The sequence below is a fragment of the Melospiza georgiana genome, chromosome 6 (genome assembly GCF_028018845.1).
Source record: "Melospiza georgiana isolate bMelGeo1 chromosome 6, bMelGeo1.pri, whole genome shotgun sequence".
Classification (NCBI taxonomy): Eukaryota; Metazoa; Chordata; class Aves; order Passeriformes; family Passerellidae; genus Melospiza; species Melospiza georgiana.
Window position 1 is genome coordinate 12,233,652 of NC_080435.1, and position 71,656 is coordinate 12,305,307.

At 39.0% G+C, this 71,656-nt stretch overlaps 3 protein-coding genes across 3 annotated transcripts in view; 1 reads left to right on the top strand and 2 right to left on the bottom strand.

Annotated features, from left to right (window-relative positions):
- The first annotated feature begins 6,724 nt into the window (after positions 1–6,724).
- On the top strand, positions 6,725–45,856 carry CPT1A (carnitine palmitoyltransferase 1A). The gene is made up of 20 exons (XM_058026803.1): positions 6,725–6,809; positions 20,009–20,088; positions 20,234–20,388; positions 21,383–21,522; positions 21,922–22,093; positions 25,196–25,297; positions 26,005–26,142; positions 26,996–27,073; positions 27,734–27,841; positions 28,658–28,745; positions 31,008–31,203; positions 31,756–31,944; positions 32,951–33,056; positions 34,843–34,959; positions 35,836–36,000; positions 36,728–36,862; positions 37,936–38,088; positions 39,154–39,258; positions 41,158–41,250; positions 42,737–45,856. Exons 3-20 carry the CDS (start codon positions 20,248–20,250, stop codon positions 42,821–42,823), a joined length of 2,313 nt encoding a protein of 770 aa, XP_057882786.1. The 5' UTR covers positions 6,725–6,809; positions 20,009–20,088; positions 20,234–20,247; the 3' UTR covers positions 42,824–45,856.
- On the bottom strand, positions 8,392–10,610 carry LOC131084358 (basic proline-rich protein-like). Its single transcript, XM_058025758.1, has 2 exons — positions 10,561–10,610; positions 8,392–9,016 (listed from the first exon to the last, which is right to left on the bottom strand). Exons 1-2 carry the CDS (start codon positions 10,608–10,610, stop codon positions 8,392–8,394), a joined length of 675 nt encoding a protein of 224 aa, XP_057881741.1.
- Positions 45,857–71,477: 25,621 nt separating the features above from the next.
- The window catches only part of GAL (galanin and GMAP prepropeptide), a 7,608-nt gene continuing 7,429 nt past the window's right edge, over positions 71,478–71,656 (bottom strand). Inside the window, exon 6 of the mRNA XM_058026839.1 lies at positions 71,478–71,656. This exon is cut by the window's right edge and continues 99 nt beyond it. The gene's annotated coding sequence lies outside the window, so the exon portion shown is untranslated.

The window sequence follows — 71,656 nt, forward strand, 5'->3', positions numbered from 1 at the left end:
CAGTCTGAGAACTACTATAAGGCATGTAATTGGTATACCAGAAATCAAGCAAATAGTCAGAAATAATTAATATTATTGTCCTTGCAGACCTAGGTGGGTAACAAACAGTTCTGCTTCCATCCAGGAGACTGCAGCAGAAAATAGCACATACAGTATCTGTGGCCCAATGAGTAAAAAAATTCTGCAATTAAAACCCCTTCAGTTTGGCTGGCATTTCAAACTGTTAAGGAAAACTGTGCTATCAGTTTCAGAGTGATCGTTAGTCTGCATTACAGATTTTCCACTGACAGTAGATTATTTAAAATATTTTAGGAGTGGACATAACAGTATCTTTCCAAAAGTATCTGCCAGATACACCAATCTGAAACCCCAGCTTCTAAATAACTTTAAAAATAATCTCTAAATACGCCTCTAGTCTTTGCTAGAAACGATTAAGTGTATTTTCAGGCCACAGAGTTTTCTTTCTCAAAGTTTTGCAGAGTTCAGGGAATGTCACAAACTCAACCACCATTAGGTTGCAACATTCACTGTGGCTTTTTCTAATATGGTAACCTTTAATACAATAACCTTTCTAAAACAGTAACCTTTAGTACTGCATTTTTGACTTGTTCCCTTTACCTTAGAAAACTTCCAATTACTTAATTTCTTTTCAAAGCTTGGCCAGGCTCCATTTTGCTGCTGTTAACATAACCTTAGGCACATGCTGTGAGGCTTGCATGTAATACCCTTTGGACCTGGGATGTTGTCCATCTTCTCACATCCAGGATGGTGTCAGATCATCTGTATTCTTCCCCTAATGTGACTGTGAAGGACAAAGTCAGGAGCCATAAATACGCAAAGCAACAAATAAGAAGTGAAACATCAGAAGGAGAGAAATGAAAACCATGAGATCTAAAAATCTGCATGTGATGCAGTTCTGTCACTTGCTGCAGGTGTTCCCACCAAATGGCCTCTTGGCCCATTTTTCTGAGTGGAGGATCCCCTATGAACTTGCCCAGCAAGGCTCTCTCTTCTGTGTGCTAAGCAGTGCTTTCATTCTGGTCTTTCTGGCCAATATGCACTAAAAATAACATGGAGAGACAGTGAATTGCTTGGAACATTGAATATGCAGATGTCACCTAATTTCTTTTGAGCTCTTCTGCCAAAGATGCTCAGGCACTTTTGGGAAATCCCAATGGGGTCTACTCATGGTTAGTTAATTAAAAATTTTAACTTTCCTTAAAAAACTTAGGTACCTGCTCAGTTTATGGACATTTTGGTCAATAGTGTATTAGACCTATACTTGCCCACTTCCCAGTGGATATTGATTAGTGCTTGTGTTCATTTGGTTCCCGGATCATCCCTTTGGAGGTATTGTTACAAAAGGTGAGACTATCTCAGCTGTTCCACACAGTAATACCAGAGACTGGGGACATAACGGTGGCCATGGAGAGTTACTAGAGAGGATTTAATTTCTAAAGCAATAATGTGTTGCTTAGTGGTTAAATGGCACATGCACTTTGCAGACAAACTGTAAAGACCGTTTAGTTTGTCTGTACACTTATTTTATTAGGATTTAAACTCCCGTCAAAAGTTGTGAAACGTTTTGAGTGATCATTTTGCCATTCCTTAAAAACAAAACACCTATCTCACTCAAGAAAATGAATAAACTAAGTGTTCTAAAAAGGATCTTGGTTAGGAGAAGAGGGGCATATTTATTTTCCCAAAACATCATTCTGTTGTTGCAATCCCAGATGTACACCACATGTTCTGTGCCAGATCTATCTCAGTTGACAACTCAGTCAAGTTAGTTCGGGTTAAAAAAAGCAGTGCAAGACATGGCAAGACACTCTGATCTGCTTAAATATCTCTTGAATTGTTACTGCATCTTCATGAGAAAGTATTTTAGAATGGAAAAAGACTAAGCCAGCTCAAAGTCTGAGACATTAGTGTTCTGGCAGAGCTTGGTGTTACTCAGTATAACAACAGTGGATGAGATGGTTGATTCATACCAGTGAGGGCTTGGGACACATGATTGGTCTGGAACATGTAAGAGAAGGAGGATGTGGCAAGGCATGGGCAGTATTTGTGGTATATGAAGTCACTAAATGATTTTTGCTGGCCAGTATTGTGCACTAGACAGTTTTGAAGTATTTTGATCCTGACAAAACATCTTCTTCCTTCTGGCTATCAGATTTTGTAAAGACTTACATAGAAGTCTCTTTCATAGAAGCACAGAGTTGAAAGAGACTCATCAGGATCACTGAGTCCAGCTCCTGGCCCAGCACAGGACACCCCAAGAATCCCACCAGGTACCTGAAGGCATTGTCCAAACACATCTTGAATTCTGTCAGGTTTGGTGCTGTTCCAGTGCCCAGCCACCCTCTGGGTGAAAACCCTTTTCCAAATATCTAACTTAAACTTCCCCCAGCTCAGCTTCATGATGTTTCCTCAAGTCCTGTCACTGGTCATGAAAGTGACAGGACTTGAGGAAACAGCACAAAAGACATTAGTGTCTGCCCCCCCTCTTCCTCTCAGGAGGAAGTTGTAACTTGAATGACTGTAACTTCAGTCTCCTCCATGCTGGACAGACCAAGTGACCTCTGCTGCTCCTCACACAGCTTCCCCTCGAGGCCGTTCACCATCCTCATGGCCCTCCTTTGGACCCTCTCTAACAGCTTCATGTCATTTTTATCACATTGTGGCACCCAAAACTGCCCCCAGCACTGGAGGTGAGGCTGCCCCAGTGCAGAGCAGGACAATCCCCTCCCTTTTCTGGCTGGTGATGCTGTCCCTGATGCCCCCAGGACAGGGTTGGCCCTCCTGGCTGCCAGGGCCCTGCTGACTCAGATCCAGCTTCCCATAAACAGGACCCCCAGGGCCCTTTCCATGGCACTGCTCTACAGCCTCTCATTTCCTATCTATACACACAACCAGGGTTGTTGCCCCAACACAAATGCAGAATCTGGCACTTGTCCTTGTTAGCCTTCATGCAGCTGGAGATTGATTGACCTCTAATTTGTCAAGGCCTCAGCAGGGCCTCTCTGCCCTCCAGGGAGTGGACAGTTCATCCAATTTGCATTATTTGGAGAACAAATAAATTAATACTTTTCCTGCATCATCTCATGGAAGGTAAATGTGGCCATTCAGTGAGACCACACTGAAGCATATGTGTGCACTGTCAGGGCCCTGAGGATATTCTCCCTTCCCCTCTCCCAGGCTTTTGGCTGCCAGACCTCTGGGCCTCCTTCGAAAAGGATGCAGGTGTGTGGTTTTTTAATGAGCTGTTGGGAGAATCTGCTCTGCAGGGTCCCAGTGGGGCTCCCTGCTTAGCTTGGGAGTGGCTTTAAGCGCCCAGTCTCAGTGCCCTTCTGCAGCTGACTCTGCTGTTTTCCACCTTCACAGCCTTGGGCTTGCCCCATTGCTGAAGACTGGTCTAATGATCCAGCCAGCCCAGTTTGCTGTCAGAGGATCTGTCCTGCTCATCTTGCTCAGATGCCAGGAGAAGATGCCCTTGTCAGGGAGGGTCCTATCCGGCCTGCTTTGCCCTCACCCTTGGCTCCTGCCATATAAACATGCATTCACTTATCTTTTTATGCAAAGTTACAAAGTTACATTTTGGAGCTGTTCTTCATTTCATTTTCTACTGCCTTGTGTTGCCACTCAGGATATCAGTGAGTGTGGAACACTGACTTGCCTGTGCTTACATTCTATCTATGGACACTGTCATTTTTAAATGCCATGGGAGATAACATGAAAGGAAAAAAAAAAAAAACAAGTAGTCTTGGCCCTGTTTAAAATGAAACTGCAGTGGTGTTTTCACTAGCAAGCAAATTGGAAAAATACCTGCTCAAGAAACTGAGACTGCATCCAATAAATTTGTGCTCAGAAAATCTTGAATAATTCAGTTCCAACAGGCAGACTAATTCTGTTACCGATATTAGACTGCTTGACATAAGCAACTTGAGAAACTGAAGTATTTTTTTAAAAATACACCAAAACAGAGAAACACAAAATTGCACTGGAGATATCCACACTTCCAGACCAGATCCAGGTTTAGGGTATAATACTTTGCCACATCTCAATAAACAGACAAAAGTAAAAATAATGAAAGGTAGGTACACTGAGTAAGAAAAACTGCTACAAAGAAGTCATGCTGCCTGTACAGAAACCAGAAAGTCTCGAAGGCCTGGGGTAAAATAACCAAATATATTTAGATCAAGAACTACGTAACTTTTATGGTAAACTGATATTATTCCAGTCTGACAAAACAGATTATCATGACCTGTCATTGATTACTTTAATTTCTTTGCATTATAAGGATCAGAATTAATTACAATAGGTCTTACAGCACCAAGCACATGCAGTCTATGCTGATGATATTCAAAATTTTTTAGAAATTTAAAATAGTCCAGTGAAAGGGAAAAAACTGAGTTAACTTTGCTGAGCAGTGCAAGGTTGCTGCAGAAACACAGGCCATGGTGCAGGCACGCAGAAAATTGTAGTTGCAGCGGTGGACATCAGAGTCACCTTGTATCTTATCACCTTCTTAGTTAGCAGAGGAGATAGAGCATTTCAGCAGTGCCTACTGCCACAATCAAAGGCACAAAATGTTCTGGTTAGGTTCTTCTTATAGAACTACCAACCTGGCTTCTGTGGGTTAATGGGTGAATACAGCCTGACCTAGATGCCAGTGTCAGGACCAGTGGGAATTACTCACAGGATTATCTGTGATGTTTACACTTGCCAGCTAAACTGAGCCAAGTCAGGTTTAGCTAAGTTGCAATCATCACAGCTTTACGTAAGGCAATAGTTTTCATTTCTTTACTAAGGTTATCTGCAGGGGGCTTAATCATGTTAAAGTAAGCACTCTGTCTTAATGCTTCCTCATACATGACAGCTCACACGATTATTTGGAGAACAAAATAATTTGGAGAACAAAATAATTAACATCAAGATATGTTCTCAGCTGACTGATTCCTGATTTAGTGTGTAGATGAAAACAAGGACTGGAGACAAAGATATGTATACAGGTACTGGTAGAATGAAAAAGGCAGATTTGTTATTTTTTATTCTTTTTTTAATACAAATATCTTAATAGTAAAAGGCACCTGAAAGATACAGTAAATAAATAAATGCCTAACATGGATTTTTGGTTGCCTTTGTGCCTAATGAAAAACACACATGATTTTTCCCACCCAGTTACCTTCTTGTAACTGTCCACCTTACATTACTATCCACTATTCCTATCCTAGCCAGACATATGTAGATATGAGTGCTGTTGATGGGTGTAGCTAATGATTTATTCTTTTGTTGATATTAATAGATCTGCTGATATTAATAGATCTAAATACCTCTGCTTTTTCTTTTCCTCACCTTGCTTTTTTTCCTAGGCTTTATGTTTCCTTCTGAAAAAATAACACCTTAAAATTACATCATTAGGCATACTATACTAGAAGGGAAAATTCTGACCAGAACTGGGGGTTTCTTTTTGTTGATGCTGTATGATCAGCACCATCCCTTTAGTATAAGGGAAAGATTTAGTCTGTAGTGTCCATGCTTCCGGATTTGGTCCCATTTGTGTATTTGTAAGCTTTGAGCCACACGTCCTGGAAATTGCAGCAGGAAGGATTGCATGGCTGGGTGGGCTTGCCCACATGTGAAAAATGTAGGAATCCCAGCTCTTAGCAGTTCAAAGGAGAGATTCCATACTGACACCACTGTGGTCAAACAGGCCATGACCTCCTTTTGAGACAGAGCAGTATTCCAGCTGTTATCATGCTAAAATCAAACAAAGCATCTGCTATCCAAGCTCTTGAAAATGGCAAGTTCATTACAAATTCAAAAACTGGTCATTTTCAAACTGACTGCCATTCTGCCCTGAGACTGGTACCTTTACATTTTAATAACATTCATGAATTTGCATTTTTAAAAGAATGTAGTCACTTTTACTGAGATGTATTGAGTGTACTTATTTCCCTCAAATCCCACTATTTGCTGGAGCAGAGTGGGCTGGCTGGTCCTCCTCATGGGGGTCTATCTTGGCTCCGTGCTGGGGCTCCCACACAGAAGGAGCCAGGACTGGAAGCTCTTGCTGACGCTCACTGGGGCTCTGCCCTTGCACCAGGGTATCCTTGTGAGGATATCGCTCACCCAATGCCTTGCGCCAGTCAGAACCCAGGCTCCAAAGAGAAAACTCGAATGAAAGACCCCCCCCAGCCAGGGCTCCCGAGCAAAAGGAACCGGGAGGGAGAGCTGGCGCTGTCCTGCGCCTTCCCTTGGAAGCTCCTTCACACCCCCATCTGCCCTTGCTCTAAGATCTGCCCCCACTCTTGCCAGAGCCCAGGAAAGCCATCGCCTTGGGCGATGCACAGAGGTGCTGGGGGGCTCGAAATCTCAACTTTCCTTGGCAATCCCTTCACCACCAAACAGGTGCCCCTCTCGCAATCCTCCTCCAAGGAGCATGTTTCTCCCCGCCTCGTTCATGGCCCCTGATCCCCTCCTCGCATCCCCGAAGCTTCTTTCCCGCGGACGCTTGCGAGGCCACCAGGACCGAGTTTCCCGGTTCCTGTCGCAACCCCAGGACCGCCGCCCCCGCGGCCACACATCCCCACGGCTCTGCCTTCCTACATCCCGGCTCCCCGCCGTCCGCCCAGCCCGGCCCAGCCCAGCGCAGGCCACCCCATCCCTCCCCCGGCAGCTCCCCGCCCTCCGTGCTCCGCCTCCGCGGGGCGTGCAGGGGAGCGGCCGCCGTCCCACCGCTGCTTCCCTCACGAGCGGCCGCCGCGGCACTCGGCCCGCTCGCCGCCCGTCGCTGCCGGTCTCTGCAGGTGAGCGGCACGGGGCCCGGCTCCGGGGGCCGTGTGCCCGCCGTGCCCGGCTGATTCACCGCGGGCTGCCGCTCCCCTCCCCCTGCAGCCGGGACGCTCCCGCGGCGCGCCGCCGTCCGCCTTCCTCGGGGCTGAGGAAGGGCAGCATCGGGCACAGGCGGACGGGCTCGCCTGGTCCGGTTTTAGCCTAATTATTGTTTCCATTAGGTCGAGCACGAAGTTCCGTGGTGCATGTGCGAGTGCGCCGGGTGCTGCTTCCTCAGCGGGGCTCGTCCTTGCTGGAGAAAAGGGTGGGAACGCAGGGAAGGGTGGTGGGCGCGGTGCTGGCGGGCGCCGGAGAGTCCTGGGAAGGCGCGGTGTCCTTGGCACGGTGCTCGCGGCTTGCCCCGGTGTGAGGGATCGTGCCTCGGTGCTGCAGATAGGGGCGGGCATGGGGGCAGGGGAGCGGTGTGACACAGGTACACCGGGAGACTCGCTGAATCTGTGCCGCCGCCGAAACAAAGGTGACACGGGTGACCCGCAGCTTCGTGGGTCTGACTCGTAGCCGGAATGAGTTCTACGTCTGTGGAAGTGTCCATGCGGCGTGGCATGGGTGGTGGGTTTTCCAGTGCGGAAATGAATTTATTGTGTGTGTCTATGAGAGAGACAGAGAGAGACTAGTCTATATGCCCGTGTGATTCCAGCCTGTAAAACCTATAAAAACCGCAGTCGCTACAAACTGCTGGAACTACAAACACAGGAAATGTAGTATCTTGTTCAAGGCGTGACAGGTTTACTGCATGAGAATGCTAATTAGACCTCTTGTAAAAAGGTAGAGCAAGATTCTCGCAGCATCACATTTTCTCGCTTCATATTCCAACAGCTTTGGTCTTTGCTGTGTGTTCTCTGGTCTAAAATAGAAAATTGAACTTAAAGTATTACATGGGCTGCGATCCAGTTATAATAGATGTGTACTAGTGTTGATGAAACTGTAACAGGAAGAACCTTTTTTGGAAAGAGAAAAGAGCAAAGTAGGACCAGGACAAACGTCTCATTCTTCCTCTCAACCTGGCAGTTTGTCAGCACTTAGAGGACAATCTGCAGTCTAAAGGAAATTACAGTACAGAAAACTGCTCATTTCCTTTTCACGTGTGTGTAGGGGAGTAGCACTGAAAATGGAGATCTGATTCCTTCGTTCTTCTGTCGTTATTTTTTCGCGAGTGTCTGACGTGTTCAGTTTCCAGATCTGCTAACTCCTTTATGCTTTTTCTGACCATCAGCACCGGATGCTGTATGAAACAAGTGTTGTGGGCATCCGTGGTAACTAGCAGGTTCTTTTCCTCCTGTAAGCATATCGATATAAACTAATGACTGCCAGTTTACAGTAGCACAGCTGGTGTTGTGTGGATCTTTGTTAGCTCAGGAAATGTAACTTCTCATGGTTACACAGGTATCGGGCTCTGTCACAGCCGTGAATTAGTTTGAAAGTTAAGTTGACCTGAGTGCTTTTTAAAATTTCGGGGTGTTTCAGCCCTGATTTTAGAGGAGGAAGTCACTATACCTTGTTCAAGAAAAGCGTAACCTTGAACTGCTGAGAACCGGACTAGAACTCGCTCGGCTGCAGGAGCTGAGCCCCCCCTATTCGCTCAGGGGTGCGCTTGGCTTCTTTCGCCGCTCGCAGTCCTTTTCTCTGGGAACTTTTGTCTGGCAGCGCCTTCCCGGCGCGCGTGGAAAGGCCTGGAGCGGCCGGGGACGCGCGGGGCGGGGCCGCGGCGGCGCGACCTTTCACCCACTTCTGGCAGCGGTCACGTGGGCGCGCCCGGGAGCGCGCCGGGGGCGGGGACGCGCCCGCAGCCCGGGACGGCCCCGCTCCGTGTGGGGGAGCGGCGGGAGCCGGGGCGGAGAGGGGGTCCCGTGCGCCCCGCTCCGCGCTGGGGAGCGGCGGGAGGCTGGAGCCGGAGCGGCCAGGGGGGTCCTGTGCCCCCTGGGCAGCGGTGGGCACGGCGGGAGGCTGGAGCCGGAGCGGCCAGGGGGGTCCCGTGCCCCCTGGGCAGCGGTGGGCACGGCGGGAGGCTGGAGCCGGAGCGGCCAGGGGGGTCCCGTGCCCCCCGCTCCGTGTGGGGCAGCGGCGGGAGGCTGGAGCCGGAGCGGCGAGGGGGGCGCGGTGGTGAATCCCAGGTCTTCTCTCAAAAGTCTGGGATGGAAGGCGACTTGAGCAAATGTTTGTACTAAAAAGACAAACAAATAACACCCCCACCCCCGGAAAAGAATCCGCAAATAAAACGCCAGTCACGCAACAAAACCCCTAAACGATGTATTCTTGATGTATATTTTTACATTTGTTTTTTTTTAACATTCTAAGCCCATTTTCTTTGCAGCATGCTTGTATCGTAGTCATGAACTCCACGTTTGGAAAAACACAATCCAAAGACTTTCTTCAAGTCTGGGTTAACTTTAATGTGAATGTCAATTTAAATATTTTTGCAAATCTTTGAAACCGGTTCTTCATCTTAGAGCCTCATGCTAGCTGAAAGACCTTATTGAGGTCTTTCAGCCTTGTTCAGTAAATGGTCATTGAAGTACCATGAGAACAATTAACTTGGTTTGCTTTCTCATCACCACACATTGTTGTCCATCTTCCAGCATCTCTTAAGTCCTAAAATGTGACATCTTTTATGTGTCGTAAAGTCCTGTCACTGCAGAAACATTTGTTGTCATAGGGAAGATAATAATTCTTCATTACTGCAGGAGCACAGAAGCTCATTAAGTTCAAAGAGAGAGAAAAGGGTTCAGCTTGTATATTCGAAATGTCTGGGTATGTATTTTATAGCAGTTAAAAAGAAATGGCCTAGGTCTAGAGCCTAGTTTTTATGAGGTGGGGGAGGTTTCTGCATGGTATGATAACTGCACAGGGTTTTAGCAGAGTATGCTTCTCTGTTAGATTATTCCAGATTTCTAGAAGGTCAGAGGATGTAGCTTGCTGGGATGTGGACAATATAATGTGTATTGCAATAGAGGCTAGAATGATCTAAGAGGCCTAGGAACAATATAGTATGTCCTGTATAAGGAAAAAAAAAACCTAGAAATAATCCAACAGTTGTAAAAGTTTCTGGTTTGATTTTGGAAAATGTTGGTGGTTTGTGTTTGTTGGGGTTTTGGGGTGGGGTTGTTTGTTTATTTCAGGAGAATGCTATTGGGAAGAGAAGAGAGATCAAATGATCCAGGAACTGTAGGGATTAATATTCCTTAGGGTTAGCCTAGTAATTAATTAACAGATTGTTTGCAAATGTCCTCCACTTTGCCTGTTTCCAGACCAAGTGAGAAGACGACTTACTAACTGTGGCATTTCTCCTTGAAGTGCTGGTGAAAACAGTCTGCACTCTGAGAAATCTTGATGGCCTCTGTGTTCAGTAGTCTAATGGAAGTTTAAAGCCTGCAGACAAACACTTGGTTAGAGGTCTTAAACTGGATACTGAGCCTAACATTGGAGTCTGGCCCCTGAAATTAACTTTCTTGTCACGGGAGCTGCCAGTCACTACTGGAGCCCTCAGAAATAACTGAGTGGGGAGCACATGAACTTTCTGTCTCTCCATAGTTCCTCACCATCTTGGACATGTTCAGTGTAAACAGTGTCATTCAGTGTAATGGAAAATAGTGTTTCAGAACCACGGTCTGTGACTATTTTCTCCATTGGCATCAGTTTTTCTGAAATGGTTCCAATCTGATCCAGCCCCTCAGAGCAGTTGAAAGCTGTGTGTGAATCAAAGCTCACAGTGTTTCTCTTGACTTTCTGTCTGAGAGCTGCAGCTGAGCGATGGCCATTGCTGCCGTGTCTGTAGTCTCTTAGGAGCTAGGAGCATTGGAAGGAGTCTGCCCCATGCTGTGCCCTAACTTATTCAGGATCACAGGGCCAGTGAGCTTCTGGGATAGAAGGCTTGTGTGTGGCAAACAGATCTCAAGCCCGCTTCTAAGGAAGACAGCTCTTTGGGTATGTTTATGTTGCATTCATTGGCCATTGTCATTATCTCTTTCCATCCATATAGACCTGTTGCTCCAGTTTGCCACCAAGGACGGGAATAAGAAAATTAGCACAAGATGCCAAAAGAGATATCTGCAGAGGGTAATGAATATATTCACCCACAGGTGATCTTGGAAAACTACTGAGGTCAGGACATAAACTGTCTGTGGGGCCACAACTTACTGAAGCTTTCTTAGCTGTTCTGATTTCAAACCCTCCCCTGTGGGTGAGGATTGCTGTGGGTGCCAGTGCTGCTGTAGCTGGGCAGATACATCTGTTCAGTTCTCTACCTTGGCTTGAGCCACAGCATTTGCTCATCTCTTAGTTGTGAGAAATCCTTAAAGACATTTGCAATTCCAAGAGACCACACCTGTCAGGTGTAGGTGAGGGTGGGAATGATTGGAGCCAATGATTAGCAACAATCAAATATGAGAACTTGTCCCAACTTAAGTATCATGAGAACACCTGTCAGGCTAATTTTGTTTTCATCAGTGCTATGTTAATTCAGCATTTAAAGGAGAGTGACTCTTTGGTTTCTGTCTTATTTGTATGCCATAGTCATTAGGTTCACCCGAGAAGCCTTGAGTAAACTTAATCCTTGTGGCGAATTTTTGCACAGGTATGATTTGGCTTCACTTCTCTCATATTTCTCTTAAAGACTTTGTGTCTGAAAAATATGATTAGTCATTGTAAGATAGCTGAGTTGTTGGTAAGACTTGAAAGCAGCAAGTATCTGTGTCATCCCATATACTGAAGCATGATTAGACATTGAAGGTTAGTAGGCAAGGAAGCAATTTAGAAATAGAAATTCTCAAGTGAATAACTGTGTCTGGTTAATCTTTATATTAAGTTCAGAAGTGAGCACCTTGTGGAATGTCACATGAGCTAAGTATAAACTCAATAAACTGCTCTTTTTGAGGCTTTGGTGTCTTGATACCTTTTTGCATGAGTGTGATATACAGGAAAGTGCCATTGCCTAAGAGAATATCAAAGAAACAGATATGAGAGACCAGACAGTCTTTTTGCTCATGTCTTTCAATGTTTCATCTGCATATTTTATACTGTTTACTGAAGATTCTGTAGAACAAGACCTGAATTTCCTTTGAAAGGCATAGAACTCCAGACAAATTTGCTGTTTGTTTAGATTTCTCTTAAACTGAATGCTTTTTCTACAGCTTTAGTTTTGTTCAACTATGCATCAAAGGAGCACCACATGCACACAGGTGAAAGCATCTTTGGCATCCTTTTGGCATTCCCTGGTTAGCTGCATTACCTTATCGATCCTCTTGCAGCAGGGCAGAATTTTGGCATTTATGTGAGTGACTGCCTCCCCACCACTATCTGACCCAAGAGTGGATGGGACTTTGAGTTACTGGATGCTGCTGTGCAGTGTATACTGCAGTGCCTGAAATTATTGTATTTATAGCAAACCCCATGAAAAACCTCCATATTCTTTACTGAAGTCACATCTGTTTTATTATTGATAATACAGTCATTTTTAATGACTGTATTATCAATAATAGGTAGGAGCAGTCAGTGCTTTCTCTAGATAGGTGTATATACACGTAGTCTTGAATTTCAAGCCTAATTTTTTATTAGGAGCTTGTACAGTTTCCCACCATATCACTGCAAAATATGGGACATTGAAAGGCAGCTCAGGAAATCTACTTGCTGCCTTAAAACTGGCAGACTTTCACTGGGCACGGTAGCGGTGTTTAAAATCCCAATATGCATTTGAAAACCTTGTATAATAAAACTTTGGTGCTTTTCAGCAAAGGCAAAGTTACTGCAGTAACGCTGAAAAACTGAGATGAATCATTTTCTAAAGGGTTCATTCTTCAAAGTCCAGCTTCTTTTATCCTCCAAGCTACTGGCATATTTTTGTCAGTTGCAGAAAACTTGCTCTTTTTTAATATTTGGCTGCTACTACCCATTTGAATTTCAAGGTGTGCTGTTCATTTAAAGCAGTTGAAGCACAAGATTTCTTGTTCAGGCCTTAGTGCTCTATAAGTTTATTTTTTACAGCAGATGTCTTATGAAAACTTCTACAATAAATTTCTTAAAGCGTCTCTGCAGGCTTGATAGTTCAAGCCCTTAATCTTCTTAGTAGCTTTTCACTGGATCCTCTCCAGTAGTTTCATTTCTCTCATTGGGGAGCCCAGAATTGCACAGAGTTTTTGAGATGGGGCCTCACCAGCACAGAATAGAAGGGCAGAGTCACTTCCCCTGCTGGTGGCAGCAGTGCTCCTGATGCCCCAGGGTTGTGTCAGCATCCTCTGCAGCCTCTGCCAGGGCCCCTTCCTGCCCGTGTGCCACTAGCTGAGCTTTGCTTTCCAGCCCCTCAGTCTCTGGTGAGTGGGGCTAGCCCTCCCCACCTGCAGGACTTTGCACTTCTCCTTATTGAGCTTCACAAGGTTTCAGCCTGCCTGGTGCTCCAGCCTGCCAAGGTCCCATCTGGATGGCAGTGAAAACCTTTAATTTATCAGCCACTGCTCCCCGCTTCATTCCTTGTACTTGTGAATCCATCAGCAATTTCACTTTGGCTGGTTTTTTTTCCCCTCTGGTGGATGGGGGTTTCTGTTGGTTTTATTGTTTTGGTTTTTTGCATCCACTTCTGGGATGACTGTATGGGTCAATTGAACTGTAGCAGGTGGCAAAGTGTGGAAATAAAGGAACAGGCTAGGAAGTTACTTGAGGATGTTGGCACTGGCTTTGTTGTGCTTCACTATGTATAATTTCATTGCAAACACACTGTCTGGGCAAAGTCAGCTGCCATAGTTTCGTCTGAATACTTTGTGTAGGTGGTACTGAAGGCTTGGACTGACAGGACCATCAATAACAGAAATCCAAGTGAAATCCAAGTAATAATGCATGAGGAGACTGGATAAACATCTCAGTGTTTGGAATTCTCTTTCTTTTGATTTAATGCCTGGTATGAAATCAACAGATTTGAGCATACAAAGTTCTTTACTGATCTGTGAAAAACAAAATACATTCATAGTTTTGGCTTTCTGGGAGATAGAAAATGTGTATTTCCATAGTAGTGGCTTACACAACTGAGAGGAAATACTTGGTCACTGTCTCAGCACAAACACAGCACTGCTGTTCAAGTGTTTAAATACTGGTTTTAATTTCATTAATTCTGTCCTCAGACTCTTAAAATTCAGTGGCCTACCCTAAAGTGTCAAAATATGTTATCACTAAACATACAAAATAAATCTCGTGTGTCCATTTTCTTTTAAAAGCTGTAGCAAGCTCACCTCCTGAAGGGAGATCTGATGGACAGCAAAATAAATATAAATGGATAAATTTTTTCAATATTTTCATTATTTAAAGAGGTTTCAGACTTAAAGTCTTTTATGAGAACTTTTGGGAGCTCCAGAATTATTTTCTAGTTTTCTGTGGCTGCTTTTCACATTCAAACAGTAACTCTTACTGATTTGCATGTTAATAGAAATAGATTCCCTCCCCCTCGCTTTTCTTTTAAATAAACTGGTTTGGGGTCATACCAAGACTTTAGGGTACTTGCTTGGTTTTCCAAAACCATTCTTCATTCAAGGTGTCTAGCTTTAAATGGAAATTTTAATATAGTTTTAAGTATGTTTACTAATTAAAATTTGGTTTCATGTACTTTCATCTGATGTTTTTCTCCACTTCTTAACTTGAAAGCTTCCTTAAACAATGTCATTTTAAATAGTTTAGTATCACACTTTTCTCCTCACCAGCCTCTATTTGAAACTGGAGGGCCAAGCTTATTGTAGTAAGTTAGTTTATTGTAAGAAACGATTGAAGAATTCTTCAGGGTCAAGTTCCTGTTGTGGTTTGTTGGATTTTTTGTTTTGTTTTGCGTTGTTGGTTTTTTTTACTTCTAAGCTTGCCTAGTAGGAACTTGGCAGGAGTCAGTTTTGTTTTATGACAAAATCCTTTGCCATAAAATGCTTCTCATTGCTTGATTGGTGGTGCCTTGTATCTGCCTGAAGTTATGAGGGTTTCTGGGCAATTTGGAATTCAGAAATGCCATGGTACAGGTAATTCTGATTTCAGAACTGCCATCATACCTGCAAGTAATGCTGCAAGTCTGCCCACCATCTATGAACATTTTGTGCCTTGGGTGCCAAGCATGTCTGTCTGAGAGCTGTGACAGTGTCAAACCTGTGTGTGGTGGGACCTAGGCATGTTCTCAGAGAAACTACATGCAGCAGCCATTGCTTTTTGTAGAAAAATGTCAATTTTTGATTATCCAAGTAGAATAATTGGAAAGAATTGTTTTATGATCTTGGTTTGGTTACTGACAGTCATACGCCCTGCATATTAAAGCTAATCTATAAATAGGTGTCAGAGACCTGTGAGGAGAAACTCAAACTAAATTATCAATGTACTCTTGAAAGGGAGAGTCACAGAATTAAGTCTTTCATCAAAGCTGTTTGGGATCAAGTGAATGAGGCCTCTTCAGTTTTCCTCTGCATTTGTTAATTTCCTTTGCAGGAAAAGGAGTATTGATGTGAAAACTGTGTTTAAGTAATATGTGTCTTTTTGTTAGATGTTTAGAATCCTGACAAGGAAAAAGGACAGGGGTTTTTCTATTCAAGAGGAAGAGGAAATAGGGGAAAAGTGAATTGCATGAGCCAAGCAATGTATAGGAAACAAGTGACATCCTCTTAAAGCCTAGGATTTGCATTTGTTGTGAGGTATAGGTGTGACTTTATTTTTTTTAGCACTATCACTTTATCTATGTAAAGTGTACGAAATCCACAGAAAGATAAAAAAGATTCATGCTCAGTAGCATTTCCAGGAGTAACTGCTTCAAGAATTAATTCCTTGTTTTGTGCTGTAATGCAATTAGCTTTTGTATCATGGCCTGCTGCTATTTTGAAATGACCATGGCAGTTCTTTCACTGTGCTTCAGAGAGACATTGCCAACCACTGGTAACTTCTTGCATGCCTGACTTAAATGGAAGCATCCTGCATGTAGGACCTCTCTTAGCCTCAGATTTTCCAGGGCTGAAGCCCTTATCTCCTTCAGTGGTTGTAGGAATATATGAGTCCCAACACTGACTGTTCAGTGTCTGCATCCTGAAGTAATAAGGTCTGTGAGTTAAACCTCAGTCTTTATGGAGTAAATGTCCTGAAACTGCAAAAATAACAGTGTGAGGATGCTTTTTGCATAGTAGATGTAGCAGCATAGTTTTGCAGACCATCAGCACACAAGCTTTCTAGTGTGTAATGTGTTTCCTTGACTTAAAAGCAACATCCAGCCTAGCAGTTCTTGTTTATAACAATGAGGAAAAAATTGTGCTTAGTTTAGTTTGGCTCAAGCAGAGGTATGAAAAAGGAAGAGAAGAAACATCTGCAACTGTTACAGCATGTTTGAATTTAAATGAAACCAGATAAGAGCAGGGAACAGGCAGCTTTCTTCTTTAAATAAAAGAAAAAAACTCGCAAAGAATCAATAAACCAAATTTTAAGGGGCAAGTGTGTGATTTTTTTAAGGTACATTAATATTGTAAGAGAACACTGAAAGGAATGAAAATAGCCCTTTCAGATGAGTAATAGAAATTATTGTGCTGAGGGTTTTTTTCCCCTCTTGGAGTAAGACTCTGCCAAGCTGCTAGGAAAGTCGAGAAGCTGTAGTTTATGGCTCTCGGGAGGTTAATTAGTGTGTGCTGCGCAGACATGGGCCGCAGAGCCGGGTGCCCGCGCTCGGAGCCGCTGCCGCGGCGGTGCCGGCCGTGTGAGGGAGGCCGTGGGCGCTGCCCGGGAGCCGAGTTGAAAAGGCCGAGGCTCCGCCCGTGCCCTTTCCCCCAGTTCGCGGGGCACGTGGCTCCGCAGGAATGCCGAGGGAAGCGCTCCGGCTCGGCGCTAAGCCGGCCGGCAAGGAGCAAAACAAGGGCTCCGAGCGGCGGCTCCGGGAAGCCTTTGGTGTTCCGCCATCGTAAAGCAGGGCAGTGTTAAAGGCTTATGGTTTTTAAAGGGAATATGAAAAGGAACAAGGTGCTTTGTTGTTTCACATCTTAACGTCAAGCAGTACAGTTCTAGAACTGGACTGTATTTGTTTTCAGGGCTCGTTTACTTTATTCAGGATTAATTCTTGGTGGATTAATTTTTTTTTTCATTTGGGAATAAGGAATATTTTCCTTAATGAGGCTTATTTATTTTTATGAGAATGTTAAATTTTGATTCATTAAAATGTCTGGTTGGCTGTTAATGCTTGACGCTATTTAGAATCTTTTTCTGCCTTGGGCAGTAAAAAGAGCATGTGCTTGAAAACGAAGGGGTTCCTGAAATTCTTTCCATTCAGAAACAAAGAGGAGGTTAATTAAAATTTTCTAGGCTGAGAAGTCACAGTGGAGTTGAAGGGTAAGGGAAACTAGCTGATCTTGTACTTAAGACACTGGCTTTCCAAAATACAAAATTCTGTGAGTGAACTGAGCAGAACATGTTGGCCCTTCTTGAGAAGTCCAGGTGCCTGATTCCCTGTGTGCAAAAACGGTTGAGTTCTTTGTATGTGTTTGTTGGGATTTATCATCCCACTCTTAATAGTGCCACTAAACATATGAGATATTCTTGACTTTGAAAGCTTTTGCAAACCCTGTTGAATTCAGGTTATACCCTGTATTACTGCTGCCTCTCCCTGCTTTATTGCTCTCTTGTCAGCTGGTAATGACCAATTTAAATGAATGAATGGACAGCTGACTTTGACTTCCTCATACTTGCCTGCAGCAGAGCCCATATTAAGTAGTTGTTAGTGACAGAGTCATTAAGTACTACAAATTGCAGTTGTTACTCGGGCACACAGGGCTTGTGTTAAAGCTTTTGTAACTGGTTCAAAGAACTTTGTTTTCTTCTAATTTGTTCTTCTGTGTTATTCTAATCAGACACTACACACACATAAATCAATTGTATACTATCTCTAGGACGCTGTGAGCCTTAGGTGCGTTGATTCACCCAGCTTCTAAAACCTGAGCAGTGGCTGATGGATTTGTGAGATCTGTGGATTTCCATTAGGCACTGTAGCAGTAGCTGTATTGCAGGGGTGGATCACTGTAGGCTGGTCCAGGAACAGATCCATTAAATATTGCAAAGAATCCATGCCTGTTGGTCAGCAACCTTAACAGATTATGTGCATCAGCACTTACCTCACTCATCTCTGCCGAGTATTCCTTCTCTTTCTATATTGTGTATTTTTTCCTAAGCCTACTGTTATTGCTGCATTCCAAGTGCCTGGTTTTCTGCTCATACACATTGGCACCCATTCTTTGTGTTTCAGGTGACTTTGGTTAAGTAGAATATTAACAGACTAGAGGAGCAGCACTCTGGTCATAATGAACTGCTTTTGAAGTGCCCATTTAAATTGCACTGGTTAGTCCTCACATGCTGTTCAACAGGCATGCGAGTCTACCAGAATTTAATTACTAGCTTTAGGTTGGCAAACAAAATGTGAATTCTAGCTTTTAGGATTTAAAAAGGGTGAAGTAGTTGTACTTTCTTTGATTTTGCTTACATAGAAATGCCAGTGCAACCTTAAAACACTTAGTATTGATAATGTGTTTTGTACTAATCTCAATCTAAAACTTGCCCTTGAATCCCGACCTACAGATAGGGCAATAAATTCCACTACTGTTTAGTCATACTTCTAGGAGGATATTGGTTTTGGGGCTATGCATGACAATTTTGGTAAGCTAATAAATTAAGTTGGACAAGAGACTGAGTTTGGAAGCATGATCGTCTCCTCAGGAATACATAATTCTGACCACTTCAATGTTATACATAGAGTCTGTCTGCAAAAATCTACTTTCTAATTGTAAGTGCTCAAAAAACATTTGTCTGAATCAAAAATTAGTAGGAGTAACTTTCAGGGTGTTTATGTATAAATGCTAGTTACAGGAACTAAGAAAAGCTATGGAATTACCCACAAGTTTAACAAGGACAAGTGCCAGATTCTGCATATGTGTTGGGGCAACCCTGTTTGTGTGTATAGATAGGAAATGAGAGGCTGTAGAGCAGTGCCATGGAAAGGGCCCTGGGGGTCCTGTTTATGGGAAGCTGGATCTGAGCCAGCAGGGCCCTGGCAGCCAGAAGGGCCAACCCTGCCCTGGGGGCATCAGGGACAGCATCACCAGCCAGAAAAGGGAGGGGATTGTCCTGCTCTGCACTGGGGCAGCCTCACCTCCAGTGCTGGGGGCAGTTTTGGGTGCCACAATGTGATAACATATATAAAACTCTTAGAAAGAGTCCAGAGGAGAGCTGTGAGGATGGTGAAGGGTCTAGAGAGGAGAGAGGGTACAAGGAGCAGGTGAGATCACCTGCTCTGCTGAGCCTGGAGAAGAGGGGACTGAGGGACATCCTCGTTGCAGTTACAACTTCCTTGAGAGGCAAAGAGGAGAGGCAGGTACAGGTCTCTTCTCTCTGGTGACCAACCAGTGACAGAACCTGAGGGAATGGCCTGGAGCTCTCTTGAGGAAGTTTAAGTTAGATATTTGGAAAAGGTTTTTCACACAGAGGCTGGTTGAGCACTTGAAGAGGATCCCAAAGGAAGTGGTTGCAGCCCCAGACCTGACAGAATTCAAGAGGTGTTTGCAGAACACTCTCAGGCACATGGTGGGATTCTTGGGCTACATTGGGTTTGCATTTCTGTTTTAACTTCCAGCGGTTTTGATTTGAGCCTTTTGTGGCTGCTCAGTATAATTGTCTTCTGTCTATATTGGCGTGGTTGTTGAGATTTGTTTGGGCAGTTGAGCTGCAATTCCATGAAATTTCATCATAGTTTCAGATTTCTTTGGGGAGGTAATTTTTCTGACAATTGTGATTTGGTTTCCTCAACTCTGCATAGTTTTGATTTTTGTAGTTATTTGCCAGTCATAGCACAGAGCCACAGGGACTATAGCCTCTTATTGCTTTGAGTAATCATCTTGAAATTAGGGTATGAAAAAGATTTTGGGAGAAGAGGTGGCTAGAAGCAGCTTTGTTTCTCTAGCTGAGGTAAAAACTTTGGATACCTTGTGTTTCAAATAAAACATTTTCTGAATATTCTTTGAAATGTAAGATACTTTGTACCTGTGATATGCTTTTTGGAAATGTTTTGGCTTTCACTTTCTGTTCCACTCTGATTTTCTTTTTGTATTGCATGTATAGGTGATACACAGCTGTTGTGATACAAAATCAAAATGCCTGAGTTACACACATGTTTTGTTTCCTTTTGCAGCTGTTTTGGTTAAAAGAGGTGCCTTAAATTAACCTTCAGGACACTCAGACGGAAGTGCAAGCAGAGCCTGTAAGGAAAAGGCAAGTAGTATATATAAATTTTTCATACTTGGAAATCTTTGCCAAAATCATGGTCAAGATTTGCCATATCTTGCTAGAGATGGACTAGGTCCTAGTTCCTCTGAACAAGAGGGAAATGGTCTTTCTAAACTTTGTTTTTTGACAGATCTCTCTCTGAAAATGGCGGAAGCTCATCAGGCAGTAGCTTTTCAGTTTACAGTAACTCCAGATGGGATTGACCTGCGTATGAGCCATGAGGCACTCAAACAGATTTACCTGTCTGGTGTCTATTCATGGAAGAAGAAGTTCATCAGATTCAAGGTATGCTAAACTAGTCCAGTCCACCAAACTTCTGGGTTATTTAATTTTTTATGAATTTATTGAAGTTTTTTTGTGGAAAACTGATTTTTTTCCCCTTTATGGTAAATAAGGTTCCTCATTGCGAAAGACTTAGGGGGTTTTATTTAAGACAAGAGGTGCTGAGGAAATTGCCACAGCATGGTACTGTAAAGACTGAAAGGGTACATATTTTTTATTTATTCCGTGGGAGCAAGATGAAGCAGATGTAGAAATTAACTGCCTTCATTCTCTTCCTGCACCACATGATAATGTAATCTTTTAGCAGAAGTCCAAAGTTCTACTAGTTGTGATCTTTAATGTCATATGTCGTAGAGGTACAAGGTACACTATTATAGCTAAGTAGTATTGTTTCTGTTGAGGTATTTGATAAAGATTGTTTTGTTCATGGGATTGTAATTGTAAATATCTGTTTCATTAGTAGCAATCTACATAAACTACAGGTTATCTTCAACATCTCTTTCAAAAACATGAACATATTAACAGAAATCTTATTAAAATTTTCTTGTAAAGCCATGAGAAGAACTGTTTAAATTACATTAAAAAAGTTAATTCTGGTTCTCAGAATTAACTTTGTTGATTCTTGTTCAGTAGGATATTTTTGCCATGTATTCATATAGAAGGGTCTAACTCAGTGTAAGCTGAAATTATTGAAGTGTCATCTGTTTTAGAGTTGTTAGTTAGTTTCACTATTTTTAGTAAGACTTGCAGCAGGATCAGTGGTATCTGCAAGAGAATGTAAAAGTTCCTTTTATTGTTGATATCATTGTTAAAATTTCAAATTTAAGTAAATCCATTCCCTGCTGCTGAGATAATCTCATGTAAGAAAATGTTGGATAGTCTTAACTACTTGTTTATAACTAAATGACTTAAATGTGTTGATTTTTGTTTCTTTCCATGGTAATATGAAGTCAATCACTTTGGTATGAAAAAATTATGTGAAGGCTTTTCTTTCCAGAACGGAATTATCACCGGTGTTTACCCTGCTAGCCCATCTAGCTGGCTTATTGTAGTTGTGGGTGTGATGTCAACCATGTATGCTAAAATTGATCCTTCCTTAGGGATAATAGCCAAGATCAACAGAACACTTGATACAACGTAAGTAGACTAAAATGTTAATGTTTCTGTAAAGGGAAATTAGTTTTATTTGCAGCTGCTCTTAAAGCTATTCCTGTTAAAATGTATCAGTTTTGGAACAGTACATTTGTGACACCATAAGCCAAATAAGCAGATGTATGAGGATATGAAATAGAGAGGTTGTACCAGTATTGCTGCATAGTTCTAGGTATTTGGGAGGCACATTTGGGAACTTTTGTGGCCTTTGATGTTGCTGCCTGAAAAAGTCTTTGGAAAGGAATTTATAAAAGCAGGGTAGGCAGGCATAAAGCTTGTGTAAGGCCTGTCTGTGCTACTATTAGACTTATGTTAGCAATACCAGCTTCTCTTTGGAACTTAAATGGACACTAACTGGCTTGTGCTGGCTTTTGTTTTAAATAGTGGCTATATGTCAAACCAAACACAGAACATTGTGAGTGGAGTACTTTTTGGCACAGGGCTTTGGGTTGCCCTCATTGTCACAATGCGCTACTCCCTGAAAATGCTGCTCTCCTACCATGGCTGGATGTTCTCTGAGCATGGCAAGCTTAGTGCTGGCACCAAGTTTTGGATGGTAAGGATATGTTGGTTTCATTTCATCTTAACTTCTAACTGATCAGTATTCAAAGCTTCAAGGGAAAATTTTGTAGTTTTATTTCTTTCTTGTGTTTTTTTTTCATCATAGGACAGGAGGCTGTTAGGCAGCTATTTCTGCTGTTACCCTTCTAAAGCTGTAATGAAACTCTTCATCATGGCCTTTTAGAAGGAAGAGTGAACACTTCAAGAGTAACTTCTAAGTTGTCCAATGCCTTGGGCCTGTGTGACTCAATATCTGCTTTTTCTCTATGTGCAAGTGCAGTTAAAGATCTTTGGCTACAGCACCAAAGAATCTTGTCCTCACAGAAAGGGCTCCCCTAATTCTTTGTTGTAATGTTACGGTTTCTAGTCATCCATTATAAAATTATTCTTCTGCTTGAAGAAAATATTGCTGAGTGTCCTCTCAACTGATTTATTGGCATGTCTCCAGAATGAGTTGGGGAAGAAGCATAAGCTGTAGGTAGCGTGTTATGCAATTTTCCGATAAAGATAAGGTGAGAGTGGTATGTCCCCTGTGGATTGATTGTTGTGGTGCTTTGGAAAAGGATTCTTAAAGGATATGGTAGGTATAAAGTGAGGAAACTTAGATGTCGGTGCTGCAAGAGATGAAGTGAGGTTTTGCTGCTTGGACTTGGTTCTTCCATCTCACTTTTCCCTGTATTATGGTAGGAATAGCCCAGTTTCTGTACTGTAATAAAATAATCTCTGCAATAAAATTAGTCTCTGCAGCCTCAAAAATTAACAGATGTATGTTAAACTAAGCACAGCTCATTATTTACTATGGGAGCTATTCAAGGATAGGTATCCAGAATGGTGTACACGAAAATAGAGTTTAATGTTTGTCTGGTGCAAGTGAAATTTCTAATTGATGGTTTCTCCTGGAAGCAGTAGCAGCCTCATGACCCAAATTGGTACAATCCAGAGGCTCTCAATGGTAAGGCTTTCTGTCAATTGCTTGGAGCTGTAGCTGCCTTGGTTTTCAGCATGTCCTACCAGATAGATTCTTCAAAGCTCTTAATACTGCCTTATCAACCTTAAAACAGTATGGACTGTAATGCTACTTACTGTGCTTTGGTGCATATTGTATTTATCAATTTTTGTCTACCATATATGTTGCATATGTATTTTATTGTGTTTTTTATGTGTTTAAAAGTACACTGAAGATGTATGCCCAACAGTGTCTCATCTATACCGTCTATAAAAGGCTATTTAACTAGACCCAGCAAAACTAGTGAAACAGCCCCAACTATCCTAACTTTCTAGATTTTTACAAAACTGTTTTCTCTTCAAATGATCATGCAGATCAAAAACCTGAACTCTAATTTCAGTCACAGTACAAAGTGATTTTTCAGACTGGTTGGAAGTCTGGTGGCACTTTTAATCAGCATATTTGACCTCATAAAATCAAATTTCCTGTATCAGTCTTAGGGGAAAATCCAAATATTAGTTGCCATTTTAAAAAATAAGTTAAAAAAGTGGTGATTGTATGTGAAGAGATGCAACATATGTTAGAGTGTCATTGTTTGCTGTGTCTGCATATGAAGTCAGTGATGTAATGAAATGTGTGTGTCTGTCAGAGCACTTTATTGGTCTCAAGCTATTATAATTTCTCTATTACAAGTTTTCTTTAGAGATAAGTACTGTGAAACGTGTTTGCTGGTTTTTGTCAGTTGTGCAGGTGCTCTCTTAAAATAATTTTAGCCTTTTCTGGCTTAAGAGTTTTGGAATAAAATTGTCTGCAAGTATGTAATTAGATTTCCAGATGAAAGGCTGAGCTTTCTCTTTCCCACCTGTTTCCAAATTTATCTTGTCCTGAAGCACAACTGGATTTCATTGGCAACCCACTGTGGTGCATCCCATGTATGTCTGATGGCTGTGATACAGATCCATTTGCAGGGAGGTCTTTGTGGATGGTAATACTCTGCAATTGTTAGCTGTTTTGTGCTGCCTAAAACTGTCTCCTCTAGCTGTGCTGACCCAGGAAGCTGAGAGGGAGGAAAAGTTCCACATTCCAACAGTTCTGTTAGGAGACATTTTCAGAATTTAGTAGTGAAATGGCATCCTGTGTTTTATTCTGTCTTGTCTGTTGGCTTGTATATATTATCCTGTGTATTGGGCCAAGATTACACTTTGACAGTAAAAGTTCCACTGGGTTGTTGGAAAATCCAATCACTCCACTTGACTTTCATGTTGACATAGGGTGGCAGTGTCAAAATCCTTCCATGAGTAGCCAAGAAGTTGCACGGCCTAGAATTTTGGCTTAGTATGTGCTGCAACTGAAAAGTAGTTTTCACTCTCCTGTGGAGCACAGGAGATTCTGCAATATCTGAAGCTAAGTTCTCTCTGGCTTTTTTGTTTCATTGCTGGGGGGTTTTTTGATAACACGAGCACTGGGTGTAACACTGGCATGCTTGCGCAATTTGCTATATTCAAATCATGCAGTAGACTACTTGTGATTGATTCATGCTTGAATTAACTCCCTGTAACATCAATCCTATTACTGATGTTGAGCTGTAACTTTGGAAAATATTAAGCCATGATAAAAAAGCATAATTATTATTTTTAAAGATTACTGTAGTTATCTAGAAACCTTAGCTGAGTCACAGGCTTGATAATGATTGTGTTTTGAAGCACAATTTACATATGTTTCTAGTATCTACTGTGTAATATAGTAAAAGGTCACGTGGTAGAAGTGAGTTTTTTAATCTTTCCAGAGGGGAATATATAAAGAAAAGAAGTGCTAAGTAACTATATTTATATTAAGATCAAAGTGTGCCCTACATAAACAGCAATATTGTCTGTGACAGGATGATAACTGGGAAGTCAGGAATGACCATGCCTATCTTGCTCTTCCACTGCCATGTTGTTAAACTTTAGGAAGTTAGTTTCTGTCAAGGCCTTTTTTTTCAGGTGAAATTCTGATAAATGGAGTCTGATAAATGGAGTAGTTTCCTAAATCTAGTACAGTATAATTTACCAGTGAAAATGACTGCGAGTTACATTACACATTTAGTCTGTTGTTGTTCTTCTGTTGAACCTAATAATTTGGTATGTGTATTTTGTTTTTGCTTTTCTTCAGACCCTTGTAAAACTTTTCTCAGGGCGTAAACCCATGCTATACAGTTTCCAGACATCGTTACCACGATTGCCAGTTCCAGCTGTTAAAGACACAGTTAATAGGGTATGTACATTCACCAGTTTATTTTCTTCAGTTACACAGAATCCTAGATGCTTTTTGGGATGTTTTTGCCATTCCTCATGAAAAACTGCACAGTGATATTAATATGGTGTAAGAGATTCAAACTTCTGCATGGAAATGAAAGTAAAGGCTGTGACAAACCAGTGAAACTGGTGACAGTTTGAAGCCAGTGTGATTCACACTGGATGACATAATGCCTGTTGTTGTAAGGCTGTGCCACAAAGTGTGATTTCCAGGGGATTTGAAGCACACTTTTGTTATCCTTCCCAGTTGTGCAATGTTATTAAATATGTGTGTCATAACACAAAATCTTGTAGCAAAGTGGGTAAATATGGCAGTATGTCACAGAAACTGAAGGTTTGATCTTTAGAGGAGAAAAAGAAAAATCTCGGTCTGCTACTGAAGAAATAGCATGCCTTACCCTTTGGAGTGGAAAATATTTAGAAAAGTTGCCTCTTCCACTTGTGTTTTGCTCACAAATGTCTGAAGAAATATTTTATTTTTTGAAGTTTGCAGCAGACATTTAGAAGAACATATACTCTTATTTTAAAAACATGGTACTTGTAGCCTTATGGATTTAAAGTGGATAATCTTTGTTTAATGCTAAAGTGCTTTGTGTAGGAATGGTGAGAAGCTGTGTATTAGTTCCTGCACTAATCAGGAACACTGATTCTTTTCTTGTGTTCTAGTATCTGGAGTCAGTTCGACCACTTATGGATGATGAAAAGTTCAAAAGAATGGAGGGTCTTGCCAAAGATTTTGCTTTTAATTTGGGACCAAGGCTTCAGTGGTATTTGAAGCTAAAATCCTGGTGGGCCACCAATTATGTAAGTAGATAAATAGGAAGCTCAGTTGTTCAAATTACATTATTTGTTCCCTGGTGCTCTTTTTGGCTTAAACTGCATTATTTCTTAAATGTAAAAGAAGGAAATTGAAACTGTTTAATATTTCTTTTAAAGTGCATGTGACTTTGCATGTAAATTACTTGTATGATTTGGTAAACAGTATGGTGAGCAAAGGTGAATGAAACTTGAAAAAAAAATGTGTGCTTATTTTTTGTTTTATTATTCCGGAGAATTTTGCTGTTAGGATTGCTTTTGGGGTTTGCTTATTTGCTTGTTGAGTTTGATAACTCAATAATGGACCTGGCTACCCAGGTAGTTTAGAAGAATGATTTAGAAGAGTTTTTTAGTATAGAGCAGCTAAGGCATATAAAAATAAAGAACTGTATCTGTTCAGCTGTTGAGCTATGTTTTCTTTTTTTTCTTACCAAAAAAATATCCAATATCCCTCAGCATCCTAGTGAGAACTGCAATGTTAATTCCTTCTTGATATATTATCTAATGTACTTGTACCCAGGTAGCCTAACCTGTCCTGGCAAAGGCTGTAAAGCATTCAGGAGATCTGATACATTTTAAATATTATGTGGAGAACATGACTTCTTTGAAACCTTATCAGAGACATAGAGCTGAATTTGATTTAGTTTTCTCACCCTTTTTTTCCCTGTTTTCCCTGAAATCTGATGGAAATAAGGAGGGCGGGGATTATTGTCTTTTTAAGTGCTAGCAGTTTCCTTTCCATTTCTGCATGGAATGTTGTCTTATGCAGCCATCAACATAGAGGACTTAAACTGTGAAAATGATGAGATTTTACTAATTTTGTTTTTCCTTCCTGCTGCAGGTTAGTGATTGGTGGGAAGAATACATCTACCTTAGAGGACGTGGACCAATCATGGTTAATAGCAACTATTTTGCAATGGTGGGTAAATAAATCCCATAAGCACCTTATGTTGCATAGAAACTGTAACATTTCTGGCAGGCATCTTACTTCATGGTGTCTTTCTGCTTAGAAATCTATTGCCATGAGGATGTAATCTTTGTTTTTCTTTCTTCTGGTATAACCTGCATCCAGTGTCTTCAGGTACCTCCAAGTATGTCACATACTGAAGTGTGTGACACAAACTCCTGTCTTAGCAGCCCTAGCACAGCTGCCACTTTGGCAATCTTATGCAATAATGACTTAATCAGTTTTGTCCTTACTGTAAAGAGTAATCTTCCAAAATCTCCATGTAAAAAACTTCATGGGTAACACAGCTGAAGGAGGTGTGTGCTCATGCTGGCAAGTGTACATACAGGAAGTAAAATTGTAAAAGATAGAAAATAAAAAGGAAAAAAGAAATATGATGGTCTTGGATCAAGTTTTATGTAGCACTGTCTTTTCTACTTAAACAATTAATAATGTTTTAAGGAGATTGTGACTACTGAAGAAAAGTTTCATCAGCTCACCGCACTTGTAAACTTCGTAAATTTTAAAGCCTTTTCTACATTGTCCAGAATAAACGTTTAAGTATGTGGATGAGAAGTACTACTTTAAGGTAGCCTGGTCATCTTTAACTTATGATTCTTATCTACTTTACAGGACTTCCTTTCTTTATATCCCACAACCCTGCAGGCAGCTAGAGCTGGTAATGTTATCCACGCCATCCTGCTCTATCGGAAAAAACTGGACAGACAAGAAATCAAGCCAGTATGTATATCAGTTTAAATGGTTTTTGATCTTTCTCCAGCACAATCTGTGAGAAGCTGACCAGCTTTCAGAATAGGAGAGGAATGTCATATTGTGATGAATTTTTGTGGTCCATATCATCTTGTCTATTGCTTGAATTGCACATGGGCAGGAACTAGCAACTGTCAAAAATACAGAATTGTATGGATACAATACAGGATGGTTGGGATAGAGGTCTGAAGGCCACTTGACACCAAGAGTGGGCCAGCCTAATATGATGGTGACATCCTGTGTTGCACTAATTTCTTGGTAGCAAAAAGGCAAATCCCATTTGAGTTTCTGTACTATCCAGTGCCTGTGTATTGTAGTAAACAAAGACTGTGGAAACAATTAAGTAGTTTTTTTCAAGATCATGGAAGGGATGTGATTAATTGAATGGAACTACAAGTCTGAGAAATGTGAACTTTTGTTCCTGCACAGCCATAAATAGTTTAAAAGAATGAATTAAGGGGTAATGCATGCTGCATGTGTTAAGTTTTGCATCCAGGCCACTCATGGAGAATTTCAGGTGCTAGGTAGCTTCAGTCTTCCCACATGGAGGGTGAGTTTTTGGTAAAAGGGGAAAAATAATGGCTCTGGAATGTCTGTGGAGTATTCCACATGTAGTTTAAGGAAAGACCATGAACAGGGAGGAAAAAAACTCAACACTGCATTAATGTATTATAAATCTTACTCTTCTCAAGCCTTTGTTTAGCAAGATCTTGGGGTTTTTTCTTTACTTTTTAATTTTCTGATTGTATATGCAAAATGACGTTTTAATGTATGTTTGCTTCACAGATTCTTTTGATGGGATCCACTGTTCCACTCTGCTCAGCTCAGTGGGAAAGGATGTTTAACACTTCCCGTATCCCGGGAGAGGAATCAGGTAAGCAGGGCCAGCCAAGGAGAATGAGCATCCTGATGGAATTCAGGACTTGGTGTCTTTTCTACTAAAAATCTGGTTTTCCAGATAAAGATCTGACTGACACAAGTGTAGATCAATACTGTGTTCCAAGACTCAGGATGTAATGGATTGCTGTAGAGTTCCTAGATGCCTTTCATTTTAGGGAGATTTTGAAGCCTTTTAGTGGTATTTCTCCTTAAATTAAAAAACCAACTTCAAGATAATATTGTCTGTCCTGTTTTTGAATTTATAAATAATCTTTTCTTTTATTTTTCCAAGATCAAGATGATTTTTGAGGTCTTAATATTGAAAGTGGCATTTTTTTGTTGTCTTTTATTGTTTTTCCTAAGTTTTGTCACTGCAAGTGGGGTCAGATTGCATCTAGAAGGACTTACCGTTTGTAATCATCAGGTGGAAGAAAACTTTACTATTCATTTGCTTTCTCTTTGAGAGCTTCACAGTCGATTTTAGTGGAGACTTGTGCTGGTGTGTTTTTCTATAGAAGATAAAGCTGTATCTAGGCTTCTCTGGTCATATAATATTCTGAGGAGCCTCTTAGAACTGATTTCAGCTGTTTACCCAACAGTGCATCATTGTGGCAGCATCACAGTGAAACATGAGCAGGAGTTATTATTTACTCACCTCCGTTGGAAATGCACGTAGGGGCTGCCACTTGAAGACAGGATGGTTTTTTTTGCTTTCTGTGAGGCCTGTAACTCGCTCTAATGTTCCAAACTGCCTTCAAACTTGTTACTCCCACTCAACTACAGAATTCAAAACAAAGTGTTTCTAGGCAGATGCAGGGATCTGCCCACTCTTCCCTGCTGGAGACTGACATTTGCTGTAAGAAGCTGGATAAGGGGGAGGAGTGGCATTGGATAGTGGATAAAGCAGTAGGTGCATGTGTCAGATAAGGACTTTGCTCTCAGTTCTGCTGCTGGCTTTTGCTAGATTGTTGAGGAATTTTTTTTCAAGCTATGCCTCAGACAGCTTTATCTGCAAACTGAAGGAAAGGACATACCTGGTGTCATTACTCCGAGTCATAACCAGTAGCTTAAATAGACGAGCAGGTTATTAAATCTCTCCTGGACAATTTTGGCCTATGAGCTACTCTCTTATTTAGCTTACTGCAATACTCAAGTACTGAGAGTGCAACCCTTGCCCCTTCCCTGTTCTCAATAAAATAAAAGGTATAAACAGTTTGCATTTAGCATTGGTTTTCTTTCAGTCTAAAATGTGTTTTGTACAAAAGTGTAGAAGTGGCTCATTCTAGCTGGCACCTGATGAAAATACATCCTGTATGTCTTAGAGGTTCTCCTCGGTTTCTCCTGTTTAAAGTCTTTCAAATTAAACTATAGTCAATATAACAATTACTGTCTTTTTCTCCTGGGCTTTTCACATTTCCTATTACACTTTTTCCATTTTGCTTTGTTTCTGTTTTTCTAAAGGAAAAACAATTGTGTCATTCTGTATATGTCTAAGTGAGTTCCAAAAACATTTTTCACACATTCTCATGGGCAGCTTGACTCCTTGTCTCCTGATTTCACTTTATGTATATTACAGTTCCTAAAGAAAAAAAAAAGAGAAAAACTTGTTTTCCTACTAATTGGTGAGAAAATCTTGATGAGCATTGTATGGTCCCTTGAGCAGCAGTTAAATAGTGATGATTTTTGACAAAACATGCTATGGAGTGAACGACTTCACCTGTGGTTTGATACGAAGCCTTTGTGACTAAATTTAAGCTTATCCCAGTTAGGCCAAGTAGATGGTAAAATGCAGGAAAAATGTGGCCTCATTTTCTGCTTCACATAACATTACACATTTTAGCCATATATGGAATATTCACTCTGCATCTGCCAAGACAAATGTAAACAAAAGCTGATGGTATAAATTCTGAGTTTCTTAAGACTCTGCATGAATTGTCTAGGACCTAATTGCAAATGATTTAAAAATACCTTTCCTGATACTCATCTAGCATATTCTTCACCAGGCTACACAGCTAATGCTCATTTTTCAGATACAGGAATATAGATTTAGTTGCTTGATAGTGGCCTGCAGTGTAGAAAGTGGTGGTGCTATATGTGGAAATGACTGTCAGATCTGGGTATTTGACTGTTTCATGGGGGCATCTTTGTGATGAAATACCATGGGGTGCTAAATTAACTTGTAGTGCATGCAATAGGCATCTGATGTTATTTAGTGCATTGGTGTTTTGAGACTTCAGCTTTGTGTTTGCAATTCCAGATACCCTCCAGCATGTGAAAGACAGCAAGCACATTGTTGTGTACCACAAGGGCCGTTACTTCAAAGTGTGGCTGTACCATGATGGCAGACTGTTGAGACCCCGAGAAATCGAACAGCAAATACAGAGAATTCTTGAGGATGATTCAGAACCTCAGCCTGGTGAAGAGAAACTTGCAGCTCTTACTGCAGGAGATAGGTATGGTGCTTATTACTTTTTAAATAAGTTTAGTTTTTAGAAATTATTGCATAAAATAATCATTGGATATTGGCTTTAGAATTTTAAAATAGTCTGCAGTCAGTTGTTTATACCTTGGTCACTGATTACGTATATTGATGATGTGTAACACTGCTTCAGTCACTTGTAATTGTGTGGAGTTAAAAAAATTTTGCAGTGACAATCCTATATGCAGATTATTATTTTTACTGTTGTCATCTTCCTTATAACAGACACTTTCTTTTGTTTGGTTTTAAGTGAAGATGATCCATGCTGTAGGTATTGCATGTGCCGAAATGTTGAATTTCTGAGGATGAAGTTGTGCACGTGTGTGATAATGAGTTGAATTGGTTCCTAGGATTCCACTGTACAAGAATTGTCAGAGCTTTTCACAGCTCTCAGAGTTTAAATGCAAAGGAAGTAGCTGTGTCAAATTCCACAGAAGTAGGAGGAATGTCTCATAGTGATTTTAACAGTAATCAAACATTGACAATTTTATATAATCTGGCTATAAACCAATTTTTTTTTTTACAGAGTACCATGGGCTAAGGCTCGTCAGGCTTATTTTAGCCGTGGAAAGAACAAGCAGTCCTTAGATGCTATTGAGAAAGCAGCATTTTTTGTGACATTGGATGACATGGAGCAGGGGTACAGGAAGGAGGACCCAGTGAAGTCACTGGATGCATATGCAAAATCATTGATACATGGCAAATGTTATGACAGGTGCAGTATTGACGCTGTGGAAAATGCCTTCCTTTTTTTTAGAATTTGCTAATAAATATGAATTTATGATGACTTTTAAGTTGATATATTCCACAGAATCACAGAAGGGTTTGGGTTAGTAGGGACCTTCATCTAGTTCCACCCCCCCCTTTGCAACAGAAAGGGACAACTTTCACTGCATCAGATTGCTCAGAGCCCAGTACAACCTGACCTTGAACATTTGCAATGACAGGGCATCCACAGCTTCTCTGGACAATCTGTTCCAGTGTCTCACCAGCCCACTGTAAAAAATATTTCTCCATTATACCATATCTAAATTTACCCTCTTTCAGTTTATATCTGTTGCCCTGTGTCCTGTCACTATGAGCCATGACAAAAAGCCTTTCTCAGCTTTTTTTATAAGCTCCCTTTATAAATTGAAGGGCTGCAAGGTGTTCCCAGAGCCTTTTCCAGACTCAACAACAAGCCCAACTCACCCTTTCTTCATGGGAGAAGTATTCCAGCACTCCTGCTGGAATATTTTCATGACTCTCCTCTGACCCAGCTAACAGTCCTATGTCCTTCTTGTGCTGAGAACCCGAGGGCTGGACACAGCTCTCTAGGTGGGATCCCATCAGAGGGGAGTAAAGAGGCAGAATGCCCTCCCTCACCCTTCTGGCCATGCTGCTTCTTAGGCAGCCCAGGACAGCATTGGCTTTCTGGGCTCCAAGTGCCCCTTGCCAGCTCATGATGAACTTTTCATCCCCAAGTCCTTCTCTGCAGAGCTGCCAAATCATTCATCCATCAGTCTGTTGAAGTGAGCATTGTCTTGACCCCAGTGCAGGGCCCTGTAGTTAACCTTGTTGAACTTCATGAGGTTCAAACTTCTATTTATTTAAATGTCCTTATATTAAAAAGGATAGGTTCTAGTGGATTTGAATATGAATTTTAGAGAGAGAGGAGGTTACAATACAAAAATGCTTTTGAAATGTACAAAACCGTAAAGAAATCTTGATTTCTTTTGTAGGTGGTTTGATAAGTCATTCACTCTTATAATATTCAAAAATGGCAGAATGGGCCTGAATGCAGAGCACTCCTGGGCAGATGCTCCTATTGTTGGACACCTGTGGGAGGTAGGTGCTTGGCACAAAGAGCTGATGCAGAAGATAATGTGCAGGGGCTTGCAGCAGCCCTGAAGGTCAGCAGTGCCTTTCAGTCCCTTGCATTCACGTTGCTGAGGAGTGACCTGGGGCCTATGGCTACAGCAACTGTAGCATTTCAAAAAGATCCCAAACCCTCACTTAAGAAGCTGCTGGTTTTTGAAGGCCAGCATTTTAGTGAGCTTTGATGTCTTCACAGAATAGTGATACACCTCCCCAGCTACCTTTTCTTTAATGTTTTAAATCCACAGATTATTGCCTCTTTGATATGGCATTGTAATTTTTGTATGTACATTTTCCTAAAGCTCTTAAGTTTTCTTGTGCTATAAAATGCTTACTTTTAAAATGTAAAAAGTTATACACAGTTTTACTTTTTATCTAAGCATTGTTTGCCAAGATGCAGACTGATATGCTGTTGACATTATCTCTTGTATTTATTTGCAATGAATACAGTAAATTTATTTTGCTTTGCATTCATTATATGCTTAGTTTAATTCTTGAAATCCTATTTGATTTTTTTTTCTTTTGTTCATTTTGAAGCTTAAACCTACAAACAGTTATGTGACTCAAATGAATTAAAACTATTTCCAAAATGTTATTTAATTTTGATTTTGTATGTATTTGTGCAAATGGGTCTTGAGTGTAATTGGCCCCCCAAGTAATTTCTGAGTTTTGTTATAGAAGTGCTTCCATGTGTATAAGAACAAAAAAAAAAGCCTCATTGCATTCTCCATCCAGGGAAGAAAGAAGGCCAGACTGATTTGAGAGTGACATGACAATGCTGTGTAGACTATCTCAGTGAAAGAGGGATACTTTTTTTACTTTTAATGAATGATATTATATGCTTAATTCATATATCTGTACTTAATATTAATTGATACATTTTCTGCTAAGAATTAAGATTACCGAAACAAGATTTCATTTTCTAGAAAGTTGTCTGTTGTTAGCTCTTTACAGATTGTCTATTTTTAGAATTGAATGGATTAAGCTTTATTTCATAGTTGTCATGTTCTGACCAGTAAGTGAAATGAGAACATGAAAAGAAAATGAAATTAAAATAAGAGATTAGAAATAAATCATTGACGATCATCAAGCTTTATCTTTCCATATTGAGCAGATTCAAATCTTTTGGTAGTTCTTTGTGTTTGTATGTGGGTTTGTTGATTCTTGATTTTTTTTTTTTAACATTGAGGATGCTTGATATCTTATAAGACAAAGCCTTTTATGTCTGTTCAAGTTGTGTTGTTCATCTTGGAACATGCGTCTTTCCACCCAGGACCTCTAGTGCACTTATAAAATAAACTGCAATTTTGAAAGGGATACAAATCTTAAAAATAATTGAGTTCTTGCAGGATTTGCACTTACTCTGAAATAAATTACTGCTCGATGAATTAGTTTTGACAAATAACAAACTTGAAGAAATTCTCTAGAATCTAAATTGAACAAAGATAGTGAAGTCTGAGTTCAGGTTTTTTGCTTCTACTTCGTTTGAGGTGGGTTTTGAATTGAAAAGGTTTTTATTAAACCAGTAGCATCTAGCAAAATGCACCAGCGTAATTAAATAAGTGTTTGGTGCACATCTGGTGTTCCTCTTGTAAAAATGGGAGCTTCATTGCAGTTGTTTTCAGTATTTGGAAATGGATTGTGTGTTTTATTTTGCTGTGTAGTGAAAATAGGTTATATTGCTTTCACAATGAAATCCTAATTCCATGGCAGTAAGTAATGTGTTGCAATTCTGAAGAAGTGTCATTCTTTGCAGAATGTGATGGCAACTGAGTATCTTGAACTGTGCTATTCAGTAGATGGACATTGCAGAGGAGATCCCAATCCCAATATTCCCATTCCTACCAAACTGCAATGGGAAATTCCAGAAGAAGTAAGTACAGGAGATTTAGTGGTATGAGGAAGAAATGCCTCTTTTCCCCAGTGGTCAAATAATTTATGTAATTATTGATAAACCTATAAATCAGTTCTAAATTCCTTTTGGTCCTGTAGGTTGTGTACTTTGTGTGTAGTCATTACTCAGTTTGCTTACAAAATCAGGAGGTTTTGATGTTAATCTTTAAAAATTCTGACTGGGAAATGCCAGCGTTTTACTAGAAGTTTTCTTGGTTGGCAATATGTCAAAAATAAATGGCCACCTCTTTTAAATAGTGACTGTATTAAAATAAACATTTGCTTGCTGAGGTTTCATTAGTGTTTTCACAACAAATACTCTTGTCTAATAGTTCCTTTAGAATAGCTGGGGTTTTTTGTGTTCATAGTTCATCTAATAAGATTTGAATTTTCTAAGTTGATTGTTGTTTTTTTTTGCTCAAGTTTCTAGAAAAACTGCCACCACCTATTTGGATTTTAATTTTGAATAAAAAGCTAATGGCTGGTGATTTATTTAATTAAGCCTGTATGGGAGCTTGTAAGGCATACTGCTAATGCCATTCTGTAACTGTAGGCCATTCTTTTATATTCTCCTGATCTGAACAGTTTTAATGCTGGTGGGTTTTATGAGTTATTTTTGGATGTGTACTGGCTTAAAACATTTTTATTACCTTTTTGAATTTTAACTTTCTAGCAAAGATAGCGTCTTTTCTTTCTCTAAAGGGAAATTACTTAGGTAATGATGTTCCTGGCATGCATAAAGGCAAGCATTTCCTGTTTAACAGTTAAAAATACTTGTACTTTTTCAATAGGTCTCTCAAATGCCATGAATGCATGCTTGTATACATACAGGTGTTTGTTTGTTTGTTTATTTAAGTGCCAAGAAGTGATTGAGAAGTCTCTGAGCACTGCTGTAGCTCTAGCAGATGATGTGGACTTCTGTTCATTTTGTTTTGATGGTTTTGGGAAAGGACTAATAAAGAAAGTGAAAACCAGCCCTGATGCCTTTGTGCAGCTTGCCCTGCAGCTCGCTCACTACCGGGTAAGAACAGAATGTTTCTGCCCTGGGGAAGCTCCCTAGGCAGGGTGTAACGTGTGTGTGACTGAACATGTGACTGTGTAGGGTAATCTTCCTTGTACAAGGTTGTCAAAGACATTCAGTGCAAATTGATACAAACCCTAAGCAGATTACTAGTTGAACATCAGTTCTACCATGGCTCACATATTGATACATTTCTGAATTTTTCTCTTCTGCTTAGTTGATGTACCCCTTGGCATTTTGTACTAGAAGGAAGTTATGAAACTTCTAGTAGCTGTGTTCATAAACACATAAACAATGTCAAATTTACCTTTCAGATTAGAGTCACACAGGATGCAGTAGTCATGGACACTCCCTAAGAGGATTAACAGAAATCCCTATCTATATTTTCTTCTGTTAGTTCTCTTTTTCTGTATTGTGCTGTCAGAAAAGACCAATGTAGCAACATTCAGCCTCTCTTTTAAACTGAAGAGGGTTGAATATGAAATGCAGAGAGTACTCCTTGCTAATCTGGTTGTTCTGTTATTGTTTATCAAATCCTGCTACTATTCTTATTTTTGCCTTTATTATCTTTGGGTAAGGGGGGCTAATGGTGGGCTACTGAAAACCAAATGTTGAGTTTAATTTGTGCAGTGATTTCATAGCCTGTGTGCTTTGCTTGGAATGTTGATTAAGAAAGAGGGGCCAAGTCTGTCTAAACCTTTAAGTTCTTATTTTTCCCTTTTCCAAGGACATGGGAAAGTTTTCTCTAACATATGAAGCATCCATGACACGCCTGTTCCGAGAGGGCAGGACCGAAACGGTTCGCTCGTGCACGGTGGAGTCCTGTCGTTTTGTCAAAGCCATGGAAGACCCCACTGAAAGTGTAAGTTCATGGTGTTGGCGCCCTGTAAAATTGGGAGGGTGGATTTGGATTGGGTATTAGGAATAAATTCTACACTGTGAGGGTGGTGAGGCACTGGGACAGGCTGCTCAGAGAAGCAGTGGATGCCCCATTCCTGGCAGTGTTCAAGGCCAGGCTGGATGGGGCTCTGAGCAACCTGGCCTGGTGGAAGGTATCCCTGCCCATGGCTGGGAGGTTGGAATGAGATGATCTTAAAGGTCCCTTCTAACTCAGCCAACCTATGATTCTGTGATAATTCATAAGGCACATGAGTTACCACTAGACAACCACGTAAGTCCCCAAATAGTTTTTAAGCATTTAGTGTGATGTGGGTTTTTTTCGGAAGGAAGAACTGCTTAAGGTAATTGTCCATGTTTTCTGTTAAAAAAGCAGAAATTCTGGGCCCTACCAAAAAAGAATGGCAGAACTTACCCAAATATACTCTTATTTACCTGCTTCTGAACTCCAGAAAACTGTGATTACATGTAAAATTTTTGTGATTTGTAAAACTCAAAAATAGATTTGTAGAACAACTAATCTCATACCAGTTAAGCTTTCCTTTCTGACAGGGAAGCAAGAATAATTCCCAGGAAGGAAGTGGTTGCTCTTATATGTTGATTTTGACGACTAGCATTCATGGACCTCTGTACCTTCAGTGTTGGCAGTTTGCCTTCTAAAATAGCTCTGGCAGTTTGTTTTCTTAAATCACGTTGGGATTTGCTCTCTGTAACTCTTTAATACCAGTATCTGTAGAAGCTGTAAATAATGTAGTAAGCTTGAGCTGTAGTCATGTTTGATTGTAGGTTAGATAACACTTAAAATACAGATTAGTTTTCATTATGCTGTTTACAGTAGGTAACAGCAGACACTTGCTAATAGCTGAAATTATATACCTGAGGTTGAAAAGCCAGGGGATACTATTTGAGATCAGTTGTCTTGTACTTGACCTTGAAGTGCTCCAGGCTTGAGAGTCATTGCTGTAACTTAGTTTCTGCACCTTCATCCTTGATGTAGTTCACTTAACTGAGTTTTCTTAATCTTTTTTTGTTTGTCAGAGGGAAAATACGCTGAAGCTTTTCCGGCAGGCAGCTGACAAGCACCAGCACTTGTACCGCCTCGCCATGACGGGGGCGGGCATCGACCGCCACCTCTTCTGCCTCTACGTCGTGTCCAAGTACCTCGCTGTAGATTCTCCTTTCCTCAAGGAAGTAGGTGACCTTTACTGGTGACTCTTCATTGCCATAAATAGTCCTTTGGTGAGTTAGCGTTTTGTGGGATCTGCTCAAGAGACTTGTGCAGCTCTGGTTTCCCTAAGAAAAAAGGTAAAATTGCAGCTAGTGCTGTTTAACATCTGCTGATAGATTGTTGAGTTAGTTTCATTTTCCTTTATGTATGCATTTGTTGATAGACCTAAAAGAATGCTTTCAGTGAGCTTTTTAGCATAATGCATGTTGCTTAGAATTGCAGGAAATATATAGTCACTATTGAAAAATTTTTTTTTTTGCTTTGTGTATTTTCAAGGGTGTACAGAAGAGGCTGTGTGTTTTCTCTGAGAATTTTCTTGTGGAACTGACAAATTCAATTCCTTTTAAGTTACTAAGAGTTAAAGGAGCTGTATATGGCATTAATGTCGTTGCAAATTATTCTGACAAATTATTAATTAAACTAGATTTTAAGGTTGGATTTTATAAAAGTAATTACACTTGTTCCTTTTTTCTGATTAATAAAAAATGTGTTCCACCTTGCCTCAAAATTAAGCTATTCACGTTTGTCTGCTTGCTCTCCTAAAAGTGGCTAAGTCAAGAATAAAACAACTTTCTACAGTTTCCACAAACTTTCAAGATGTGTTGTTAGAGATTTTACAAGCTTCTATCTTGATGTAGGATCTTCCTGGGATTTGAATATGACTAATTATGGTCTTGTTAAAACAAGACCTTTTGTGTGTAAGTTACAAGGCTGTAGACCAGGTGATCTTGTTTGAAGTAGCATTTCTGTTGAAATTCTGTTTTATTCTCTTTGAGGAATTGACATCACTTCCTCATATGAGAATGATTTCTGTATCAGGACTAGTTTAACTGTTTCATTTAAGCTTCTTAGTTTTTCATTCCATTGAAATGGGAGTTAACCTTAATATTGCTTTATAAAGTGTTTTCTAACAGTTTATAAAGCAATACTGCACTTGTTATAATGCTATCCTGACTAGTTTTTGAGAAAGTTGGAAGTTCTTAACCAGTGTTTTCTATTTGTTTGCATCTCTTTCATATCTAATACAGGTTTTGTCAGAGCCTTGGAGGCTGTCAACGAGTCAGACACCCCAGCAGTACATTGATCTGAAGAAGAACCCGGAGATGCTGTCCTCTGGTGGAGGGTTTGGACCAGTATGTTTCCTAAATACAAGTATCCACTAGAAAAGAGTTTTACATTCAAGACACCAGTCAAAAAATTTCAGATCTGTAATCCCTCATTGTTGCATATCAAAGGTGCAGCTCATGCTTTTAAATGCATGTACTTAATACTTTCCCATGATGTGGCTGTGTTTAGAAAAGTCTGCATCATCCTTTTCTGGTATCCCACTACAAGAAGGGATTATTCTTAAGGAAATGCACAGTTATAAAATGAGGTACAGGGCTCCACAGCAAAGAGAACTTAGGAAATTGGGGTTCTTACCACATTGCCTGTGCCCAGATCTTCTGTAGATTAGACTGTTGTTACAGTGACAAATGCAATGTTACTTAAACTAGATTTTAAGGTTGGGATTTGTAAAAGTACTTATACGTCACTTGTTCTTATATTTCCTGCTTGATGAATAAATGTGTTCATACATTCCTCCAGATCAAGCTGCTCACATTGTTCTGCTTGCCCTCCTAAGTGTGAATTGTGGCCAAGTCAAGAATACAGCCATGTTCTATGGCTTCTGTAGACTTTCAAGAAACCAGTGTATTGCTAGAGATTTGACAAGCTGCTTATTTGCTGTGATATTTTATTGGTATTTGAGCTTGGCCATTGATGAGAATATTGGTGTCAACAAAACCTTTTCGGCAGCCTTTTTGGGGCTATTATAATAGATTAATCTGTTTTCAAAAAGCATTTCTATTGAAGGAACAGTGAGAGGTATCACAGGACTGCTCTTTGCCCCACAGAAATTAGGGTGACAAGTCCAGTGTATTTTGGCTGGTTTGTCAAGCTGGAAGATGGGGAATGGGAGGTGGGGTGTGTTAAATGGTTGATGTTTATTTACTCATGTTTCTGATACAGCTTTCAGTAGTTTTTGAAGTTGGAATGAATTCGACTTGCAGTATCAAGAAGGCCTAGCTATGGCTCATTCTTGAGATTCTGACTTCCTCAAGCCATTTTGAAATCAGTATTCTGAATGCCCAAAAGGCAATAGAAAAGGGTTTTGGCTGTAGGAATTCTAACACTGTTTTCCTTTGTTTTTGTTTACAAAAACTATGCTTTGGTTTGCTGAATTAGCCCAGAGATTCAGTACATCAGCTTTCTATGCATGTGTTTTTTGTTGGTTTTGAAAGGTTTTTTTAAACATTCAGTGGAGTTTATCTTTGTAGCACTAACAGTGAGAAGAGTGAGAAGACTGTCAGACTGCTTAGCAGCAGTGGCAGCAAGGACATGGAAGGTTGAGATCCTTTGAGTTAGGAAAGACATGAGCAGGGGTGACATCAGGATAATCTGTGTTTACCTGGCATAGTTGGAATAAAACATCAGACTGAAACTTGGCACAGTAGATGTTGAAATTGGACCAGACCTCGTGATACAGGTGTTCAGAATCACATGTTTGCTGTAGAGGCAGAAAAAAACTTGCGTTTGGCAACTTTTCATCATGCAAGGCTTTTACACTGTGTTTACGTCTGCAGAATGACCCCAGGAGGCTGATTGGTTAGGTATACAACTGAACTAATTTATTCCTTGCTGCTTAAGCATTGAAGATGTATAGCTACTAAGGACCAGGACTTTCTATTGCCTTTCTATTACCAAAAAATACCTGAAAAAGTATTTTATTTCAAACTATTAAAGCTGGGAAATATTACAGATAAATATTCAGAAAGTGATTATTCCATGCACTTCAGATGAGACTAGAACTACTCCTTAAGTGGAGCCAATCTTCAGAAATTTTGCATTAAATATAGAAGTTGAAATTTTACTTGAGGAAATTGCAACTGATCTTAAAAAATGTAACAACTTCTTAATTGTACTTAAGTTGATTGAGAATGAAGGAGAAAGAAAAAGTTTAGAAGGTGTTTTTCTCTTCTGTCTTCCCCTAGGTGGCTGATGATGGCTATGGTGTTTCTTACATGATCTTGGGTGAAGATTTCATCCATTTCCATGTCTCCAGCAAAATATCTTGTTCTGAGACGGTAAGAGTCAGTCCTTTCTTATGGTTTCATAAATCTGTTCTGCTTTGTGCTTATAGAACTATTCTACTCATTGTCTAAAATATAAATAATGTAGGTTTTATTTCTCAATATATGCTGCTTTGTTGGAGTTTTTTGCCTCCAGTTGTATAAATTTAATAGTTTCATAAACCAAGGATACCATATTCTATTTCACTTATGCTTTGAAGCATAAGGAAAATACGTGGCCCAGGATCATCTTTACACATGTGTAATTCTCTGCAGCTCAGGTGAAATGATCACATGTGTCTCCTAAACAGAAAGATGGGCTTATCTTGGTTTTTCTTATTACAGTTTTGGTTTGTCTCAGGGTGCAGCTGTAAAGACAGAATAAAATGTATGCTATTTCAGCCTTCCTGGTTTAAATAATGCTGAACAAAGCTGACCCATAAATTGTAATCTGTGCTTAAGAGACATAACTAATCAAAAATTTATTAGAATAACACCCATTATTAGAGGATAGTAGATGTGTCATATGTTGAATATGCTTCTGTTGTGGAGGACTTTGAGCTTTGAGTGCATTGTGCTTTGAGTTCAATTCATCCTTCCCCTTTATATTTTTATGACCTTACTGAATATGCCAAGTTCATTCAGGGTTACATAGCTGACCTAGTTTTCCTCTTTTGACCTTAACTTGTCCAGGAGATCATGGTGCTTCTGGTTAATCATTAAGGATTAGGAAATACAACTGTTTTTTTCATAGTTGAAATTGTTCTTCAGATGCCTGTTAGCTTGTCCTTTAAATTTCACTCTGTTCTTTTTACTTATCAATCGAGTCAAAGGTCCATACAGAAAAGGCAGCCATTTTGTGTGTGTGCCCTTGACATTAGTAGGTCATTGTAGTTGATCCTGTAATGTAGCTAATAATTTACATTTGTAATCTTAATTTCTTTCTTGTACCATCCATCTAATGCTTAGAATAAACAGAACAAGTTCCTGTTTTGTTTACACTTAGAAAGTTGTTACTTGCATTTCTAATTCTTTTTTCAATGGCAAATGATTCAGCATTTCTGATAGGAGCTCAAATAAAAATAATTTTTCTGCTCTTTCAGTACTTCTTGGTCATCAGTCATCCACTCACTGAACACTCCTTTCTGAAAATGAGCTTTTGCAAAATCTTGTAGGAGAAACAATATCAAAACCCAAATTTTAAAGTAGCAGAAAGCTATGCGTGCATCTGATTTCAAGAGGATATGATCTTATTTCTGACTGTAGGAAAGTAAATGCATAATGAAGAACTCATTGGTCAGTAGTAGCATAAACCTGGATTAATCTGTATGACATTAAAAGTTCTCTTATTAAAATTCCCATTGTATGGTAAAATAGATGCCTGAATTCCAGAAGCTCCAAAACTACAAAATATTAGCAAGTTTCTTCTTTTGCCTGAAAAATATCTGTTAATGGACAGTACAAGTATTTGGTTTTTGGTTTTGTTTGTTTGTTTTTAAAGGATTCTCATCGCTTTGGAATGAACATCAAGAAAGCACTGGTTGACATCATGGCTTTATTTAACCTCAGTAAAAACTGTACCAAGTGATCTGCTTGCTTGATGCCAAGCAATCTCCTCTTGGTGGGATGAGGACTCTGCTGCACAGTGAACAAGAGCAAGGTTTGTTGAAGAGTAGCTGGAGAAGAAACTGAGTCAGCACCTTCTTGATCACCTATTAAAACCTTAGCAGTATATTAAATGTGTCTTTTTTGTTGTGGTTTGTTTTGGGGTTTTTTTTTGTCAGTAGTGTGGGAGAGCTTATTTCAACAAAGGATGACTTCTAAAATCTTCTGTTTCTGGGGAGGAAGCATAGTATCAATGCACGAAGTCATGTATATTCTAACTTCTGCAGTTTTCTCTTAATTTGTATATGCTTTATCTTTTCTTTTTTTTTAACTTTAAATTAGTTTACTTGTTTCCAGAATCAAAGGGATAAAACACACCGACTTATATACTAGAAAAGGTTAGATTCGCTATGTATTAATAGCAGAATGTTCTTCAATGTATCTGCTGCTTTATGTAAATGAGTGACAAAACTTGTGGCCATTTGCCTCCCTTGGTTTCTTTTTAGAGGTAAATTCTGTAAAACATACCAAAAAATCCCTGCTGTAACCACCTTAACACACTAAGTTGTAGAAGTGTTACGGTTTCTGAAAAGAAAAAAAAAAAAAAAAAAAAAAAACAGAGACCCAGCTATTGGATAGTACAATGTGTCCCCTCATTAGCAGGTATCACATTTTTCTTACTGCTTGCAAGCCTGTTTGTGACACTGATTTTATTTCTGTATAAATAAATGGACCTGTGTACTTGTTCATGCAAGTGCCTTAGAAAAACAAAGATCCTTAGGCCAGGAAAAAGGCATATGCTGGGAGTTGTTTCAGTGGTGAAAGAGGGAAGGTTGTAGTAATGCAGATCTGGTTTTCAAATTACAAATTAGGATGGAGTGGCATAAGCAGACGTGAATATGTTGCCAAATGATGCAGTCAGGTTTAAAATTCTAACGAAATGCTTCTGTCTCAAATAGCAAAGGTGGGTCCTTAGGAAGGGCAGGACTAACTTTGTTTGGGATTAACAGATATTCATGTGTTTGTTTTGGTGAGTGGAATTGGTGGTCACTCGGGTTTCTGGGCCCTGGGAAGTGTTAATTGAGTTGAATGTAACCTATTGGAAATCCTGCAAAGCAGGGCTGCCCGTGGGGGCTGATGGATTGCAGTTTGCCTGGAGGCACCACTGCTGCCTTGGCAGCCACCTGCATGAGAAGGGCAAACTGCTGAAGCCATGGGAAGCAGCTCCAGAGTGGGAAAGTCATGGCCTTCTCAGCCTCTCCTGGGAGGTGCTCTTGGCCAAGCAGTTCCTGAAGGATACAGGAAGGGAGGGGAAGCTTTTTCGCTCAGAAAGGAGCTTGGTGTTTCCAAGTGCAGAAATAAAATGGCTGCTACTAAATGGAGTAATTTTTTGCATGATGCTTCTCTTCCCTGGGCTTTATAGGTGTGGTACCTTTTCACATCCTGCAGTGCAGTAAAGTGTACTTGTTAGCACAGCCATTTTTTTATTGTTATTATTTTATATAAGGTACATGATGGTTACTGATACAGTGAATGATGCTCCTGAGCTCTGCTGAGTTTAAAAGACCCTTGGGGTGGATATAAAACTTCTCATTAGACTTTGAATGTTTTCTGGCCAGTATCTCTAACTTTCTATGCCTCTTCATGCTTTTTTTTACTCTGATCTAGCTATTAAAACACCTGTGTATGTATGCTTGGGGTGGGAACCCTCAAAAATCCAAGATGCATACTTTAGCAACTGCATGCTTACATAAATGTGGGAACCCTCACAGGAACTGATCAAAGGCACTCATTATTTGATTAGGGTGTGTGGGAAAGGACACTTGGAAATAAGCCTTACTACATCTGGCAGGCCTGGCACTTACCAAGATACTGCAACAATTTTATAGTGATCTATTTTTGGAGCTGCAGAAATAATGCACTGGGGGTTTTGGGGGCTGTTTTTGGTGTTGGCTTTTTTTTTTCAATTGACCACTGACCAGTCTGTGTTTAAATTAACATATTAGCTTTTAGGGTTTTCTTTAAAAAAAAAAAAGGTTTAGATTTGACTCTCAGGTCTTAAGTGTTTCTAGTCTAATTGTAGTTAGTGCAATTTTGCATTCTTGGGGAGTAAGTATGATTGGCACAGAAAGGTGTTTTTTATTGTAAATGTTTCAAATGTTTTGTGGTGTTAAATGTATCTTTTTAAATTTTGGAATAGATGTAGTTCCTGAACAGATAATATTTTATTTCTTTTTCTTTAAAATATCAGCAGCATGTAAATAAAATATGCTTTTTGGATGTAAATCTTAGAAATCCACAGTGAATGTAGGTTATTAATAAATAATTTAAATCTTGATGTTCAATATTGTGTACATACAGTAAAACTGCTTGGGTTTTTTTTGCTCAAAGCCATAGGAATGTAACTGAAATTACCTAGATTTGAATGAACCTTCTAGTACAGTGTATTTTATTGTAAAGTTAAATGTTCATATTCCAGTAAAACTGCTAATTTGATACTAAAACCTTGAATCATTGATTCTCAATTAATTATTTAGGAGATCAAACTTCTTAGGGTTGAGGAGGTGGCTAAAAGCCAGGTTGGATGATAATAATTTTTTCTCTTTGTGAAATGGCAGTGTAGAATTGGTGGAATATACCTTGAGTGAGCATTTTTCAAATTTATTATTTCAGCTGTTTCATGGCAGAAGTTTGGAAAGCATGGAGTCCTTTTACAGAGTGCCATTGTTTGGGATTAATACTGTTCCCAACTGAATATTCTTTTAAGGCTTAAAGCTTTTGAGGGACTAGGGAAGTGTGTGCCTGACCTTGAAAATCATGGTTCTAGTTCAGCCTTTGTACCAATTGTTTTCTCATGTAAAATGTATTAATTTAAAGTAGCAGATTATTTTTTATTTTGTTTAGTTACTTTACATCTGTTGTTGGTTATTTACACCCAACTCTTTGTCTCTATTTTCTACTTTCTTCTGTGACTTCAAAAACTGAAATAAAATTTCACAATTACCACTACCTGGAACAATGTTTAATATCTTTTGTATCTTCTTGCCAGCTCCCTTGCTGTAGTCACTTGAAATTCAGGGCTTATGAATCCATTGCTGTTAAATCCAGTTAGGAACAGTAGCAGTGAACTGTTCAGTTTATTTTAGCAGTGATTTAAACATGTCTTCTAGTTAATAGGGAATGTGTTAATGAACAGTTAAAACTACAAGGAGTTAAATCTCCCAAAAGAAGCTGAACATGTGGATTCGCCCTTGTCTGCCATCAAATTGTGTACACTTTCTTTTTTCTGTAGTGATGCCACATCAAAATTTCAGTGTTCCGACTTCAAGCATTCTCCCTCCAGAAGGAACAGTCATACAGATAATAAAGATGTGATCAGGTGGAACAGTTGCTTTCTTGAAAGTTGAAGATAATGAAATTTATTAATATCTATATTAAATTTAGAAAAATCTTTGTGACCAGCTCACTTCCTTACAGTTTGTCACACTATATATGAATGTTTCCTTCCTTTGCCCTTTTTCTTGAAGACATTAGAGTGAGATTCTGATCAGGTTAAAAATAATTGTATTGAAATAAAACTGATTGTTTCTATGCTGCTTGCTTACCTTCCTGAACTGCTCACTATGTAAGGAGGAAGCACAGCACACACAGGTGGAGAGCAAATTGTCAAGTTCAAACAAATTCCAATTTGAAACTAGAAAACCCAGCTGTAGTTGGTTTCTGTCTTTGTTTCATTTTCCGTCTGGTTGGTTTATTTTTGAAAACACAAATGTAGGTATTAAGTGTGATGCTTTTATAGTTGCAAATGCATCTAAACAGAACTGTGCACTGAACAAAAAAAAAAACAGAAATAATATTCAAAATATGCAACAATATCTGGTAATGCTGGATGTGCCACAGCATTTATATGCCTTATGAAAATACATGTAGCTTCCCATTTTAACATCAATAAGTCACTATTTTTGTTCGGTCATTTGGCTTTTTTAAAATTAATAATACATAAAATAATTACAAATAAAAGTTTCTTTTCTTCAGGTGTTCATGTCATTCCTATCTCCAGTTACAGGTAAGAATAAATGTTTTTGTTTGAAAGACGTCAAACACCCAAACTGTTTCTCCCAGCAAGTCCCTTACAAAAGAATAGTAATATTTCTTTCACAAGAATATAATGCTGCAGTGACATCAAAATTTTTATTGATGCTGCAAGGGAGTTCTTGATTAAGACTCATCTTTTTATAAAGAAGACATGCATTATTTTATGTAGTAGAATTCCCTCCGTGATATCTGTGGTTTACCTCACACTTGTGCTTCTGTGTATGATTAAGCAGGCAAGGTTTTATGCTAATTGGAAGAATCTGTCCAACCATTGACTGTCTAAAATGGGCTTTGTTCTGAGTTCCAGAGGGGGTGAGAGGTGCTTTCAAACACTGTCCTACCTGATCTGTTCACAAATGAGAGGCACAGAAAAATGGTGCTCTTAGATTTCCTGCATTGGGGAGCAAGGCAAAATAGCATCTGGAGTTTTTGCCTGTTTCTGGCCCTCAGGACTCAAGTCTAATTGGCTCCTGCCTTTCCCTTGCACATTCAGATTCCAGTTCAGGACAGTTAGGAAGGGCTTTTCTCCTAAGGCCACCTGACCCAAACTGCCAAGTGGGACTGCACCAAATAACCCTGGGCAGCTGATTCATTAGTGTTTGGGCTTTTTTCCCATTTGCAGTCTATGTAAAGGAACAGGGCTGAGGACTCAAGTCTGCCTCTAACATCAGCAGCCCCTACCTATGCTGAGATGTCCTTTACAACTTAATTATTCTCTTAAACTTCTTGATCAAATATGAAATTCTTATTCAAATATCAATTCCGAGGTATGTGCAAGACGAGTTGTAGAAATTTGGGCTTTTAATGAAAGATGTTTCTGAAAGGTACTAGAATTTTGTAAACAGGATTTTTAAGTTGTCTGTTCAGGGGTTTCAGTGTGTACTGAGAGCGGCAAGGCTTAGTCTAGAAGTGTGACTTTTGTGAAGGTGACACTGTAATTGTAGAAACATAGAACATGCTGAGTTGGAAGAGACCCATCCGGATCATCAAGTTTAACTCCTGGCCCAGCACAGGACACCCCAAGAATTCCACCCTGAGAGCATTATCCAAACACTTCTTGAGCTCTGTCAGGTTTGGTGCCGTGGCCACTTCCCTGGGGAGCCTGTTCCAGTGCCCAGCCACCTCTGAGTGAAATCTTTTTCTAATATCCAACCTAGGCCTGCTCTAACACAACTTCAGGCCATTCCCTTGGGTCTTGGCACTGGTCACCAGAGAGAAGAGACCTGCACCTGCCTCGCCTCTTCCCTTCAGGAGAGAACTTCAGGCTGCAATGAGGTCTCCCCTCAGTCTCCTCCATGCTGGACAGACCAAGTGACCTCAGCTGCTCCTCACACAGCTTCCCCTCAAGGCCCTTCACCATCCTCATGGCCCTCCTTTGGACCCTCTCTAACAGCTTCATGTCATTTTTATCACATTGTGGCACCCAAATCTGCCCCCAGCACTGGAGGTGAGGCTGCCCCAGTGCAGAGCAGGACAATCCCCTCCCTTTTCTGGCTGGTGATGCTGTGCCTGATGCCCCCAGGACAGGGTTGGCCCTCCTGGCTGCTGACTCAAATTTAATTTCCATTAATGAGTTGCTGGATTGGCAAGGTAGGTGCAAATGGCACCACGTCTGTGATGAAATGCCACAGCACACAGTTGTTCATTTTGGAACAATTATTTATGGTACAGCTGAATTTGTAGTCCAGTTTCAGATGACTCTTCCTTACTTAGACTAAATCCCAATTATCCTCAGTCCATTTATATAGCTCAAGATTAAGTCTTTTTTACATATTTGCTTGTGACTATTGCCTAACTTATTCAGGGCCATTTAGAAATAAAAGAATGCTTCTTAGTGTTGAAAACACTGAATGCCATTGTTACTGTGAAGTATGTTACTGTTCATTGTCATTCTTTAGGAATATTTTTACTTGCAATACAAGCAAAAATCATTCTGCCATTGACAATTAAATTGACCATTCACAGTGTTACACTTGAATATAATCCATGCTTTAAAAAACATGATTTATGCAGAAAAATTATAACATTTATTGTGTTTGGGATTTAAAGTAGATTTTAAAGCACACCTGTTAAGAATTAAAATCTTATATTCCAGGCTGAAGTAAGAGAAGCAGCCAGTAATCAAGGGGGAAAAGCAAACATCTTAATGCACAATGATCTGTTTGTTTGACAGATTCCAGTCTGTGATCATGAAACTTTCTTGGATGGGTGGTACTCTTAGCATAATCTTTATGTTCTTGGAATTACATCTCATTAGATTTAAACTAATCATCAGTTTTTCATTCCAGGTTATCCACCAGTTGGAAGTAGGTACTCAAATACAGTTCATATAAAGAGTTGTGGCACACAGAAGCTAAAATTAGTTCATCTAATTCCTGACTATCATGACCAAAATAATTATCTTCAGTCAGGTACAATAAAAACAAAAATTGTCTCAAGATAATTTGATGTTCTATAGATACAGATTTCTGTATTTGTTCAGATAATATACCGTCAGGTAGTATATCATAGATTGTTAATTTGTAACTGCTTGTGTTTGTGTTATTAAGCAACAGCAGGGCAGATGAGCCAAAAGTAATGGAGACACCACCACTTATTATTTTAATTTATTTTTTAACTGGAAAATTGCTAGGCACTCCAGGGATATAAGAGTGATGGATATGTTAAAATTATTGGAAGTTTTAGTATAGGTTAGTTTCCATAGAAATCACATTTAGCACAAGCCCCTGAATACTTCTGCATTTACCCTCGTTTGCCACCGAGGGACACTGTTTCTCTATAAATGAGAAGCCTTGAGAGCTGTAGGATTTTCTTTAGTCTTGGGATTTGGAATGTCTCAGTAGTATTTAGATAATTATGTGAACTTGAAATGCCATCAAGTTGTTAAAAAACCCCTGGGTTTTGAGGTCCTAAAGTTGTGCTATTTAGATGGAGTAGCATGTTTTCATTTAAGCAGCAACAAAATATTTAAGTTTTCATGTACAAAAGTGTTTCTTTACCTAAATTTTACTTTCTCAAAATATTTTTGCGTGCTTTACTTCATTCTTTATTATTATAATTTTATGTAGTCGTTTATTTTGGTAGAAGTTGGAACACAATGCCTTTTCCCATTAAGCACCATACAGGCACAGATATTGCTCCAACAGCAGCAGGTGCTGAGTGTGGACGTCTCTCAGCAGATGCTCCAGGTGTGGAGCCTGTTTGCTTGTATTTGTCAGAAGCCATCAGAAGGGTAAAAAAGACAAGTTAAAGGTCATGTTCCCCTATAAAATTCAAGCTGTCATTTATTTGCTGTAATGGTAGGGAAGAAGAACCTGAGGGGGAGCATGCTGGAATATGCTCTTTAGTTTTTATTTGCTTGAGAATTTTCTGTTCTCCTCATCTTCACAGTAAGTACAAGAATTAAGACAAGGAATTGAAAATTTCTTGGGATTATTCTCTTCAGCTTTTGGGTTGTCCTTTGGTTTCCTTTTTTTCATTTTCCTCTTTCCTTAGATGGGAAGGAATTAAATACAAGTTAAAGATTCAACTTGTATTCTTACAATGTAAAGTACAGAATATACTCCTTTTCCTCCTTTTAAAATGGATTGTTAAGGCTTGGTTTTTAACAATTGTGTGTATTTTCTAGTCCACACAGTAGTTTAGCTGACCCTCTATACTTTCTGCGTATAATGGTGTCCGGTTTCAAAATGTGCTAGAAGCAACACCAGAATTAAAAATACAGTTTTCGGTGAGTAAAATACATTTATTTCACTTGTGAACTTTTAAATTTGGTATTATATAGATTGTGTTGTTTGTGAGAACTCTTTTAAGACTCTTTTGGGGTGAACAAAAGCACATTGACTTTTAACAGAAAAAGGAGAATATTTTCTTCTATTGGGATTTTTTACACATTTTCCTTTTTATTCAGGTTTCTTAATATCAATACAATTGTGCAGTTCATTTCCCTAAAAAGCATTTCATTATCTTACTTAATTGAGATGTTTCTAAATCTAATTAGCGTGTATCTAATCTGTATTTTTAACACTAATTATTTCCTTGAATATTTAATTGCAGATCATTTTTAAGTAAGAGGCAGACTTGTTAGGTAGCAGGAATTTTAAAAAAGATAAAAAACAGTACTTACCATTTAAAAACTATAGAATAATTTCCTTGTAGTTGTATATGTTTTTCCTCTTTTTTTTTTTTTTTTTTCAACCTGTGTAGCTTACCTTTTGTTTTAGGGGCTACAAAGTCCAAGAAACCACTGCACAAAATCTCAGTGTAAGTAAGTAAGTAAGTAAGTACACTCTTTAAGTGTAAGTAAAAATGTTTCAACATTTAAGGGTTACTAATTGCAGTGTGTAGATGAAAGGACTAACAGAGGACATGTGCTTTAAGACAAACATTATGTTTGTGTTAAAAATTATTCATCTGATACTGAGACAGAAAGATCCACAATTGATGTAGATTTGTGCCACAGAAGCTCAGAAGTTTGTGCAGGGCTGAAGATGACTTCATACAATCCAGAGCTTGCAAAATAACAAGTGAATCTCGAAGCAGGTTTGGAAAATCCTATGTAGAATGCAAATGCTGTGTACAAAAATGAAATTTCTCTGCCTTGCTGATGCATGCATACATGAATAATATGCACAGAGATGTATACACAATAATTAGATTTGATTCTTTGATGGACTGGGTACATTTTACAAAAGGTAAATTTGATAGAGAGAAGCTCAGTGTCTAGATTTGGATGTGATTAAATTACACAGAAACAAACCTTTTTCTTTAGTAGAAACTGAACATTCTGCTTAAAAGTAGAGCTTAAATTTCAAAACTTATACCAGTTAAAATATTTTTATGTTATTTTGCATGGTTGATCATAAATACTGTGATTGCTTTCCCAGTGGTGATTTTTGCAAGAACAGCGACTGCAGTAATTGTTACAGCAACTGAGTTAATGAAACTGAGTGATTAAAAGATAAAAAAAAAAAAAGGAAAAAGAAAAATGTAGAGTACACACTTGTATCAGCTTCATTATAAAAAATACAGGGTTTTTTTCCATTAGTTGCAGTACTTATAAGACATTTTTTAGCCTAAACAAAGCTGAGCGTTACTTCTGTATTATATTTACATAACGAAATGTAGGGATGTCATTCATTCCCTTTACAGAATGTTGGATTAAAACTAGTCATATGTTAGCTGAATGATAAATCTTATTCTTTCAAGGAAGCATTCTACCCCAAAATTAATTTCAGAAAGTTTTTTACTTGAATGAAAATATATTGCATCCCAAAGTCAGACAATAATTCAAGGACGTGAGGCAGGGTCTGACTGTTGCATGCAGATGGAGTAAGAGACTTTTTGTTTAACCTTTCCCTGACTGCACCCATTCAGGAGAATTGATATAGCTTAATTATGTAGTAAGAACATAGTCTTTCGTATGATAAATCAGGAAAAACTCAGAAGCAATATGTTAGAAGTAGAAGCTGCTCAGTACAGAACAGAAATCCACTTCCTAAAATTCCCAGTATGATTGAGTTTCAGTAGGATCATTACCACTAAACAAGAAATTAGCGTTAGGACTAGTGACATAAGCATGAGTTAAATGTAGAAATGAGGAGCATAAATTAAAAATAAGATTTGAAATTACTGGGAGGAGTAGAAAAAGATAAAGACATTACAAGATGAACGTAGAATTCTTGAAAAGCTGAATTTCATGTATCATGTTCTCATCATCAGATCCATCTTTGTTTGAGAACACACAGCAGGGAACAATGCCAGAATATAAAGTGTCAAGTTACTAAGTTCAAAAGAACTCAAATGATGATGGGAAAAAAAAAAAAAAAAACAAAGAGGGAAAAATCACTGGGAAAATTTAAAAGAAATAATACAGAGAATTAAAACACAATCCACTCCATGAGATATTTATGTAAAAATTGAAAGCTGCTATTAGCTGCCCTTCCTATTATTTATGTTTGAAGTTAGTCCCTGCTTGGTTAGACCAGGTGACATCAAATTTAGTCTACTATACTTAATATTCTTAGGGATTAAATATTTCCTTTTCAATGTAGAGATTATAAAAAAATGTAACACATTCTGACAGGAAACTCCTTTTAACACTACATGGTCCATTTGAAAAGCTGACATATATGGACAGAGAAAGAAAAGGGTAAATATGAAAAGGGCCCAGGTTTTAATAAAAAGCAGAATGCAGAAGAACATGAAAGGAAATGGAAATATGGGAGACACACCTTAGGAAGAGTGTTAGCTGGAATAAAGTAGCAAGATGTAAGAAATAACTTCTAGTTCTGTATTAGTATTGTACTGGTTTGAGGCAAGGGGAGGCAAAAAGAAATGTGTGAATTAAATGATGAATCGAAAGGTCACTGTTGGCTACCACTACTTGGTCATATCATACAGCTAAAAAAAAGCTTTATACTGTTCTAGGGAATACTGAGAAGTATATTTTTAGTAGAGGAAGGAAGATGTTTGTAGTATTTTATAAAATGCTTGGAAATCTCCATTTGGTTTACTGTGTAGAGTTCTAGTCATCTGTGCTCATGAAAAATAAACTTGATTTGGAACAGATGCAGTCCTCAAAGTCTTCTGGGACAAATGAGAGAATGGAATATGTGTCTTTAATGGAGAGAACAGAGGAGTTTGATTTAGTCTAGGCAAATTAAGTCTGAGAAGATACATGCTTCCTCTTCATAACTGAATTCAGGAAATCGATATTGAAGAAGACTAGAAGTTGTTAAAGGATACATAGCACTTAAATTTGGAAGGGAAAGGAAGTTTTCTTAACTGTTCAAAGAGTAAGGTTCTGAAATGTTCTTCCAGAGAAGATCGTGTGAGCCAGGAATCTAAACTATTTAAAAATGGAATTTTAAAAATTGTGAAGCAGATTTCCAAAAATTGTGAAACAAGAACCTAAACTATTTAAAAATGGAACTTCAAAAATTGTGAAACTGATTTCCTGGAGACAATAAATCCGTGGTACAAAGTTTTGGCATATTCAGGGGATTCTGAAAGGAAGGACAGTAGATGAGGCCATTTTTCCTTGCCTAAATCTAATACTTCAGGACTTTTACTAGTCACCATGGCATCCAAAAAAAATACTTCACCTCATTGATATGTCATTCTTAGAACCACTAAGTTCTGAACACTAACGATGCTGAGGAAAATGCAGGCAGTGTGTATTCACCTTGATATTGAATGGTCCTGTTTAAATGCTTTATCTTGAATTGGTCAAACACTCCTTATGATTATTGAAAGAGTTTTCAATTACAAAACTATTTTTTTCCTTAATTTTTTTTCCCTTAATTTTTTTTTTCAATGATTCTCCATGGGAGAATTGAGAACAATGTTCTGCCCACTTGAAGACTTACTTGATGTTGATGGCCTCTGGCACAGGCAGCCGTGGCCCAGCAGGGGAAGGAGGTTCTGGGGTCTGTTGGTGCCCTGGAGTGGCCAGGACCAGGGGTCTGTTGTGCTCTCTAGGTTCTGCTGAGGTGCCCCTTTTTCTCCTTATCTAATAAACAGCTCATCCCCATTTTGCACTTTGAATACTCCCTGTTTTGTTAAGTTTTGTGTTTAGTTTGGGGGTTGTTTTCCTTTTGTTGCTGTTTGAAGAGTTGGGGGGCTGGGGGTTGCATCCTGGCTTGGTCGTTTTAGCCTTTTGTTAGTGAGCCGAGTAAATCTTTTCATTCTTCACTCAAAGGGAGTTCAGGATACTCCCTTTCAGTATTTTTAATCTAGACATTTTCTCCTTTTGCTGGCATATTAATATAGCCCAACATTGGCCAGCTTCTGTTATCTGCAGAATCTGATTCTTTCTCACAGCCTGTTGTGTTAACCCTGGCCAGGCCTTCTGTATACACACCTTTGTAGTTAATATTGCTGAAAGTGATGAATTGCTGAAAGTACGAATTTTGTACTGATATAAAATTATTATATTCTTCTCATTCTATTCTGCTGCACTATTAGAGGGAGCAGTCATTTCTTATTGAATGACAAAACTCTACTGTCAAGATTTAATCCCCATGTTTAGGTGATTTTAGTTTCTGTTTTTCAGTTGCAGGAATAGCAAAAAAAAAAAAGTGAGGAAAAAAGACTTAGCGTACTTGTCGTAGTGACAGCTCTTTGTATGTTTGCTACCCTGGGTGTGTTTGTGTTCCTGTTTCTGCAGTGAAGCCATGGTAAGTCAGGTCATTCTGTGGAGCTACTTGTGAGTTATTGATTTTTACCCAAATGGTTTAATGGTTTTCATTCCAGCTGTTGCAGTGTGGCGACCTGCTGTGGCATTTTTATGGTGTTTACTCACTATGGTGGTTTTTTGCAATCATAGTCAATAACTAATTGAGCTATGTCTGGCCTTTGGAGATGTGCTAGTAAGTTTTAAAATGCACTAGTTATTTGCACACTGCAGACAGAAATGATGTGGTGTGTGGCTGAGGAGCTAAAGAGGGACTTTGAAGATCTGAGTTCACTTTTGCACTGTGTCACATGCTTCTGAGCTGAGCTTGAGATACTCACTGAATTTCCATGGCTTTGTCTCAGGAAAATATTGGAGTGAATGCTGAATAATAAAGGCAGTCATGTTGTCAAGAGCCTTCTTAAGTCAGGACTCTTGGAAGTGGGATGACAGACACCTACCTCCACCTTGTTTTCCTGTAGTCTGTCATCTCTGAGTCCATAACTCAGCCAAAGCCTCTCCATTTACCTCAGCAAGCCTTAACGTGGGGTTCCAAAGGAATAAGGAATACCAGGTACCTCACAGCAAGGCACCTGGAGCCCAGCTGGGGTCTCAACTAGAACATAAATTACATGTTTGGAAAGAGAAGAGGTGTACAGTTAATTTGCAAAAGCCAGTAGCTGTCCTGTAACTACATGCCAAAATAATGCTTTCATAAATCTTCATTACAGAGTGGATATTTGCCATTCAGTATTACCCACTTCAGAGACCAAATGTGACTCATTATTAAATTACTTCAATCTGTGCTGATGTAGAAGCACCCCTGACACATCTCTTTGTGAGCCATTTCTTCAGAGTAATTGCATTAGTAATAGCCGATTACACAGCAATCTTATGTTCCTACAAAATTAAGGTAATTACTGTAGCTAAAAACACATCCCTCTGTATTCTGTCCTAGCAAGGGAGCTGGGAAAAGGCAGTGTAATGCTTCAATTCTTTGTAACAAGAGAAACATTAAGGTATAATTACATTATTGATGCGGCGTAGGAGAAGTTTTCATATTTGAAGGGAGCAAGGAAACAAAATAAGAGTTTGAAGCTATAAAATCTTAGTCTGGAAAGGGGGGGAAAAAAAGATCTTTTGCATGTAGATGCCTTAACAAGTATGGAGGAAATGTATTTGAAATACATGAATGAGTTTGTGTTCTGTACTTTGAAAGTGTTTGAAAGATGTCTGTCTTTGAACTAGATTTTATTATGCAAAAGTGCAATTCTCTTGGTTCCAGATGTTCCAGAGACAGTCATATGGTTACATTTTTATACAAAATAAATGGATATTAATCTTTTAATTTAATGGCAAACCACCTGAATGCTAGGGTCAGATTGTAATTAGACTGTGTGCAATAGAATTTGATTTTTATTTTCATCTTTCTTTATGTCTTTGAGGGAAACTTGACATTTGACATTTTCTTTAATACAATATTAGAAGTTTAATATAACAGCTGAGGGAGATCAGACAGGCCATTCCGTGTAAATGTAGCTAAGCATAAAAACTTAAATATTCTAGGAGGGGTATTGAAAAATGAATCTCTTCAGAGACATTGTGCAGTGTCAGAATTCACTGACAGAGAGATGCACCAGGTCATGGGACAGCAGCAGTTTGTGTTTGGCTGGGGGCTGACGAGAGCCTGTTGCATGAGACAAAGTGCTCCTTGCAGATTTTACTTTTTGTAGGATCAATGTGCCATGGTTGAAATGCTGATAGCCCTTGAGTAAAGAAATGTTCAGCTGTGGAATACATCTTGCAATGTGTCATATGCAAAACTCATGGGATCAGCGTGGTGCTCAAAATTGTTTTGACTACTAAGGTAAATCCTAGCAACCTAATATTGATTTTTCAATTGACACAGCAGAATATGAAACTGTGTCAGGTTCAGCTAAATTCCTTTTGTGCGAGTATCTTAGCAACTGCTGTATATAGTTTACATCTGTTAGGAATATTCATGGTGAAAGAAGTTATTCTTTTAAAATGTTTACGAATTAGAAATCTTAGGGGATCAGAGCAACAACTTCAAAAACAATTTTTGCAGGATGACAGACTATGGAAGCTAAGACTGTGTTTTTCTGTTGCATGCCAACAGCACTGGGGACAGTGGGCAGTAGCCACAGCAGGAAGCTCTCCAGAGGTACATTTCTAAAGACATGTGATCCCATGTGGGAACATTTTGTGTTGTAGAAGGTACTTTTCACCTGCTGTGCCAGGTGAGCACAAAGACAGAGTTTACATGGAGACACCTCACTCCCTTTAGCAGCCAAGCATGTGAGAGTGACAGGCCCAGGAACAGAGAGAAGCCAAATGTAACCATGCAGTTGGATGAATATTGTTGCGTTCATGACAGGTTTTGGAAGGAAGCTCTCTGAGGATGGCAAAGACATATTTATATGGTATTTTGAATACTGGTGCTTCCCCCACACAATTTTGGAAATTATATGGAGAGATGTAAGATTTTCATTTACCTATACTGTCTCATGCATAATGTAGGGAGAAGAAAAGATGAGCCATATTAGTAAGCCTTTAGCTTTCATCACTCTCAGATGAGATTTTAATGAGATAAAATGAAGTTTCATCCTGTAACAAATTGATCTAACCCTTTCTATTCTTTAAAGATACTTACACTGCGACTTCACAATAGTTTCATTCAGTTGACTTTTTAAATTATTGATTTTCAGTGTGAGTAGAGGTTTGCAGCAAACATCAGGAAAGCTTTGTTTTATTAAAAGCAGCTTATCTGTGTATATTGTACTATAAATCTTCTTTTGATGTTCAGAACTTTCCTTGGTGTTGAACTCAGGTTTTTTATACAAATCCCAAATCAGAAGAAACCCAACAATGCAAGTATTTCCTGGGCATTCTGCAGAGAGCAGTGCTTGGTATCTATGAATAATTTTCCTAACCTATTATTGCTGCACTGAGAACAAGAAGTTTCCTCTGACATAAGCAGATGTTTGGTTTGGGTCCTACATGTGCACAGCAGCTGCTGCAGACACACAGCTGTTTATCTTACAGGCCTGGGGTGTTGTTCTTGCTAAGCCTTGAAAGCATCTATTTATCTAGCTCCATACCAGGAGATGAATCCCAAATCATTCTTTGATTCTGTGATATTTGCACTGCTTCACAGCATCCTTATCTTGTCAGGGCTCTTTTTGTTTTCTGCTGCCATCCTGCTGCTGTTCTTTTGGATGTGGGGAATGCATTAAACTGTTGTCAGCCTTTTCTCTACTTCAGGTACACAGGAAAATCACAAAACTTCTAACTTGGTGGGGGTTTTGTTTCCAACAAATAATTTAATTCTTAGAATACCACTGGTTTTGAAGAGAGAGCAGCACAAGGTGGTTAGCGAATTATGCTCTTAGAGAATTCAGATTGGCACTGGCAGCAGAGACAGAATAATTCAGACACCCTTGAAAAATCCTGACCTCTCTCTGTTATCCTGTAGATTTCAGTCAGCGTACCAAACCAAGGAATGGGTTCTCTTTGTGTGAATAATCCCATGTAGTTAGAAATACTTACACCATCAGAAAAGTATTTTACTTTTCATGTGATAAAAAGCAATGGATATGTAGCTTGTATACTGGTAAATTATGTAGAGATTTTCTTTTAAAATTGCTTTTGAAAAGCAGAAATCCTTCAGAATAAGCTTTAAATATCATCCAGCATTATCAGAGGCATATCTCCTGCCATCTAGTAATAATGAGAGCAAGAAACAAACAATTCAGGAAAACTATTGCATCAACACAGCACCCAGTTGAAGGTAACAGGTATTAGACTACCTGCTGTTGGTTTTCTGCCAGCACAGATGATTCAAAAGTGTGGAGAAGATTATCATTTGCTGCAATTCCATAAAGTTTTTCTGACACCTGGGACAACTGTGGAAGAATCATTTACTCCTTATGCTGGCATTCAGTGTCCCAGTGAGAAAGAAGCAACTGGAATATGGCATTATTGACATCTCAATTTAGCCAAAGATGATCCTGCTTTGAAAATAATCCCATGGCTGGTTAAATTCACCTCAGGACTGATGTATATACATCTTCAAAGTAGTCAGGTTTCAAGTTGAACTGCTCCAAGATCATTGTAATAATGTCTCAATCTAGAATAAAACTTCTTAGGCAAGACTGACTAACTTTTGAAAAACCAGAGGATATAGAGTATTACAGGGTTGACTCCTGGATCATCACTCACTCCTTGAATGCATTCCTGAGATATTATACATAAATCTTAAAAGTCAGCAGTAGGTCAGATATAATCCACAGTCTCTAGAGCAAATGCCACCTGATTTATATCTGAAGTAGGTGTAGCATTGTCTGTTCTTTAAGTGACTTACTAATTCAAATGTCTTGGTTTCAAAGATATTTGTGGAAGGGCTGCCTACTCAGTGACATTCTGTTGTCAAGCAGCAGCAAACTTCACATTCCACTCAATCATTACTCACAAGCACTTGTCTTTTTTCAGTTAATATAATAATATAAGCATCTTCTTATATGCTCTGATATAGGAAGAAGGCTGCGTACCATGGAGGTTCTTTTAAATATCTGTAAAAAATAAACTACCTACTTACTTGGTAGCCTTAAAAGGCCTCAGCACTGGTGTTTTAAACCCTGCAATAAGGTGCATAGTTCTGTTTCCTGATAAAAGAACAGGTAATTAATTATGTTTGTCTAGTTTTGAAAGCTTGGCTACAGGCAGAAGCATAAGAAAAAAGATGGATAGGGTTTAGCTGTGTGCTAATCTTACCATTCTGTGGCATCTGCTGGCACTCCCTTCTGTCATTCAAATACTGCCCAAGCATTTAACCTGTAAAACAGCTGAAGATCATAAAATATAATTTTAAAATATCAGAAGATCATAAAATCTCAGTTCAGACAGTCTTGGTCCCTCCCAGATTTTTGTCTCACAGTGTTTGTGTGCAGATGAGTTTGTGAAAATTAGGTGTAAGACACTAAGCTACTTTTGTGATTGTGTGCCAGGCTCCATTGTATCAGAGTAGTTAATGGTAGTTGACCCCAGGAGATCTGGACATAATCTGTACCTGAAAGAAAAGAATCACAACACAGAAGTTGACTAAATGTCAGGCATTCCCCATGTGTTTGAAGGATGTTGTGTGCTGATGTGCAAAGTGACACTGTGCAGTGACAGGACACTTGTAAATAGTGAAAATGGGATCACTTTCTATGTCTTAACTGCAGCAAGTGAAACTCAGCACAGCTTACATTTTTATTTCTCAGTTAGCAGGCCTAGCAACAGAGAAAATACCAAAGGTGAGGGAAATACAGAAATATCTTCTTCCCAAATTATTTCCCACAGAAGTGTTATCCAGCTGAAGTTCTGAAAATGAAGAAAAGAACTTTTTTTTTTCTTTCCTGTTTTTTTAAGCAAACTGTAGTGATCTGTAACAACTTGTCCAAACAAGCTCCCATAGGTCATTTCAGTCACAGTTTGATAATGTATTAAAAATTTAATCTCATTTAAATCCATCCCACACACTAATGATAACCTAATTATTACACAGAATTGGCAGGACTTTCCTCAATAACCACTCATAAATTCTTCTTTGGGTTAATTCCCTTTTGATACTCTTAATGCCGGATTGAAGAGGATTGATTATGTTACTGTGATGGATACAGAAGGAACATCAGATGAGTTATGACAAAGGAAGACACAACTTTTTTAATTGGTTTCTGTGAACAAGCTATTTCACAGCATTTCTGTTGGGATGACCATTTCAGGACAATGAGAACTCTCATAACATAATGTGGCACAATACCAATGTATTCACTGCACAGAAGAAAGATGTGGCATTTACCTATACAGAATATGCTTTTATAAGGAAAGAGCCAAGAGCACTCTTTAATCTCTGTCAGAAATGCTGCATCCTCAATGAACTCCACAGAGCTGTTGTTTGATTTAAACTTTCCCAGGTAGCCTAATTTGAATACATGTAAACACAGTGAGGAATAACATTTGTGTTAAAGGAGAAGCCTCTACCTGAGCAGTTGTACACAGACCACCACAGAGCTTTACCTGCTGTGACCTGAGCCCTTTTGCACTTCCTCTTTTTATGGATTTGACCCTGGATCCCCAGGAGCAGAATCCCAAGCACTGGATTTATAAAAATAAATCATTTAACAGCATGGTACAGCAGCAGATCAGCTCAAGTTGGGTGCTTCTGCAGAGGCAGAACAAAGAAATAATTAAGGTAATTATACCCTTATAATTTGTGTACCCACCCCTCCTCTGCTTTTCAAGAATTTTGCATGCATCTCTTGGTGAAATGGCAATTTTTGGTCTGGGGTCTTTTAACACCTTGTTGGATTTTTTTCTCTGTGCTCATGCAGGCAAGTCCTACCCTGTTCTGTTCTTGTCAAGTTGCAGCTCCTGCTGATGGTTACAGCTCCCTTATCTTCTTGTTTGTGCTTCTGGTGCACCTGCTTGCTGGTAGAGCTTGGGAAACTAAAAAAGCCCTGGACTCAAGATAAACATTACTTAGCAACAACCAAAACGTAAGGGTGTTGCCAACTTCCTTCTCACACTAAAACCAAAACACAGCACTGTACCAGATAGTGGGAAAGTTAGTAAGGAAATTTGCTCTATTCCAGCTGAAAACACATCTAGGTGTGATATCCTCACACCTAGAGATATCCTCACAGTTTGCAGCCTAAGGTTTGAGCAAATCACATTGCTCCTGCTGAGCAAGTAAAGTTAAGCAAAGTAGCTATTATAAATCTGTGTAGCTCATTCTACTAAAAACTTACTTATGCTCAACATTTCTTATTTCTCAGCATGTGGGCAGCTCTGTCTTATTGACAAGCACAGGGATTGTGTGAGCTCACTGTTACAAAAAGCAAAGGACTGGATTTGGTGGGCTGAAGAGTTTTTGGTGTGTACCATCCCTGAGTGAATCCATGCTGTGCAATTCTGTGTGCCCACTGCCCAGTGCTAATGTCTGCCTCTGCCTTGCCCTGCCTAAACATTGTTTATTCTTGCTGCAGCTGGCACTGCAGCAAGAATAAACAGTATCATTCTGAGAATGAGAGGTCCTTGTTCTGAGAACTAGTCATGGAGCTCAAATCCAAGTGTTGGACACCCCACAGGCAGTCAGGTTTCTCCCTGTTTACAGGCTTGAAGGCCATTGTTACCTCTTCCATAGAAAGAGGTATTGTAAACCTTAGAGTGGTTAAAGCCAAGATCTTTGAATGGGTCAGGGAAGTCACAAGAGGGAAAAAAGGGTTTAAAATAATTGTAATTAAAACTTTTTTAAAAAATATTATTGAAGAGAAACAGCTTATGCAAGGTCTTTTTAACGAGGAGGAAAAAAAGAAAACCCCATTTAATAAAGCAGACTAAATGCTGTCCTGTTATATGCTTAAGTGAGAATCTCTTTGTACCAAGACAAAAGAAAATTGCTGTGGGTCAAGGTAGAGTGATTTACTTCTTTTTCCAGTGACTAGTTACATTTAACAGAGATGACAAGCATAAAAGTCACATCATTGCAAAGTCTGTTTCTTTGGAATAAATGAGCTCCCTCACAAATGGGCAGCAATTTGTGAGTTGAGTCCTTTTGGTGAAGGGTGCATGAAGAGCATTCACTGGCCATGGATTAGACAGCCAGAAGATGAGTGAACTATTACTCACATGATTCAATAATCTAACATCACAGGCAATTGATGCCTTCTTCATTTGGTCAAGGATAAAAGGCCTGATTTTAAAATTTTAGTGGAGGTAGTATCTAGTTGTGGGAATAGTGCCTTGACTTTACTTTATGGGATGATCAGAAGTGATGGTAAAATTTAAATTCCTAATTTTCCTTTTGTTTCAGCCTGTGTAGAACACTGTGCTGTAAAGTCTGCCATGGCCAGCAGGGTTTAAGTGGAACACAAGAAGAATTACAGATCCCTTGTGAAATGATGTGAAATAAATTTTTGATTGCATTGCAATAATGTTCTTCAAGTATCATCTTAGAGTAAGTAAAACCTTGTAATGAAATTGGTTGGCCACATAATAATTGCTGAGCTGTGTGATTAGAAACTGAAGTGTCACTTTGCATGTGTCACAGTCTTTATTCTGCATGAAAATAGCACACATCCATCATCTGGAAATTTTTTTCCATGCAACTTTAACACCAGGGTGTTCCTTGGAGTCCATAGACATAAGGTCTGTTTTAGAGCAGGGTTCTAAATCAGCAATGTTTCTATTGATTTATGTGAATGATCAGACAATTGCATTATGCCTTGGACTGATACACTGTCTATTAGCCCAAATATACAAATTGATTACTCTCTAAATCAATAGGTTTGACTTATGTAAAACAGATGTATATAAATAAATATGTTTATATATATATATATATATATATATATATATATGATTTTTTTCTTGTGCTTTTAATCACTTTTAAGTTCAACAATAACAAAAACAGCTCTATATTATCAACCCTTGTGTTCAGCAGAAATTCAAAGCACAGCCTCAGCCTCTGGGAAGAAAACTAACTCTACCTCAGCTCAAATCAGAAGAAGCTAAAAGCTTACTTATTTCTAATGCAAAACTTATGAGTACTTTTTCCCTGTTATTTCTCATTAAGCTTTGGCAATTTACCCAGACAGCCACTGCACGACTCGTGTGGATTTTATCACCTGACTTTACTCCCATAGTGTTCTCAATGTTTGTCGTGCTCCTGCAGGAGCATTTTTAAATCCCAGTGTACTGGCAGTGGGTATCACTGAGCCAGGGCATTTTCCTCTCAGCCAGCACACAGTGTTCTGCCGGAAGTTTTCACTTCCTCATTTCCAAAGGCTCTTTGTAATCATCATTCTCAGCAAATCAGACATCTCTAGAGTTAACCCTGTTGCCTGGGCTTTTCCATGAAGAGCACTATTACCACCTTGTGGCTATTTAAGCCATCTATTGCACTCAGAAGAATAGTGCTGGGGTGCATTGCAGCCTTCTAAATTGTCAACCTTTTCTGCTTTATCTTTTCTTTCCCCTGCATGCACAAAAACTAGAGAACTAGAGCATTAAGAGCAAGCAGTGCTAACATGCTCTGCATAATATTTTAAATTGAAAGAAAAAAAAAAAACAAAGAAAGCTGTAAACCTTGATCCTCCAAATATCTGAAACTTCTCTTCTGGAAACCCTTACCAAAGTTGAGCAAGTTGTGGGTTTTTACCTTTAGGAAAAAAGTCCAACAGGGTTGTGAGACAGGGCATAGTAACTCTTCCGAAACTTACTGCTTTAGTAACAGCAAAGGGAAAAATTATTCTCATGTTCACGGTCAACAAAATAAGTGCTTGGTAGAAAGGGCACAGCTGAGCAGAAGATGAGCCCAGGAATACTGTGTGCCTGTCCCTCCTGGTTGTGATTTTGCTGGCACATAGCACAGGGAGCTCAGGAGGGAAGGGCCATAACCAAACCCAGAGTTTCCTGGCTCTTCTCAGAACTTAAATGTACATTCAGTGTTCATCTTTATATTCATACTTTCCTTCTTCCAAAGGAAGGTCCTTCCTGCTGCAGGCTTTATTTTCAGCTTTTTATGTAATTTAAGGATTATTAATCCTAACAGGAATTCAAAGCTCTGCAAAAATTTTCCCAGTCCGGATAGCACAAGGGTAAGGTTTTCAGAAGGTGGTGCGAGTCCCTAGGACAGTTTTAAGCACTGTGGTGCCAAAGAGCTGTAATATTTCAGAGGAAATGGAGGTGTTGCCTGCCTCCCCCAGCCTGCTGCCGGTGCAGGGGCCCAGGCAGAGGCTCAGCACAGCCACCCCTGCCTGGCTGTGGCTGCCAGCCCTGGCTCTCCTGTGCTGTGTGCCCCAGAACCTGCAAACACCTTGCTCTGGGCCTGCCTTGACACTTTCCTGCCAGGTTTTTGGTGAGCTCATTTTATTTGCTGGATAACGTCACGTTTTTGCTGGGAAATAGGTAAACCAATAGTAACAGACAAAATTTTGATAGCATAAGTTATTAGTGTTCTGTGCTTTCACCTATAGAGGGCATTTATTTTGGCATCCTAAGATTAAGAGGTGTATAAAGTCAGATTTTTAACAGCACATAAGTTCCTGCATTAATAATGGTTCATATTGCATATAACTAATTAAAATTTCAAATCTCGTTGGCAATTCAACACTTGACTTCCTTGAGCAGTTTAATAGATCCAATCAAATGTGTTTCTAGATCTTAAAATAACACCTCCAAAAACAGTTCTCAACTCATTCTTGAAAATAAAGCATTAAAATCCTTTATTGCTTTAATTCTTCTGAAGAATGTATCCCAAGTCTGTCAACAGATGTGACTCCACTATGAATTCACAAAAGGTAGTGTGGTAAAAAAGATTAGGTTTTTTTCCCCACAAAGGAAAGCCTCCTTTCTGTCTGGCTGAGGTGAAGAACAATGCTTATGCTTAATAGCTACTACTAAAGACAGAAGGAAAAAAACAAGTTACATCTTCTTCCCTTTACCCAGTCAGCAATATCTGGCTTATAAACATTGTCACAAATATTAATTTTTGATAATGACTATATTTTCTGCTAAAACATAGCTAGATTGGGGAGGAGAATATAAAAATAATGATTAACATGACAAAATTATTATGCCTAATTAAGCAGATGGTTGAGGGCTCTGGTGAACAATAAAATACCATCTATAATGTGCACTCCAAAAGGGATTCAAATAAAAATGGACTAGACAGGAAAGAAAAATATAAATATTTTGGGGGGGGAAAAGTGTTATATAGGTTGAACTACATGAAATTAAGTAAAATTTCACAGATATGAAATAAATAATGCACAAATAGAGTATAATTTCTTTAATGGCTAGAATCAGTGGATGGTTCTGATAGCACAGAGTGACATTAGGAATTAATGAACAGCAATGCCTTGCAGCAGGTGGAAAGGAGGAGTATTGTTGATGTAATAAGGTTCACTATAGTTTTATTTCTGAAATTTCAATTTTTATGGAAGATCTGAGATTTGTTGAAATGAATTTCTTTTAATAATGTTGCTGCACTGGATGAAGTCAAACCTTAGTTAATATAAATAAATGTACTTTTAAGGTCAACAGTACCACTGCATTTAGTTTCATAGGTCAGGATTTAGCCCTTATATGTTGTATTTGATGAGCTTTATTTTTAAACAGTGGCTAAGTGGGTAATCAGCAGGAAAGCCAAGCAGGGATAATTTGCAAAACAGTATTTTGAAAAATGGTACAAAAATGTAACATTTAGCTGTAAAAACATGGTTGTTTTTCCTGTCTGCTTCTACTGGATCTCTAAGCCTTAGGGCCTGGGTTCATTCTGCTTGAATTGAAGGAGGAAATCCAAATGCCTCATTTAAAAGGTTGGTCTGGATTCAGAGCCAGCACCCACGCTCTGCTAGCAGGAGCAGATGCAAATTTCACTTTTCAGAACTGCCCTCTTCATTTGCAGAGCCCAGAGTGCCCTGGCAGCAGTTAGTCTAAGTGTCCTCAAACTCTGATTTGCGGAAAAGATGCATCAAATTCTCACAGAAACCTTTGGACAATACTTTAAGTAGAATACTTTATTACTTTACTTTTAATTGCTGCAGAGAACAATAGATATGAAAACCATGAGAAAGCTAATGATTCCTAAATCTACTATCTTTTAGATCAGAAGTTGAAGAAGAAACAAGTAACAGAATCAAATTGCAGAAAGATCTTAGGGAAGCAGGGTGTGATTCACCTACACTGTCATCTGAATAAATAGTGAGCAAAGAATACTCCTAAAGTAAGACATAGGAGCTTATTTTCATGTAAATAATTAAAGCATCAGTTTTAGATTTTGTCAATAAATGCTAGCTTTGATATTGATAAATGTAAATAATAGCCATAATGTGCATAATTCTGATCAACTATTTTCCAGTAGAATGATTTTTAATGGAATGGAATAATTTCAATGAAATGCAATATCTCATCAACATTTTGAAGGGGAAATTATAGAAGCATTACATTCTGAATTAATTATATTTGTGTGGGTGAGTGATGCATAGGCAACATTTATTTCAGAAACTAAAAAAAAAAATCCAATCTGAATGGTAACAGGTATTTTAGAATTTCTCCCCTGGCAGACATTCTGTAGGAGACTCATGTCTCCTAGGACTCAGAAAGGCTGTATGATTTATATATACTTAATTAGAAAATAATCTGTGGAGATCAATTAAATTAGAAATGCATAAGGAAAATCTCAAGGGAATTTGATAAGGTTTTAGGGAATAAGGTTTTTTTATACTATTTTTGCTCCTTTACAAGCAAGGCGATAAAATAATTCTCATTTTCAGTTCAGCTCTGGCTTTTCACAGCTCAACTCTGGGAGGTTCTGAGTGTGGCACATGCATTGACAAATGTCCAGTGCTCTAGGTAATAAAAATCCTAACAACTTGCTATTTGTACCCCAGCTACTGAATCTGGGTAGTAAAGGGATCAGTGAGGTGTAGTTTTCTATGGCTGGGTCACACTCAGTCCTCATACAATTAGGTATCAGAATTAGCATTTGCATTTATTTAAAAATAAGTGATAGAACACAAAATAGTGACAGAAGTACTGCACCATTAATGTACTCTGTGAATTGGTGAAAAATTGTTCTGCTAATAACACTTGAGTCTAAACTTTCTTTTAACCCTTTTAAACTTAGAAAATTCCTGGGGTAATCTGCATTCTGGACAAACTGCAAAGTACTTCTCTAACTTGCTTCCATTTGGTGTCACATATCCTGAAATAATTTTAGAATACTTTTGCCACTTTTTTGGGGGAGTTATTAATGTTTTTCTTCACATGCTATCTCACACCATGTCTCCTCATCTCTTTGGAAACACAAAAGAGCTCTTAAGGATATGTCAGAGTCCTTTGTGAATGGACTCACACCCAGCTTCTCTCTGGCCTCAGGCAAAAGGAGCTGTGGTTTGAACCCTGGAAACATTAAACCTGGAAGCAGAATTCTGGCAACCCCAACATCAGGCCCCATCAAACATCCTCAGTGCTCTGAGTCCTACCTAATTTTTCTATGCTAATGTTGCAGTCTGACCTTTCCATGAGCAGACAGGTGGGAAAATACAAGTATCCTGTAGCTCTCTGGTGGCTTCCTAATCTGAATAGACTCTTCTGTGCCAGCTGTGCCACCAGAAATCCCCCCTTTTATGCTGAACTGATTTGCATTCAAACAAGGTTTAATGAGACTACCAGGCAGGTAGGTGAAACATTGTACAAAATTATAGGGTTCTTTGTTATAAGTAGTGCTCAGAATTCAGTATTTCTCCAGAATTTTTAGCCAAATATATCTGAATTCCATGTTTCTGTTGTAAACTGGCATGAAATACTGTGCAGCTGAAGGAGTCCTGTTTAATTAATCCCTAGATCAGGTTCTAAGGGTTGTTTTATAGCTCTGTGCTCTCATGTCCCTAATTTGGTCTGAAAAAATTAATTAAACATTTGGAACTTGAAGGACTTTTCTTCCATGAATATAACTGTTTCAGAACCTATGGCTTCCACAAAGTCCTGTGCCACAATTTCATCAGGAGATGTATGGAAAAGCCTTCTGGGTTTTTCTGGGTGTGGAGTTTAAAAGTGTTACTTGATAATTTTCTCATCATTTGGCATTTAATCATTATATCTTGGGTTATAAGAAAAAGCACTTTTAGCACAATATTTAAGATTCTCATGTCCCACCTATTTTGTTTCTCTGTGTATGAAAATCACTGTAAAAATATTTGTCACTTTTCCCTGTGTTTTTTCTGCCCTGACAGTGATTTTTTTCTCCGCAGTGAAAAAGTTCCCCAGAACTGCTGTTGGTATCAAAATTGGGAATGGTATATTTTCATTGTGATTCCCACTATTCCCTTTGGCTTTCTATCCACTGTTGAGGTTTAAAAGAATATTTTTGGAGGACTGTGTCCAATGAGTCTGAGTTGTATTCCCAGACATAATTTGGAGCATCAGCATGTGTATGTAAAATTAGAATTGTTTTTCTCTGCGTACATAATTTGCTTGCATCAGCATTTAATCTCATCTTCCATTTTATTGTCCAGTCATTCAGCATCATGCAAGCCTTCTGTTCATTGTCAGAGTTAAATTTGCATGAAGGGCAATTTCATATCACTGGCAAACATTACAAGAAATGTTTACTCTTTTGTGGTGTTTATTTGGCTTTTTTCTGTAGTGTAAATATAAATTTGAGCTAATCCTACACAACAATGGAATAGAATATATGCAAATAAGCAATAAATGATACTATGAGATGGAAAAGGGGATTTTTATTCCTATTTTCTACTGAAATGTAGGATTCTTTTATTGTCCATTTGCCCCACTGAAACTTATTGTTTTCAAATTGTGGATTAAAGGACATTGGACATTTTTATCAAGTGTTCATCATGGAGATATTATTCCAAATATTTTCAGAACTTATGTTTGAGAGGAAGTGATTTAAGACATACTTTAAATAAAATGAGTGTTAATAAAATAATAATGTTACTGAAGTTGTGAAATCGATCCAGAAGAACTCCTTACTGTGGTTTCCCCCCTTCATATTTGCAAAGATAAGAGGCATTACAAGGGTGAAAAAACAAGGTGAAAATTTTACCTGTCTCTACTTCAGAATATTATCAATATGTGTTTGAATGCAGAAATTATTAAATGAAAGTATGTGGACTGCTTTTGGTAATTAGTTTATAATAATCTGGTTTCTATAATATATACATATAACTGTGCAGCACAATGTCAAACCTTGTGAGCCTCCCTGCTTAGACAGTGCTGTAAATCTTCCTGATCCTATGAGTTTTCCACTGTTTCAAATAGTCTCAAATTTCAGAATTTTGAATGACCATTCTAACAGGATGACTCCAACTCTAAGGAGCTGAAGATATACTAATTGGATCAAAGTAATAACTCTTTCTCATTCTATCCCATTACTTCTAATTTCTTATTCTTTTTGAAAAGGAAAGAAATTCAATGCTAAAATGAAGTTCCTTTTATTTGATCGTAGATTCAGCTGCTTTGCCAGAGATGGATTGCTTCTGAGTTCTTCAAATAGATCCTGGATTTTAGCAACGAGCCAAAGTCCATGGAAGTCAAAGAAAAGAAAACCTCTTAATTTTAGTGAGGTTATTTCAAGGTTATGTGAGAAGTGTGGACATTACTAGAGGAAATGAGAGTTTGGGTTTACTGAGCTATACTAATGTACAGAGGTTAAATTTCACTTTATTCTTTTTTCACATTTTGGGAAGCCCATTAATTTGCCAAATAATGTTGAACTAGCAGCATGCATATTAGCAGTGTATACTTCTTTCATTACTCTGCAGAAAAAAAGAGAAATCCAGTAAAACATAGTGTGAAGGGTTTGCTCAGAAGCACACTGGATCTGGTATGAAGTGTGTTTTGACACTTTGGAAAGGGAAAACATGAGACATGAGATCAGAGGCTGAGTGATTATCACAGGAAGAGCACGGCCTGAGTGACAGGGTGGCAGCCTGGCTGGGTACAAAGCACACAATGGTGCCTTGGCTTTTAGAGTTCTGCTATGCTAAAAGTGAAAAACAGATCAGATAATAAAGGTCTGCAAAATTTCTGTCAGTCTGTGCACTGCAGTGCACGTCAGCATTGTGAAAGGATGATATTTCATTGCACTGTGCAGAGGCTGAAAGTCATCTGAGTATGAAAAACCTTTCTAAGGTTCTGTAACATCTCAAACCTTTCCTCAGTCTTGATCTGACATTTATTGTGTGCAGGCCCAGCATCCTGGTCCAGCACATCAAAGCTGTTTTGCATGGATTAAACATGGACCCAAATGCTTTGCTGGACTCAGAATGAAGCATCTCATCAGTATATTTTTAATCTGGTAGCAGCCAGGAGCTTTTCTTCATTAAGATATTGCAGCCCCATGTCTCAATGACATGGAATCCTACACAAAGGATTTGTGTAAACCTGCACAGAACACTTGAATCTGCATTGCATCCAGGTATGCTCCAGCCAATGGGCCAGTGGAGTACAGGTGAATAATGTGAAATTTATTATGAACTGGAGTTTATGTCATGTCTGTGAAAATAGGAACAGGGAGTAATGTTTCCTTGAAGCACAGAGGTATAGACAGATCTGTGGCTTAAAATGATTCTGCATGGCAGCACTCTGAAGTTGTTTTCCTGTTATTTAAAGTACCCAATATACAATGTATATGTTTTATTCTGCTCTAATATTGCAGAGTAGTGTAGTGTAATCTTACAATTTACCCCACGATTTCTGTGCATTGTGTGCTGGTATGTACATAATTTTAAAATGAAACAACTTCATTGCTCTTTATTTTTATTTTATCATTTACCGACAGAAAAAAATTACCAGAGCAAAATTATACACAATGACATTGCAGGAGAGGGATGGAAGGATAAAAAAAGCAAAAAATAATCCAACAAACCAACCAGAGGGCAGAATGCTGTTTACCATTTATCAAATAAATGCAAACCATACTTCTTAACTTCAGGTCATGTTGGTCTTTTGTTT

Coding starts and splice junctions, on each gene's coding strand:
- LOC131084358 (XM_058025758.1), bottom strand. CDS start 10,610: ATGGCCATCGCTCAGCTGCAGCTCTCAGACAGAAAGTCAAGAGAAACA. Junction 9,017..10,560: donor AGAAAGTCAAGAGAAACACT/GTGAGCTTTGAT, acceptor TTGTCTTTTTAG/TACAAACATTTGCTCAAGTC.
- CPT1A (XM_058026803.1), top strand. CDS start 20,248: ATGGCGGAAGCTCATCAGGCAGTAGCTTTTCAGTTTACAGTAACTCCA. Junction 26,143..26,995: donor CCTGGTGGGCCACCAATTAT/GTAAGTAGATAA, acceptor TTCCTGCTGCAG/GTTAGTGATTGGTGGGAAGA. Junction 38,089..39,153: donor ATTCTCCTTTCCTCAAGGAA/GTAGGTGACCTT, acceptor TATCTAATACAG/GTTTTGTCAGAGCCTTGGAG.